The sequence below is a fragment of the Heloderma suspectum genome, chromosome 3 (genome assembly GCF_057233095.1).
Source record: "Heloderma suspectum isolate Gila_16-S chromosome 3, 16-S_ref, whole genome shotgun sequence".
In the NCBI taxonomy this organism is placed as follows: domain Eukaryota; kingdom Metazoa; phylum Chordata; class Lepidosauria; order Squamata; family Helodermatidae; genus Heloderma; species Heloderma suspectum.
In genome coordinates this window covers 32,222,161-32,283,108 of record NC_139460.1, presented here as the reverse complement: position 1 = coordinate 32,283,108, position 60,948 = coordinate 32,222,161, and the positions used below count along the sequence as shown (strand labels likewise).

Sequence of the window (60,948 nt, the reverse complement as noted above, 5' to 3'; positions counted from 1 at the left end):
GTGTCCTTTTTTGTTTTCAGGTCATCCCTAAGCTTTTTGTGAAGCCACATTGGCTTCTTCTGCTGTCTTCCACCTTTTCTTCTTGTTGGAATTTCTTGTGATTGTGCCTTGAGAATTTCCTTTTTTAAAAGCTCCCACCCATCTTGGACTCCTTTTCTTGCTAGCATCGCTTGCCATGGGACCTTACTGATCATTGTTCTGAGTTTATGAAAATCAGCTTTCCTAAAATCCAGGGTACGCGTTTGACTACACTCAGCTTTTGCTTCCCTTAGAACCAAGAACTCAAGTACAACATGGTCGCTTTCCCCCAGAGTTCCTGTAACTGCTACTTTATCCACTAAGTCATCTCTGTTGCTTAGGATCAAGTCAAGGATAGCTGATCCTCTAGTTCCTTCCTCTACTTTCTGTAGGAGGAAGTTATCCGCCACACAAGTCAGGAATTTCCTGGAGGAGCCATGTTTTGCAGAATTTGTCTCCCAACAAATATCGGGGAAATTGAAGTCCCCTATTACTACTACATCATGCTTCCTGAAAACATTGGCTATTTGCTTTTCAAAAGTTTCATCCTTGTCTTCTCCTTGATTGGGTGGCCGGTAGTAGACTCCGACCACCAGGTTCCTTTTATTCTTTGCTCCATTTATTTCAACCCAGATGCTCTCGATGGGGCTACCAAGCTCCTCCTCCTGTATTTCTGTGCAGAGATATGTATTTTTCACATACAGTGCAACCCCACCTCCCTTTCTGTTCCTCCTGTTCTTTTTGAACAAGTTATATCCTTCAACTGCTGTATTCCAGTCATGAGAGTCATCCCACCAAGTCTCAGTTATACCTATCAGGTCATAATTTCCCTCTTGTATTAAGAGTTCAAGTTCGTTCTGTTTGTTTCCCATACTCTGGGCATTAGTATATAGACATCGAAGACCATGTGCTTCATAGTCTGGCTTTCTTCCTACATGTGTCTGAAGACTATTATTGGGCGCTATCAGAGCTGTTCTCTCCATTGCAGTGCATGCGCCTATGTCCATTGTTACCCCCAACATTACATCTCCCTTCCCCATAGGATTCAGTTTAAAGCCCTCCTGATGAAGTTCTTCATGCTGTGGCCAAACACATTCTTCCCATCCTTTGTGAGGTGCAACCCATCCCTAGCCAACAGCCCATCTTCCAGGAAGTATAGCCCGTGGTCCCAGAATCCAAATCTCTCTCGTCGGCACCACCTTCGTAGCCAGTCATTCACCCGGAGTATTTTTCGTTCCCTTTCTGTCCCTCTTCTAACTACTGGAAGGATGGATGAGAAAACTATCTGGGCCCCAAAGTTCTTGAGTTTCCTTCCCAAAGCTTCAAAGTCTGATGTGATTTCTTTGTAGCTCCGCTTGGCGGTATCATTTGTTCCCACATGGATGAGAAGAAAGGGATACCTGTCAGTGGGCTTTATGAGTGCAGGCAACCTTTCAGTCACGTCTCTAATCTGTCCTCCCGGGAGACAACATACCTGGCGAGTCCATGGGTCTTCGTGACATACTTGGGTCTCGATCCCACGCAGCAAGGAGTCTCCCACTACTACCACTCTTCTCTTCTTCTTCTTGTAGGCCTGGGTTTCATCGCCTCTGTTTGACTGACCTTTAGCCTCTTGCTCACTCTCATGCAGGTTCCCCTGTAATTCTTCCTCTGCAGGCTGTCCTCCAGTTTCATCCGCAAGTACCTGGAATCGGTTCCACAGCTCCACTGCTTCCACTGGTGCAGAGTGGCGTCTAGTTCTTCTTCTCCTAACTGTCACCCTTTTCCAAGGAGTATCCTCTATTCCATTTTTCTTCACCTCAGCATTTCCCACTGCCTCATCTTGCTGTTGCTCTTCAAGCTTCTGGTCTGCCCTTTGCTGCTGTAGTTCCCCCATTCTGTCCAAGAACTCTTCGTGTTCTCTTATTCCCTGGAGGGTCGACAGTCGCCGCTCCAGTCCACTTACTTTTTCCTCCAGCAGCGTGATCAACTTGCACTTGTTGCAGGTGTAGGCCATGTTGTTCTCAGGCAAGAAAACAAACATTGCACACACCTTGCAGGTCACCACCACTGGAGAGTCTTGTCCTTCCATAGCCTCTTTTCCCTTTTTGTGTCTAGCTTTGTGATTGTTCTAGACTAGGCTGTGCCTGCTCCTCTACTCAGTAGAGGTTAAAAGCAGAGTCCCACTGGTGTGAAAGTGTGTGTTACAAGACAAATAAATGGAAAAAAGTTAGTTAAAATAAAAAATAAAAAAATGAAAAAAAATGTTAGGGGCCTCCCCCTTGACCTCCCCTGGCCAACTCCTGTTTGCTCCCCCTGGTCACTCGCTCTGTTCGCTCACTCTGTGGGAGCTTGCCTGCTTCTGTAGTCCCTGGACCAGCTGGGGCAGCTTGCTCTGCTCTGCTCTGCTCAGCTGGGAGGCGGGAAACAGACTGAAGCTTCCCGCCCAGTCGTACTCAGGCCACACCCCTCCAATTCAGTTGGAGCTCTCAGAAGCACCTGGTGAGCTCACAGCCAATCAGAAGGATAAAGGGCAGCCCTCTGGGCTTCCTGCAACCCACTTACCTCTTAGCCTCTGTCTCCTTTGTCTCCTTTGTCTCTTCAACCACTGCAACTCCCCTGGCCAACTCCTGTTTGCTCCCCCTGTTCGCTCGCTCTGTTCGTTCGCTCTCTGGGAGCTTGCCTGCTTCTGTAGTCCCTGGACCAGCTGGAGCAGCTTGCTCTGCTCTGCTCTGCTCAGCTGGGAGGCAGGAAACAGCAATATTTCAATATTCAAATGACCTTCTTCTGGCCACCCAGACAGAGGACTCATGTGCTGAAGCTACTATCTCCCTCCTGCAAGAATTAAACTTGAAAGGCTATAAAGTGTCAAGAGGAAAGGCTCAGATTTGCCAGACCCATGTCACCTTCTTGGGCTACCAAATTCAGAAGGGAACCAGAGACCTGAGCACTGCTCAGTTAGATGTCATACAGAAGACACCGAGGCCTAAAGACCCTCGAGAGTTGCGAGCCTTCCTTGGGCTCACCGGGTTTTGTAGAATGTGGATACCTGATTATGGAGGGAAGGCGAAGCCCCTGTATGAAGCTTTGACAAGAGAAAATATCATCCACTGGAAATGGACAACTGAAATGGAAAAGGCTTTTCTTGAGCTGAAGCAAGCCTTGGTGTTACCACCTGCTCTGGCCTTACCAGATCCCAACAAACCGTACCAGCTTTATGTACATAAAAATAAAAGAGTGGCATCAGGGGTTATTAACCCAAAAGACTGGTCCTTCCTGGAGACCTGTAGGATACTACTCCAAGACTCTAGATCCAACCACAAAGAGATGGCCTGCTTGCTTGAGGGCCATGGCAGCAACTGCACTTTTAATGGAAGAAGCCCAGAAAATGGCAATGAAAGCAGATATAGAGGTACATACTCCTCATGGCGTACCTCAGATCCTGGAAAGCAATAAAAATAAGTTTTTGAATCCGTCACACCAGTCATGCTATGAGATCTCCCTGCTTTCAAGCCCAGGCCTCATCCTGCCTCCTTGCTCCCTAAGCCAGATCTAAATTGTCATGACTGTTTAAAAATTTTGAGTCAGGTGACTCTGATCAGGCCTGACCTCACTGATTCCTTGTTACCAAAGCCAAACCTTGAAGTGTTTGTAGATGGCTCCAGCTGTGTGATAAAAAAAAAAAGATACACAGGATGTGCAGTAGTTACTCTCCAAAAGGCGCATGGAAAGAGTGTCAATCCCAAAGAAAGAAGAGGCAATGCTTTGGCAGATAAGGCTGCAAAAAAAGCTGCACAAATGAGAGGTGAGGAGGTGTATTATGAAAGAGCCCTAATCCCATATTTGAGTACAGACTTGGTTCCAACCTACTCTCCAGCTGAGAATGAGAAAGCTCTTGAACACAAGGCAAAGCAAATTAGAAATAAATGGTGGATCGTTCCAGGAGGCAAAGTGTTCATATCTAAGCCTTTTTTGAGCTTTACAGTGAGAGACTTGCACCAGGCTACACAGCTAAGAAAAATTGCAATAGAAGATCTACTCGTGAGACACAGTGTAGCCCCAAAATTATAAAATCCAAAAAGCAGTGACTAATTGCCCTTTGTGCCTCGAAAACAATCCAAAAGTGTTTAAGCCTCCAGCTCAGATAAAAAGTCGCCCATGGGCTTACTATCCTTTTCAGAGACTTCAAATTGACTTTTCAGACTTGCCCCAGATTCATAGCTATCAGTACCTGCTAGTAATAGTAAACCAATTGACCAGATGGGTTGAGGCATACCCAACTCGCACAGACAGTAGCCAAGATCTTGTTAAAAGAAGTAGTCCCTAAGTTCCTGTTACCTGAAGAGATTAAATCCAATCAGAGGCTCCATTTTGTTGTACAAGTAACTTAAGCAGTGGCCCAGGCATTACAAATGAACTGGAAGCTACACCCTCTTAGAAACCTCAATCTTCAAGTCAAGTTGAGAGGATGAATCGCACCCTAAAGTCAATGCTTACTAAAATTTGCTCAGAGACTAAGTTGAAATGGCCACAGGCCTTGCCAATCGCCTTAACTCAAATACGGTGCACCCCCAGGGAAAGTATTAAATTAACACCCTTTAAAATGTTATATGGGCGCCCACCTCAGATGTTACCTATGGCTGATAGCTTAAATATAAACTTAAAAGTAAGGACTTTAAAGATCCAATAATATGTTACTGCCTTGCAGTCTGTTTTGTCTTGTCTTCACAGGTTCACAGCACCATACCAATCCTTGCCTTTAGATGCTCCAGTGCATAATTTCAGTCCTGGTGATTAGGTGCTGATCCAGTCGTGGAAAGACGACCCACTTACTGAGAAGTGGAAGGGTCCATTCCAGGTTCTACTCACCACTCACACGGCTGTAAAAGTCACTAGAGGAAAAAAGTAGATCCATCACACCAGCATAAAAGCATTGCCTGCACCAGAGAGGGTCACACCAGAAGCTGACCCACCTAAAGGCCACCGTTAGAGTAGCAAACCACTAAAAGGATGGGGCAACTTGTAATTATTAAAAAAACAAACAATTGTCAGATTCAGAACCAAACAGGGTAGGGGGTGGGCCAGTTACAGGATTGCTTACCCTGGGTTCATACCCAGGAATTATTGCACAAAAAAACAGAAAAAGCATCCTAGGCCTCACTTGCCGTTTAAAAAAGACCATCAATGCCACAGCCATAATGGTAAGGGCCGTGCAATCTGAAATTGAAAATCTCAGCCAGCTAGTGGCCCAATATCGGTTTGTTTTAGATTATCTCTTAGCACGCCAAGGTGGCTTCTGCACCCTAGTGAAGCAAGAGTGTAGAGTAAAGTTCCATGATTTAAACAAAACCATAGAAGATAAAATCGCCAGACTACAAGATATAATTGGACTGAATTATTCAGGACCAAGTGATCCTTGGTTATAGTTGACTTCCTGGCTCCCTAATTTTGCATGGTTAAAACAACTTGTAATTGGCGCAGTTCTGTTTGTTATGATACTATTGATGATAGTTTGCACCTTTAAGTGTGTAGTCCACTGCTGGACCAAGAAGAGATATGAGATTTAAGAAAAGCCATTTGAGGGGGGAGTGTTATAGAAATTTTGGTTGTAATATGTCTGTTATCCCATAATTTTATAAGCTAGGCTGTGTCTGTTCTACCTTTGTGTGAAATTGTCATGCCAGACAAAGACATAGTGCCTTATCAGAGTCTCAGGAATGCCAGAAATGTATTTACGTTAGAGTACAAGGCTACTTCTCTGCGCATGCCTAGATATGTAAAAGGCGCTGCCTGTTTTCTGTTTCCCTCTCAGCTAGACAAAGAGATTAGTACAGTGCAAGTGTAAGACAGCCCCCAAAGCTCTTGCCTATATAAACTTTTGGATCAGATCACTTGATTGTGACCTTTGTTGGAGCGTTAGCCCCAAGGGTTGCCTTATTCTGCAGAATAAAATCGTGTTGGACCAGATCTCTGTCTCCTCTCATTCTTGGTAAACAAATTGGAAAGTCTACCAGGGAAAAGAACACAATTTTTGTAACAGCGTTTGTATTTCATAACAAGAAATCTTATATTGCTTTGATGGAGGTGAGTTAGCAATTTCTCAATATGCTTCCTAGTAATTCCAATAAAGCAAGCTTAGCTATTTTCTAGAAATCCAGGACAACACCATAGGGAGGGAAACACTGGCTTGCATTGCTAACGCAGTGTCCTATAAGTGCCAAATGGGTCACAACGATTATTTTTAATGTTGCTTGGTCTTTTAAGGGGTTACCCTGGTAGAATTGAAACCCTCATAGTAATACACCTATTACAGCACAAAGGATTCCAGTTGCCACAAATGTAGCACTACTCTACGGCCACTCTGGTGTTATTCAAAGATTCTGCTGCAACAAAGGGCTTCTTAGCCACACAAGTAGTTTAAGCTACAACCCTATACACTTAATGGGAACTCAATGACCCTGTTCCATTGAGCGGCAATAATTCCTGGTTAATTAACCTTTAAATCGGGGGGATGCACACTGCAAACTATGGGTTAACCTGGGGTTAACTCTTGAACAAACCCAAGTGCTGGGTTCGGATATCACAGAAACAACCTACGAAAGTGGTATTTGTAGGTTGTTGCTGGAAACCGGAAGTGGCTGTGCATGTCCCTGCAATTTGTGGATTAAATTAAACCACAAATTGCCACCATTATGTTAAAAATGGGACCTGTATCTGAGTAGACATGCAGAGGATTGCATTGTTCAGTTCCCATTGACTGGACAATTCGATGGCACTCAAATCTTTGCCTGCCACTATCTTGGATTCTCTGGCACAAGAGCCCCCAATTTTCAGAACCAGCAGGGACAAATAAGGAGGGGCTAACAAAAAAATGTGGAAGTGCAATGTTTTATTTATGATTGTTCAGGGTTAAAAATATTTTAAAAGCTAGACTGGCATTCTAAATATGGTTGCAAGGGTCACTTTTTGTTATTGGTCAACCACAGTGACAGCGGTATTCCTCATTCCCTTTCCAGAACCAACCACCGCCAATGCTTTGTTGACAGAGGCAGAACAGCAAACCCCTGCCCCCAATTTAGGTGGGTAGTTCACAAGGCAGGCCAAGTTATTATTGCTTCTGAGACAGGAAACTCCACAAGCACCCCTCCCTGGAAGTAAAAACACTATTATAATAAAGTAAATAAGCATTTGCTGCCCTTTTATGAAAACCAAAATAAGCTGCCTGAGAAAGCTGCCTCACTCTGCCTAACAGTAGGACCAGCCCAACATAGACTCGTGATAGATCCTGTCTAGGGGGATCTTTTTGTCTCCTCCTCCTTTCCCATCTTCTAGGCGGGAGGGTAATGCGCAGGCGCGCTGCGTTTCGAAGCCAAACGCGCCGCTCGGCAGTTGTCCAAACCTCGTGCGCCTGCGCACCAACGAAGCGAGCGGCGGGGGCGAGGCTTCTCGGGAGGAGCGACGTTACGAGTCGTCAGTGGGTAGCGCTCTCGCCGCCATTTTGGATTTGTTTTTTCCCCTCTCCCTCCTCTTTTTCTCCTCGGTGGCGGCTGAGGCGAGTGCTCTGCGTGGGTTTCCTTCTCCGTCCTCCACTATTACCCGCGATAAATAAGGGCAGGAAACTCGAGCTATGTCCGCTAGCAGGAACCTGAAGCAAGTGAGGATCGAGAACAGCTCTCCGGCGGCCGCTCCTCCGATGAGCATGGTGGGCGGCGGCACCATGAAAGGGCTGAGGGGTCTGGAGCAGCCGACGGAGAACGAGGCGCTGGCGGCGGCCATGGTGATGGGGAAGGAGGAAGACGAGCAGGGCGGCGGCGGCGGCTTCACCGTCGACATCAAGAGCTTCCTCAAGCCCGGCGAGAAAAGCTACACGCAGCGGTGCCGCCTGTTCGTAGGGAACCTGCCCACCGACATCACCGAGGAGGATTTCAAGCGCCTTTTCGAGCGCTACGGGGAGCCCAGCGAGGTTTTTATTAATCGGGACCGCGGCTTCGGCTTCATCCGCCTGGTGAGGAGCCGCGCGTTTTGGAAGTGTGCGTGAGAGAATGAATGAACGAGGCGGAGAAAGGAGCCTTTTCCCATCCCCGCTCGTTAAGATAGCCGCCTGCCCTTCTTTCTCTCCCCTCCTCTGGGCACGAGGCCGTGGGAGAAACTTCCTTGCCCGCCCCTCCCACGAGAGGGATTCTGCGGCAGACCCCGCGGACGAGCAACGACCCCCCTTCTTTCCTGCCGGGGCACGCGCGCGCGCGCACACACACACACACACACACGCGAGCCCCCACTTCCCCCGGAAGACACCGTTCGCGAGAGTGGTGGTCTCTTCCCCGTGTTTCAGTGCCTGCTCTGGCCTGTATGGTCCTTCTGCTTGGGGATTACATGGTCCTTCTTCTTGCCCTCCCTTCTACATTCGCCATAGTAGGGGTGGATCGCCACAAATCGATCAGGGCCTTCTAGTACAGCTTTCCCCAACCTGGTGTGTTTCGGGCTGGCCACCAATAAAAGGGGGTTAGACAGATTCCTGGAGGATAAGGCTATCAATGGCTACTAGTTCTGATGGCTCTATGCTACCTCCAGTATCAGAGGTGGTGTGCCTATGTACACCATTTGCTGGGGAACATGGGTGGGAGGGTGTTCCAGCACTCATGCCCTGCTTGTGGGTTTCCTACTGACAGCTGGTTGGCTACTGTGTGAACAGAATACTAGGCTAGATGGACCCTTGATCTGGTCTAGCATGGCTCTTCTTATACTCCTATGCTTCAGATGTTTTGGACTACAACTTCTCTCACCATTGGCCATGCTGGCTGGGGCTGATGGGAGCTGAAGTCTAAGATGTCTGGAGGGCTCCAGGTTGGGGAATGCTGTAGTATCTCTGCATGATGTGTAGTAGATTAGCAAGGGTTTCTGGCTTCCAATTGTTTAACAATATCAGCAACGGTTTCCACCTAAATTAGGCTGCTGAAGTAAAGAAAGGTTGAGGTAACCAGGAGTGGACTATTGCGTGGAAGGACTGTGAGCTCGTTCAGTTCTGGTACCTGAAACAAATTCCTAGGCTCTGATGGTGCTCAGAGGCACCCTATTTTGTAATGCTAAGTGTATGCCTTTTGCATCTGGCTCTGGTTGGTGGGAATAAAGGTTCTAATAAAAAGACAAAGTATCTGTGACAGACATACACTCTGCCCACCCCTGCTTCACAGTAACGCACCCCCTTTTTTGCTGGTATTAGAGAATTTATTTATTTAGAACACTATATCTTAACAATGAATTAATGTTATTCATTTGTAACATTTGCTCCGCCTTTCTGTTGTTAAAAATATTCCAAGGTGATATACAGTTTAAATGGCTTCCTTATAAAGCTGTTCAGACAAAGCACCCAAAAGAAATGCAATTAAAATGTTAAAACATTATGGGCACCATTCCTAAAAAGAAAAGAAAAAGTTGTCATCTTTTTGCTGTGCATGCGGGTGGCTGATTTCCTTATGCTTGTGTCAAATTGCTGTTTCGTCCCGCAAGTGTTTCATGCCCCAGCCTAACTTCATCTGTCTGGCTGCCACTCCTATCCAATTTCCTCATTTTTTGTTCTGCCCCTTATGTGGGTTGCCCAGCAAATTGGTTTTGCAGTTCGTTATAGTAGTTGCTTGCTGCAATAAGGCTAGGAAAGGGAGGAAGCCCATACTTTGTTTTAAAAAGCAAAAAGCAAGGCACTTCTTCCTTTACCATATTTCCAGAAGCTTCTTAAGATAGATATTCTCCTTGTTAGTTCATTTTTTGTTCTGTCAGTGTTATACTGTAATGGTATTTTCTTCTATTTTGTAGTCATGTTGTCTTTGGAAAGCTAACTATTTGCAAAGTACAGTTTTTAGGCTGTAAAAGTATGTGTGGGCTTTAGTTTTGAGTAATTACTAAGAGTAGTACTTGTGATGCTTATTGTTTTCTGGGGACACTGCTGGAAGGAGTGGCTCTTACTAGTGATTTTTCAATTTAATCAGTTGACAGGTATGCATATCTTTGTTTTGAAAAATCATATCCCTTTCTTAAATCTCTTAGTGGATATCTCTTACTTGATTTCTATTTTTGCCCTTCTGTCCTTCATGGAGATGGCACAAGGCAGTGGGAATCTGAAGGGAATCAGTAAAGATTACGGCAGTTTTCACAGGCACAAAGCACATTTAGCTTCTAGTGATGATTAATCTAGTTGTTTTTCAAGTTGCTTCAACACATCCTTGAAAATAACTAGAAGATTAAGCTACTTTTAAACACAAAATATGACTGATCTTAACTTGTACGCTGGATTTTCTCTCCCTTTGTCTGTTTCTGGCCACATAGTTGATACACTCACAATACCACTTTACTGTTGATTGACTGATGAAATTACCACTAAAGGTATTGCTGCTGTACGGCTCCATGGTTTTATTTTTTCAGGAAGAATAGGAACCAGAGTTACACAAACAGTGCGGATGTTTCTGCAATTCAGTCACAACCATTTGTCATAGTGTGGTGTTCTCTTAAGTGACATTACTTTCATGTTTTTATTGCAGTGTGTGTGATATAACTGTTTTCCTTGATGAGAATTAAAGCATTACCAACAAATGTGTGGGGGGATGGAGAAGTTTGTTCACTATGGCCTCTGTCATGCGTAAAGGAAATGGTATTGGAGGCATTAAGAAGGGCATATTTAACTTTTACTGTTCACACACATGTTATGAACAGTAGTAAATTCTAAGTAGCATAAGTGCAGTAAGATAAACCACTGGATTGTATATTTGGAGTTCCAAACCTATAGTTTTGGTTCAAAGCTCTGCTTTGGAGTGATTTCCAAAAACATGCCTCATGGGTCCGTCCAACCCAAAGGGAAAGCATTTATTGGTTGCTAACTAGTTTTACTGGCCCCTTTGAGCAGGAGTTTGAAGATAGCAAGTAGCACTCCCTGTAACTTTCTGCCAACTCTAGCTAGGCATGCAGGGGCAGCAAGGGCCATGTGCCCTTTTCTTTCTTAAATCTCAAAGGTTGTAGTTTAACAGCTTGTAGTTTATAGGTGGGCAACTTCTGGCCTAGAGGTGAGCAACCTGATGTGGCCCATGGAGGCTTGGGCTCCCTCCATGTGTCCCTCCCCTTGCCCTGCCCTCTGGTTTGTAGGTAACCAGGGGCCTTGGAAGGAGGCTGGGAGAGGAATCCCCTTTTTATCTCCAGTCTTTGATCAGAGATAACAAGGGGATTCCCCTGCGCACTTTTCCCCCTCCAACAACCACACCATTCCTTGGGGTCATGGGAGTGTGGAACTTATATTTTCCTTTGCCTTACTCTTCATCCCTCAAAGTACTGCTTCGCAACTTTCTGGCAGCTGTGATCTTTGCAAATTGCATGACACATTCCTGCCTTCTCACGCTCTGGCCTCTGCTTCCTAATTCTGCTGATGTACCCCTATTACTGTCACTTGAACATTGGCATAAAGCACCATAAAATATGTACTCTGCAGCTCTTCTTCCTTCCCGTTCACCTTTTTTTCTGTCTGGCGACATTGTTGCACCCAGTCTTAGCTGTCAATGGCAGGTGTCCAACTGTGAAGTTATGTAAAAATTTTTCCATGTAGCTGTGTAAAAAAACCTCCCCTGGTTAATTGCCATCAGTTTTGTTACACATCACATGTTTTGTGCAATTGATATTATGCTCCTTTCTCCACTGCCAGACTTGAAAACACAGCTGCGGCAAGCCTCCTATTCTTTGAAATAGTAATCCATTTCTGATATGGCTTGCCCCGTCTCTTGAATCCTTCTCATCTGCCCAACAGAACTGTAAACCTACACATTCAAGCAATGTAGTAATTCACCACACTCCCGCTGCCTTACACTTTAAATTGCTCCATAAAGTCTAGAACTTGGGAGGTCTGGGTTTTAGTCCCCATTCAGTCATGAAGTTCACTGGGTGACCTTGGGCCAGTCACTGTCTCTTAGCTTAACCTAACTCACAGGGTTGTTGTGGGGATAAAATGAAGAAGAGGAGGGTCATGTAAGCTGCCTTGGATTCCTTGCAAGAGGAAAAAAGGCAGGATATAAATATAATAAATAAATAAAATGTCCCCACCTGGGTCCATTGCCTTGCCTGTTCTGTTACAGAATAAATGAAGCAAAGCAAAGATGGCTCTGAATTCACACTGTAGTTCTGCTGCTGTGTCTTCACAGAGCAGTAGAGCCTAATCATCTGGCTGTAGTAGCACTCTCAGCTATTTCAGCATTCCATCCTTGGTCAGGCCACCTTATGATAAAGAGCTATTTCCATGGCCACGTCTGCCTCTTGCACCAACAGAATTTAATTGGGAGGCTCCTGGACAGCTTGATGCTGTTATGATGGCGCTTCCTTGAAGAGGAATGGGAGATGCTGCTGTGGGGTCCAACTACAGTGGTTCAGGATCTATTGCTGCTTATTCTTTTGGTAGGGTGGTTACTGCTTCTGCCACATGTTTGGAGGCTTTGGTGCAGTTGCTGGCCACACTGTTGCTGATGCTACAGTAACTGGTACATGTGGGTCTAGTGGTACCACCAGAGTGGGACCTGCATCTACTGCTGTGATGCCACCTTTGCTTGAACAAAGGGAGTTGACTGGTTGGTGGCATGCTCTTTCCTGGCTTCTATAGACATTGGTATCTTGCAGCTGAAAAGTGTGACTGGCATTGACATCCCTCCTGTTTCTGAGGAAGGGAGTAACTTCTCATAGAATGGCATGGATTTCCTTTCCACACCTGATTAATTGTTATGGGTGGTCACTACCTTGAACATTCTCTTTAGAAGATAGACTTTCTCCTGGCACTGAGCAGAGGTTCTCTTGTAACCCTCTTCACTGTCTCCTCAGACAGACAGTTAAAGATGGCTCATTTTAGAACTGTCTTTCGTCTCTTCTGTTCATAGTTGCTCATTCACAGGTCTGCAAAGAACCTGTTTCTATGTCTCACTGGCTTGTGTTTCTTTATTTTCTTTAAATATAAGCTGCCTTTCTGGACCAAGTCCTTGTCCTTGGATGCCTAGAATTCCTGGGTAGAAACATCGGAGGTGGTGGATGTCTGGGATATCTCTGCTCAACAGTACAACTAAAGATACCTTGAATAAGTTGTTGATCGAACTCCAGACTGTAGCCACAAATTGGATGGAACTTTCCAATAATGCATCTGGAACACTGGGACACCGCTGTCTCATACGGAATGCAGGAGGCCTATGTTTTTCACACTCTTTCTTACTTTTAACCTTGTACTGAGAATTGCTCTGAAAGCTCTGCCGTAGAGTGATTGCCAGCAGGAGCTGGTCTATGGGTGGATTAGGCAGCAAAGGAGGGCATGCTTTCGGGAACTATCAGTGTGAGCTGTTTGTGAGTTTTCACTTTCCACTAGCATAGCACTTATGTGTGAATTGTGTCAGCCTTTGGAAGTAGTGTGATGGCTATAACTTTGTTTTGCCAGTTCATATGTCACAGTGAAACATAAAGTCATGGCTTCTGATTTTGGTATGCCAGCCAATTACAAGTCACAGGTTGTCCATTTGTATGCCATGCTTAATCTAGGTTTGCTTCCTTAGCCATGATTTCATATGATGTTTGAATTGAACCACTGGGGAAAGGTATAAGTTGTCCCTATGCTAGTAATATTGAGTATGTACTCCTACTTAGAGAAGTCTTTTTTTTTTCCTGTCATCATTTACGTCTTCTTAGAGAGAGAATGAGAGCTGGAACAGAATTAAAAGAGCATGAAGATTTTATTAATCTGATGTAACTATGCAAATGTTATAGGAATGAAGTAAGACTTCAAATTACCACAGGTTTTAGCTGAGAAATACTTTCCTAACATCTTTGGTTTTTTGAAGAGGAAAATTGAATCATCTGGGGAAGACATGCATGGATTAATGTTATAATTTGGGCTCTACAATTGTTGGCTGGCCAAATAAAAAATTGTAGTTGCTAGGCTTTCCAAGAAAAGTGTCGGCAGAGAGGGGAGCAGCTTAGGCAATGGTGTCCCACCTCTGGCCTTTTCTGTTCTGCAGAAAAGGCCAGAAGGGGTGGGTATGTTTCCTGTTTGGCCTCTAGCTACCAAACAGCCCTAGTCTTCGTCCCAAACTTGGATTTGGGGAGGTGGCAGGGATTGCCATGCAACTGGTGGCCCAGTTGCCATCCATCTGTGTCCCATCCACTTAGGAGGAAGGCTGGCCACTCATCATGCTTGCTGGAGACCACCGGCAAGTGGAATTACTGAAGCCTGGGTATAGGCTCTGTCTGATTCAGAGAAAAAAATAAATAGAGAGAGAGAGGGAGGGAGAACGTGTGCACGTGTGTATAACCTAACTGCTGACATATTATATGCAACTATGTATGTTTTCCTGAAAAGGAATCTAGGACTCTGGCTGAAATAGCGAAGGCGGAACTTGATGGAACTATTTTGAAGAGCAGACCACTTCGAATTCGATTTGCTACTCATGGAGCTGCTTTAACTGTAAAGAACCTTTCACCTGTTGTTTCAAATGAGCTTCTGGAACAAGCTTTCTCTCAATTTGGTCCTGTGGAAAGAGCTGTTGTTGTTGTAGATGATCGTGGCAGAGCAACAGGGAAGGGCTTCGTAGAGTTTGCTGCAAAACCGCCAGCTCGTAAAGCTTTGGAAAGATGCAGTGATGGAGCATTCTTGCTGACAACGTAAGTTTACCTTTTCTGTCAATTTCATTGTGGTAAATGTAATTTAAACGAGTCTCAATACCTAGTCCAGATTTCTTACCTGTCTAAAGAAACTGATGATGACAATGGCTTTAGTGAAAGGTTGTATATCTATTTTGTAGAGATTTCATTGAAAGGAGTCCAGGGCAGGGAAGTGTAAGAAGAGTTCTCTAAACTCTCATCCTTTGTAGCCCTTTATTAAAGTGTCTGCCTCCATTGCATTTTTCAAAGGTGTGTGTCAAGTATTTTTTATCATTTATTTATTTATTGAAATTCTAATATGCCTATATCAAGATATCTTAGGGTGGGATATAATCAATACAAATAATTTGACAAAATCATAAAACCACAGCAGAAAACCTACAATCCAGTATAAAATCAGCAATGGTAAGTCATAATCAAGCTATGGTCACTAAGACCCAAAAGCTTGGGTGAATAGCTAGGTCTTAACTTGGTGCCAAAATGAAACCAGTGCCAGCCAGACCTCCAGAGGGAGGGCATTCCATAACGGGAGCGTTACTCTCCGGAGTTGCTCTCTCTTGCATCTCCACTTAATGTAGCTCTCCCAGTGGTGGGATGCAGAGAAGCACCCCCTTGGTAGATCTTAATACTTGAGCAGGTGTGTACAGGGGAGGTGCTCCCTCAAATATTGAGATCCCAAGCCATCTAGAACTTTGAATGTCCTCATTAACACCTTGAACTTAAACTGGAAGCATATTAGCTGCCAGTGCAATTAATTTAAAACTGGTGTTACATAGTTTCTGTATTTCATCTCATTTATTACATTTCTGTACCACCCAATAGCCGAAGCTACCCTAACAGCAATCTAGCTACTGTATTCTGCACTATCTGCAGCTTCCATGTCATCCTCCAGCACAGGCCAACATAGAACACATTGCAGTGATCTGGATGGGAAACTACCACTGCGTGACCTATTGTGGCCAGATTATCCCTGTCCAGGAAGTTTGTAGCTGGCAGGCCAAGTGAAGCTGGCCAAAAGCACTTCGAGGCGCTGAGGCTACTTGAGCCTTCAGAGACAAAGGTGAATTTAGGAATATCCCCAAGCTACATACCTGCTCCTTCAGAAGAGGCGTAACCCCATCATCGCTTAGCCAGTTCCCAAACTGCGAACCACCAGTCTACACAGCTCCGTCTTGTCAGGATTCAATTTCAGTTTATTGGCCCTCCAAGGACCTCAGGCCACTATCCATAGAAGCAACATTTAGCTGGCTGTCTTGCTTCTGGTATTCATATTTGAAAGATGGCAGTAACCACTTGGATAAGTGGTTCCTGTGGAAGGAGGAAGGGGAGAGCACTTGACTGTATCTTGCATTCTTCATCTAAGGCATTGTAGCTATTACTTTGTTTCCGCGATGTGGGCAGCCACCCTTCCAATTATCAGATCCACTTTTGTTTGTTCGCAAAGGATTGTCAGCTTAATCCTATGCTAACCTTTCATCCCATGACAAGGACAGAGTGGGCCTTATGTATATTCTAATGTCAGAAGTAGGGGATAGTTCGTGCTCATGCATATAACATTTAATTCTGTAAGCACTGTTGAGAGGTGAATGGAAATAGTACACTTTTAGGGTGTAATCCTATTAGATCTGCCCTGGGTACTCATAACCCTCTGAACTCAGAGGCTTACGGGTATCTAGTGCAGAGTGGGAGGCATGCTGTACTTCCCGCACTGCATTTTAGTTAGATGGGCGTTTTTTCCCATCTAGCTGAGGCATTGGGGAGGGAAGGAGGCTGGGGAGGCCTCTGGATTCTGCATAAGCGAGCCTCCCCAATCTACTCCCCTCCTTGCCCATGGGAACACCCCCTTCCTGTCCTCTCTGAGGTCTCGTTTGTGACCTTGTAGAGGCAGCTGACACAGTTCTTTCTGCGCTGGTGCAGAGGGAGTGTGGAGGTCGGACTCCTGGGTCCGAGGTGGAGCGTAGTCTCCAACCTCGGATCCAGGAATCTGAAAAACCCTATGGCCTCTCAGACGCTGTCTAGGGGCCATAGGTTTGCTCTCCCTGGTAACAAGCCTACCTAGCAGGTCAGTTACTCTTTAAAAATTTATTTATTAGATTTATATACCACCCAACTGACCAAATGTTACTGGATTATTCTAAAAATTGTACCTCACAAAGAAAAGATTATTCTAAAATTAAATTCTACGTGAATTTGAAGACTCCAATTTGGCAACATTTTGGGGGGAAACTAGTGAAATTTCAAAAATGGTTTTCACATGTTCTTGTTACAGTGTACTTTACCCCAAACTACTTGGTTGCTAATAGAAGAAAGCTATATGCATTAACTGAATAGATATTTAGAGACATCTGCCTGAAATATAACTTGGCTGCAAAATAGCTTAGCTGACACTGTGCTGTCCCATCTATCTACTTACTCCTAATTACTACAGAATAAAATGTTATTTAGGGAGCAGTCCTATGTCCCCTAGACAGTTCCTGGAGGAGATAGGACTTTTCGGCTTCTGGGCTCTGAAGCTGGAACAAGGCTCCAACCTTGGAGCCCAGAAACCATGCTTCCCACCCCCTCTTAGCTGGCACGGTTCTCTTTGCGGTTGGAAACAGCATGGAGACGGGGGAAAGGGGGTGATCCCAGGGGTGGGGAGGATATGCCCCTTCTTTAATGAGCTTCCGTCGTGCATTAAAAATGTGGTTGTTCAGGCAGGCATTTGGGGTGGGTTAGGGTATTTTAGAAAATGTTTTTATTGTAGCATTTTATTGTTTTAAACTGTTTTATTGTATGTTGTACATCACCCAGAGTGGCTGGGTGACCAGCCAGATGGGCGATTAATAAATTTAATAATAAATAAATAAAATATGCGGAAACTGTTCTACGCAGCTTCCTAAATGCTGTGCAGCCTCCCTCCGCAACTCCCTGGCTAGGCAGGCAAAATCATCTGTAAAACCAAAAATGCTGTAAAACCAGAGCATGGTGGTGAGGATTGCCTCCGTGCTTTGGCCACCCTGTGTTGGATAGTCATCAGCCTACAAGTTTGGAGGCTGAAGGTTATCTCCATAGGATTGTGACCTCAATAACTTGAGCATTCCTTGCATGACTTTATTGGGTCATTCCCAACTCTGTGAAACAAATATTCAAATTGTGTGGCTTCTTTTATCTTGTAGACTGATGTGTTTCCATTTGATTATGCCAATTACTATAGTATGGACTTCCAATTAATGTAGGTATTCTACAGTCCTATTTCAGTACAGGTGCCTGTATCTGTGCCTGTACAGGTATCTGAAACATGTTAGAAGAGGAAAAGTGCACATGTTTAATTGAACTAATAGAGTGGGGTGGGAGAGCATGTTTAGTCAAAACTCCTGAATCATGTTTCTGTTTAATTTTGGTTATATGATTGCGGTTGGCATGTCACTTATTGTGACTTTCTCCTGCTCTTTACCTGCTTTGCTCAAAAATGCTTTGAAGTGTGGGGTATCGTTTCTATTTGTACTGTGCTGGTAGAACCTGAAAAGACGTTTTAAAAAGTGTTATACTTAGAATATAAATGAACATAGTGCTTGTTTGCTCATTTGTATCCAGCTTTTTTTTAAAAAATGCTTTGGTATGTTTTTCTGGAGTCTTTGTTTCAAAAGGAATTGTCTTATCAGTCATCAAAATTGATTAAACTGACTAGGTGCAGTAGCACCTCAGAGCTGTTTGCTTCACATACAGTTTACCCAGCAGGGAATGCCGCCTTTTCTGTATGAGCGTTGAGGTTCCTGTTGTTGTAGATGGTTTCCAGTTAGGTGTTTTTTAGTTAGGTGTTTACTGCGTTAAGTAACGCCTCTTTTGTCATATGTTGTGAACAAGCTCAATCCAGCATACGCAGTCCTATGTGCAGATCATACACATATGTTGTTAAGTAAACTGCGCTTTTGTTGGATGAACTGGCATTAGTGCCTTTATTATATTGTAGCTTCATTTTATAGGACTCTGGTTAGTTAGTTAACAATGTGTGTTTTGTTGTTGTTTTTAGAACCCCTCGACCTGTTATTGTAGAACCTATGGAGCAATTTGATGATGAAGATGGGCTGCCTGAGAAATTAATGCAAAAGACACAACAGTATCATAAGTAAGTGTTATCCATTCATAATGTAGAATATTGAAAAACAAAGAAGTAATCAAGAAGTAAAATGTTAATTGCTGAGAAGTACAGGCTTATTAAAAAGAAGTGCTAGTACCAGTAAAACAATGTAGACTTTAAAATTCTTTGTTTAAAATGGATTAATAGAATATTGTGTTACAAACTAGGGTAAGGGTTGTCATAATTGAAGGGCTATATTTGTGTCACAAAGGAAGTGAGAGCTAGTGGGTAAGGGTGTTCCAAATGAGAATGCACCCCAGTGGTCTCTGTGCCATCACCAAGACTTCTGAGACATTGACCAGGTTTGCATGTAACACGAAGCCACTATGGGCGAATTTCCCTGGTTTTTTTTGTTGCGGCGACAGCAACCATTTTGAATATTCGGGGCATGATGGGAGCAACCATAGCTTTTTGCTGCATGTGAACCTGGTAAGGGTGGGTTGTTGGGGTGGTTGACAAGCTACCCAGAACCCATGGCTGTTTTAGGATTGCAGATGGTGTGTCAACCACCCCAGCAACCCACCCTCACTGGGTTTGTTTGCAACAAGAAGCTACAGTGTGTGCCTGCCATGCCCCAAATACTCAAAATGGCAGCCACCGCCGCAACAAAAACCCAGCGAGGAAATTCACCCCTGGTGGTTTTTCATTACGTGAGAACAGGGCCACCCTTGTTCTACAGGGAAAAACACTGGCTAGATTAGAGCAGTGTAAGAGATGGGACTAGCTCCAGTTGTTAAGAGCCTCTCCTCCGAGCAGTTCCATGTTAGCTTCTCCTCCTTGCCCAATGTGCTGCCTATGAGTGGCGCCAGTGGCAGCATGCATCTTCTGTCTCCTATCCTCTCACTCAGGATAATAGTGTGATTTGGGTCTAGTGGGGATCAATCCTCTGCCATTCAGAGAGAGATGCCAAGTGGTGAGGACTAGTGTGGCTTCTTGCTGTCTTTTCTGGTTGCTCATCTGAAGAGGCTCCTGGCTGGGAGAAAAGAGCTTAGAAATAGGTGCTACAGGGTGGTAAGTCACTGGCAGAGGGAAGGTTCTGCACACCATATGCATGCTGCCTTTGCTTTAAAAATCATCCCACCAATTCCTCTTCCTGTGTGACTGGGGCAGCTGTGTTTAAATTCACAGAACTGCTGCTTCCAGGTCTTGTTTGGCCCTAGCATACATAATGAAAGTAATAACTTTTTGTATTTAGCAATACATAAGGAAGGCTTGAAGAAATTGATCAAGAATTTGTCGCCCATTTATATTTTGCTGTCACATTTATGTAAGTAAAGCCTTCTATACATGTGAAATGTGTCATCCTCTTAGAGAAAGAGAACAGCCTCCACGTTTTGCCCAACCTGGAACATTTGAATTTGAGTATGCTTCAAGATGGAAGGCTCTTGATGAAATGGAAAAGCAACAGCGGGAACAAGTTGACAGAAACATTAGAGAAGCTAAGGAGAAATTGGAGGCAGAAATGGAAGCAGCGCGACATGAGCATCAGTTAATGCTGATGAGACAAGGTATTTGCATAGCTTATTAAATGTTTTTATTGCATAGGCTGAAAGAATACGGGAAATCTAGCATATTATAGCTAGATTTAGTCTGTATTTCCCAGAGATTTATATGCCACAAGCAGACAGATTTGTCAAGCAAAGTAGGCATTGCCAGAAATACCTGTAGGGGAACTTACCAGCTATATCAGTTAATGAAGTAAAGTGTCAGCTAATGAAGTTGTGTTTGTTAGTTGACACTTTACTAATACCATTTTTGACTGCATGTTCTACCTCTTATTTAAAAGAACTGCATGGGAATTTTATGAGAGTTACAACATTGATACAGGAGTTGGCTGCATATATTCTGATACTATAGTTTATTTTCACTAAGAAAACTATTTGTCATATCTACAGCTTCCATCTGTTGAAAGATTTAAGCATGAGATTAATAAATGCTTTAGTGATAGAAATCTGTTTGACGACGACGACGATGATTGATACATGTAGAATGTGCCCTTCCTCTAAAGAGTCCTAGGTGGCAAACATTTTAATACTATGACTGGATCATGAAGTGAATTCATGATCATAGATAAAATGTATAAGTAATAAAACTAAATTTCTTCAGTAATGAAAATTACCTTAATATTGCGTATTTTCTGGTGCTTATGCCTCTATTAGCCACAGTACATGTGCAGTCATTTCTGTTAAAATGATTACTGTTCCTGCTTTGACTTTTCACAGATCTTATGAGGCGTCAAGAAGAACTGAGACGTTTGGAAGAGCTTAGAAATCAGGAGCTACAGAAACGAAAGCAGATACAATTGAGGTATTCTTCTATAGCTTAGGCTAGAGGGATAGTAGTTCTTTTGCAACTCAGAAGCCAGCGTTTTGAAACACACACTGGTCCAGAGAAGCCTATAAAACAAAAACAGAAACAATCAGGTGGTCACTTCCTGTTTCATCTCACTAAGTCCCATGACAATCCCAGAAATGAAGGAGGTCGTATCAGTAGCTGCCCAGTTGGTGTATCCTTATTAGCATAGTGCAGTATGAATGATGTCTCGTGTCTTGTTTTAGTTATAATAACTATAGCATAGTTATTTATCTCTTTTATTTAAAATATTTAAATACCACCCTTTATTAGCACTGGGAGAGGAGGTTTTGGACCCATGGCTGCTCACTTGTAGGATGCCACAGGGTTCCATCCTCTCCCCGATGCTATTTAACATCTGTGTGAAGCCGCTGGGGCTATCATCAGGAGGTTTGGGGTGTCATCAATATGCGGATGACACGCAGCTCTACCTCTCGTTCAGATCTTCACCAAGTTTGGCTGTAAGTAGAATCCCTGTCCAAATGTCTGGAGACGGTGAGTGGCTGGATGGGGAGGAATAAGCTGAAGCTGAACCCTGACAAGACCGATGTACTTTTGGTGGGAGACAAGAGGAGGCTGGGGGATGTTGACCTGGTGTTGAATGGGGTACGGCTACCCTTGAAAGACCAGGTCTGCAGCCTGGGGGTCATTTTGGACTCCCAGCTGTCCATGGAGGCTCAGGTGTCAGCTGTGAGCCGGACAGCGCTGTATCAACTCATCTGATACGGCGGCTGCACCCCTTCAGTCCCGACCATCTACTCCCATTGGTAGTACATGCCCTGGTCTCCTCTTGTTTAGACTACAGTAATGCACTCTATGTGGGGTTACCCTTGAAGAAGATTTGGAAGCTGCAGCTGGTACAAAATGCAGTGGCTCGTCTGATTAAAGGCAGCCACTGTTGAGATCACATCACTCCAGTGCTGAAGGAGTTGCACTGGTTACCAGATGTTTTCCGGGCCAAATTCAAGGTGTTGGTTTTGACCTCTAAAATCCTATATGGTTCCGGCCCAGCCTATCTTAAGGAGCGCCTCCAGCAACACCAGACAGGCCACTTAACAAGATCAGCCTCGGATGGCCTTCTGTCTGTCCCATCAGCCAAGACAGCTAGACTGGTGGGGACGGAGGAGAGGGCCTTTTCTGTGGTGGCCCCCACTCTGTGGAACTCCCTCCCTAGGGAACTCTGCCATGCCCCTTCTTTAATGAGCTTCCGCCGTGCATTAAAAATGTGGTTGTTCAGGCAGGCATTTGGGGTGGGTTAGGGTATTTTAGAAAATGTTTTTACTGTAGAATTTTATTGTTTTAAACTGTTTTATTGTATACTTTGTACATCGCCCAGAGTGGCTGGGTGACCAGCCAGATGGGCGATTAATAAATGTAATAAATAAATAAAATTTATTATCAAATCATAGGGGCTGTGTACAGAATTCATTAAAATAACAATTAAAATAAAATGCAAAGAAAAAAACAAATAAAAATTTACTAAGCTAGCTATTAAAATCAGCAACCAGATGTATTTTTAAGGACGCCACCTGTCGCACTGCAGGGTTGAGAGATTTCCAGAGTCACAGAAAAGACCCTTTTTCTGGATAACGCTATCAGATGTGCCAGTGCAGGTGACAGGACAACCAAGCGGCCCTGATCTGTAGATCTTGTTGAATGGGCAGGTTAATATGGGAGAAGGCGTTCCCCCAGTAGCCTGTTAAGGGCCTTATATGTCAACAACATCACTTTGAATCTGGCCTGTTAATATATTGGCAGCCAGTACAATTCTCTGAGCAAAAGTGTAACATACTTGTGGTAGGCTGTCCCATTCAGCAATCCTGACTGCCAGATTCTGCACTTCTGCAGTTTCCGGATCAGTTTCAAAGGAACCCCCACGCAGAGTGCATTGCCGAAATCCAGTCTTGAAGTAACCAGTGCATACATCACTGTGGCCAGACCATCCCTATCTAGGAATGGCTGTAGCTGGTGTAGTAACCAAAGCTAGTGGAAGGCACTCCTAGTTATAGTAATTCAGGAGCTTTAAAACGAGATCCAAAATAATTGCATATCTTACTGTATTGAGTTATGATGAGTACCAAGTGACTGTTCATCGGTTCTTGGTTGAAGTATGTATTAGCATACATACTTCAACATTGATACAAAAAAATAAAATGAAGTGGAGAATAGTAGAAGGATGTGGCTCTTTCAGTCTTAGAAGAGTTGTGGATGCATGTGTGAACTAGGAGGGGAAGAGTTTTTTGGCATTAAAATATGTAATAAGTATCTTAAAAGATGTATTCTGTGCATAATGTCTAGACATGAAGAAGAACATAGGCGTCGTGAAGAAGAGATGCTGCGCCAAAGAGAACAGGATGAATTGAGGAGACAACAGGAAGGAGGGTTTAAGCCAAATTTCATGGACAACGTAAGTAGAATTGTTCTTGACTAAAATGGATACTTGAGATTTTTCTAGCTTCTAACAAAACTGAAGTACCATTTTCCTGTCTACACATACTTTCTCTCCATTATAACGCTATTTCTTTAAAAGTTATCCCTGGAGTCAATGGAATGTTCTCATAACTTTCCATAGTAGAGATAGTGGCCACATCTCTAAGGTAATGATGATAAATATCTTAAATGATTTTTTCATTTTTTCTTATTTGTATCTAACTTGTACCATATAAGACTTGGATTCTAAGTATTACCATTAGTAGAAGGGAGACAGCGCTACTTCTGTTTGGAAAACTATTAGAGCTGAGAAATACTTTCAGAAAAAGCATGTGTTCCAGCTCTCCTGGGACTATACTACTATTTTCATCTGTAATTTCCTCTGTTAGACTTGCAGAGAGTCGCATTTCTTAAAATTTCTTTTTCTGCCTTGGAACGCTTTGTAATATATATGAAACAAGTGTGATAAAAGTAAACACATGAAAGCTTGAATATAGGAGAATTTTTCAATAAAAGTAGAAAAATAATTAATTGTAAATCACTGTAGTTCTTCCTATGTAGGGTTGTCAGATAGTATCAGCTATGCTAATATGTTATCATATCTCTAAAATATGTTGCTGAAAACACCAGTTCGCCTATGTACTACATAAAAATATGAGGACACGTGCTTCCAGGCATAAACTAATTTAAAAATACTGCCTGAGGCAGAAAATAAATTCACAAGAATGGAAGAGAGTGGAAATACAGTAAGAAGAGATATTTTTTGAAGTTGCAGAAGTGTCAAAATAGGTTATTTGGACCCTGTTGAATTCATCCTTCAGCTCCATCTAAGAGGATCTGTATGTTCCTTTGGGATGTTTTTGCTGCCGGGAAGCTAATACAACCATAGCTCCCTCTGGTGTCAGTCCTGTCATTCACTGTAGGAGATGAGTTCTGTGCCTGTACCCCTTGTACGCTGGAGAAGAGACGTAAAATCTCTTACTTGGAGCCATGGAAAGAAAACATTTCCCCAGGAAAATATGGAAATTTGGGGAACTGAACTATGCAATATTTTCATATCAGATCTAAAATTACTTTGCTACTTTTTAAGAATATAAATTGTATTATGTAAAGGGAGGACCAGAACTCAGAAGTAGAGCACATGCTTAAATGCAGAGATTTCAAGGTTTAATCCCAGACATCTCTAGTTTTAAAAAAAAAAGAATTGGGGAGCAGGTGACGGGAAAGACCTCTGCTTGAGACCCTAGAGCAGGGATGCACAGTCTTGTCAGCCCCAAGGGCCACATGTTATGCTGGATTGGAGGCTGCACACATGTACTCATGGATACACATCCCAGTGATTCTGATACAGATTCCTCTTTCCTCACTGCTAGCAGCGGAGGGAAAAGAGCTATCTGTATGTGGAACTCTGAGGGAGAGTGGAGGGTATAGGCAGTGGAGAAATGGGCGGCAGGGGGTGGAATTTGGAGGTGGGGGGGTCTTTACCTGATGCCAAAAAGACTATAAAGATGATGCCAGGTGAGCTGCTGTGGCGAGGCCATCCCATAAATGGGCTGCTGCTGAGCAGGCCCTTTCCTTAGCAGTCATCTGCCTCGCCTCATTGGGGCCATGTCTACTGTATTTCAGGAATGATGTAGATTATTAGAATGCTTTTTGAGGGAGTAAAAGGCAGCTAAAACAGTACTGTAACAACTTTATTTAAAAGTCTCTTTAATAATTTTAAAGGAGAAAATGGTTCATAAGGGTTTTTTTTAACTACCCCTCAAATTTCCAAGTTTCCCAGAGGAGCTATTTTAAAGCTTTTGGGGAATAAACAGGACCATCCCCCAGTTTTCTATCTTTTTTCGAATCCTTCACTTCTTTATACTAGAATTTCGGCTGCATGGATAGCTAGGAGGGCCCTGTACAGTATTCTTTATAACTAACCTCTCCCTCTTAGGCTTGTGCAGAGGTGGACTCATTGTCTAGGGAGTTTTGCTGGAATAATAAATAGCTAAACTTTGCAATGTTCCCACAGTTCAATCTTACGGGTCCTTTCTGTTCATTCTCTAAGAGGTGTCCTAGCCATCTTATTTCCCACCGCACCATTCTTTAGTGTGTTCCTCTCTGTGATTGTCCAGCTGTAGTAATGGTGCACCTTTGTCCCTTCATTATTGTCTAAGGTAGTTGATGCCAACTGTGGCATGACATCAGCAGATGTATAGTGATTTATAAAAGGTAGACTTATGCTCATGTTGTTCACCCAAGTGCTTCTAACTTTTCTCTGTGAAAAATCTTCAGTTCAACTTTTGGAAATTGTGTGTCATTATAATGTGATTTTTATGTCTTATTTTGTCTTAGTTATGCTTGAGGGGACATGAAAAGTTAATTCTTACCATAACCTAAGCCTGATTCATGCATGCTGTTCAGCACTCAATGATTGCAGCAGAATAATGTGTTAGATGTCGCCACTGAAAAACATGTGAGGTGGCATGAAAACTGCCCAGTGTTGAGCTGTGTCCACACATGCAAGCAATCAACGTGTATGTGTGAACTCCTTGTAAGGGAAAGCTTTAGTTATGATGTATGAAATGGCACATACTATTCTTGCATTTTATTTAGCATGAGGAGGGGATGTCAAAGATGGGTGACAAATGTGTTGTAGTTAACTATTTTTTTTTTTTTTTACCCATCCAGAACTTAATGGATAAGGTGGTTTTGAAACACAGTAATTATGTAATTTAGGCATATTAATTTATAATTCCAATACATGTATACATTCACAATGTGCATTAAGGAACTATTTACTGATTCTGAAACTAAACTTGGCACTGTCAGATATACACCCATAGTTTACTTCATAGTCCTAAGGCCCACACCATATGATCTTAACTTATATGTGTGAGCTAAGGAATTTAACTACTTGAAGACAGTGATCTGAGCGATATACAAAATATACCATTTGAATGAAGAGAATAATGTAATGGAGCATATAGCTGCAAGATCAGGGAAAAAGTGTTCATTTTACCATCCTACTCCAAAATTTGCACCTCAGTTTATTTTGAGAAAGAACGTTTCAGGATGTTATGAGACATATGTAATTGAATTGTGCTTGTAGCAGCAGTTGTAATTATCTGGTGCTAATGTGCTGCTGCAATAATATTTTATAGCTACTTTCATAATGCTGGTATGAAATTTATGCTGTATAATCAATTTTATGTGGGAATGTGGGATTGATATGTTCCAAATCATTGTTTTTACTCATAAGTTCCTAATTACTTAGTTTCATGGTTTTCTGATCAACAGTGTATAGTTATTTAGCTGACATTTGCTCACAATCTAATAACCTCTTAAAGTAACCTGAAAATTTTTTTAATGTTTCATATAGTTCTAGGTTCACTGGCTCTGTTTTTATGCAGAGAGCTCTCTTCACCCAGGGCCTTTCTATTCTTTTCTTCCAAAGAAAAATATGCATTCTCATTGAAAAGGAGGTGTTCTGAATCACTACTTGGTTATGAAACAGTACTTGTATGGTCAAAATTTCACTCTTAATTTGCTTTGCTTCTAGAAGGGCACACACTCTACTCTTTATGGGCAAAACTGTGTTGAGCGCTGATTTCAGTAGAAAGGCAGGATAGAAAATTAATAAACAAATAAACCTACATGTATGGGGATCTGGATCAGTCACGTTTCAAATGTAGGAATGTCAAATGTCAGTCACATCTCAAATGTCTCATACTTAATGTAGAACTTGTATCTTATACATTTGCCTGCTAGTTAGACACTTGCTTAGTCACCTGCAGAGAATAAAACTGATTCCAAGTGACTTGGCAAATGCTTCAATCTCTTAACATCATTAAGGTTAGAAGGGAGACTGTTCAGCAAGCAGCCTCAGAAGTATGCCCTTAGTTCGCACAGGGCTGTACCATATGACTACCATATGGCACATACCTGTATTGCTTTATCTCTTCAAGCCTCAGAGCCTGCTGTGAGCCAGGATAGATTCTCTTGCCATGCAGTTAGGGAACCCTTGTGACGCTGCAAGAGGATAATGGCCCTCATGAGGCGATGGGGAGGCAGGGAGGGAGGACGTTTGTTTTTGGGCGAATGAGGAGGGAGACAACACTGCCCTGTCTAGAATTATTTGCAATATTGGTGTAGCTTCTGCTCTAAAAATATTTCAGTTTTGGGGATTATGAGTTTGACTGCATGTTTATCTGTCAGTTCATTTTGACAATGCTGCAATATAAAAATGGATGAATAAGTATTATGTCTGAAGCCTATAGCTTCAGTAATCTAGCTTGAAATTTACATGTTTGGTGCATTATTGTATAGTTCTTAATGGTTATAGTGCGCTAGCTTTAACGTTTACTTTTCAATTCTGAATTGTAGTACATAGCTTTATTGCAAAATTGATTTTTTATCTATGTTTGTATATATTTCTAAATAGCTTTTAATATTTGTTTTGTTCCTTAATCTTTGAAAATAAGGCCATTTATAATTTAACCTTTCACAATTTGGTTTTGAAGGATGACATAAGTGGTAAGTTCACTCTATCACTTAGAACCTTCACAAGATTCCATGTCTTAGGGCTAACATAGAATAGATTTAATTTTTAAGTGCTTGTTCTGATTTTGGAAATGTGTGGAGTACACAAATAATACCAAAACATGAATTTAATTTCAAGTTACCAGCCTAAGTAGGAGAAAAAAGCCTGCAGGTTTTAACTGAAGCCCCATGAATTCAATATTACATTGCAAAAAAGCAAACAAATAAAAACCCCAACCTCTTGAACCCCAGTGAATACTTGGATACCATTCACATAGACCCAGTTTGCATGTCATGCTGCATTTCCTGGGTTAAACAACTCAGAGTGAAGCCAAAAACAAACCATGGGCAATTGTTGGGTTAACTCTGGGTTGCTTAACCCATAAACAACCCAGAGTTTACCAGTTTGCATGTCATGAAACAACTTTTGATTATTAATTGAAAGCAAATGACGAGCGTGTGGGAGGCAGTGCACTTGTTGCTTCGCTCATCCCTGGCAATTCCTGGCTTAACCCAGGAATTGTAGCATGACATGTGAATGAGGTCATAGTCTGAAGCAGTGCTCTTGACCAGTGGGAAAAGTTCTCCTTTAACTGGTTTGTGGATTGTAACCCTAATGGCTTAGGGTGGAGAGCTGAGGTGTACTTTCAAGCTGTATTTAGCGGTTCTCTATTAGTAGCTTCCTCCTGGCAGTTTTTGTTCCAAACTGTTTTTATAAATTCTCCAGGTCAAGGAACATTCAGGGGTCACTAGAAGCAAATGTTGCAGAGCACACATGTGGCTCAGAAAGGCATGTGTAATGTTTGAATTTCGCAATAAGAATTTCCATGCTAGCTCTTTTAAATATAATAATTACTCAATGGAAGTGCCTCTTTAGAATATAAGAGGCAATTCATAGCTTAGTTTTATGCAGTGCTGAGGTTTTTCTATTTAAATATAATCTGTTTGCAATTTAATGCTTTTTTTTTTTTAATAAACTCCTTTTAGGCAAAGGCTACTAGAAAATGAAATTGTATAGATCGTAATGTTAAATGTCTAGTATTCTCTAGCCATACAAAATTCATATTTGAAACTAAATCCTATCTTTAAAAATGTCAGTGTCACTTTCGCAGCATTTAATTTCCGTTTGAAAGTATCTTGAAGAATTTCGAATTATATAACAATCACGTCAACAATTTTTCTATCCATGCCAGTGAATTATTGAGATTTATTCTCAGCTAATAAAAGTGTAGAAGTTGTACAGGCCATTGCATGATATATATGGCTGTATTCCTGCTGAAATCAGAAAATGTTTCTAATTGATTTAAAGATCTCTGTAGTGGCTCAATTAATGCATAGCTAAGCTGTATCTTTCCAGTTGATTAGTGTTCTCTGCTCCTCTTGGCTTTATGCTGTTCAGTCTTGGGCTCAACATATAGTACAAAAAAGAGAAACTATAGCTCAGTGGTAGAGCACATTCTTTGATGCAGAAGGTCCCTAAGCACTTCCTTTTAAAAGGATCAGGTAGAAGGTGAAGTGAAAGAACTTGGGCTGAGACCCTGGAGCAGGGCTGGCCCTCTCATTAGGTAGAGTGAGACAGTTTGCTCAGGTGGCAGGTTGGGAAAGGTGGTGGAGTGGGGGGCCCTGTTGTGCCTCCTGCAAATTCAAGGTCCTCCCTGCCTGTCTATGAGAAAGCTGTCATCTGGCATCATCAGGCACCATTATTTTCTCCTCCTGTCTGCTATGAAGGCTGAATGAGCAGAAGAGCAAGCACGTTAGTGCCTGGGAAGCAGCAGCACAGGTGCAGCTGAGCTCTTCACATGAGGAATGGTGTCAGAAATAAGCTTGAGCTGCACACTGATCAGCTGTCCCTTGGACACTCGCTCTTTTTCACTGTTACTGCACCAAAATGAGCTCTCAGAGAAACAGCAACTGTAGTAATTTAAAATGACTACTTTAGGAAGTAAAGTGTCTCTGGTGTATTTGAAAGCGGGGAGGGAAAGCCATTTTTTAAGTGGGGGCACACTGAGGAATCACTTCTACGTCTGTGTGTTAAAAACAAAGGTGCCCTTCCTTCTCAGCAAAGCAGGTAAAAACAAAGTGTCTTTTCTTTCGCCTGAGGGTTGGTGTTTAAAGAGATCTGTAATGCAGCAGTTAGTAAAATTCGGGAGGGGGGTACAAGTAATCAGTTCAGTAAATATTCTGATGAGCTATGCAGTGTTTTTTTTTTCTATTGTCAGCAGACTTAGGCTGCAATCCTATACACATGACGGAGTAAGTCCTATTGAACTCATTGAACTTCTGAATGCCATGTAATATGGCTACCCCTTTGCAAAATTACTTGCATCCTGAATTGGTATTCATGGAGATTTGGAATTTAAGTCCTCCAATACAGTTTTGAAAAATTTGCTGCATAGAGTTGAGATTTTGGCATGGGCAGCTGATGCTCATCTTTTAATGTCCAGATACAAAAGGAGGGAAGAGATCCTATACTTCTGATAGTTTTGTAGGAGAGGAATTGGATGCTGTTCATGCATATGTGACAAAAAATGGGATTTATAAATCTTTTATATTACAGGAAATTTGTCCACCATTGTATTTGGTCACTCTGGTCTTCCCCTTTTTGGGGAAGTGTCATCGGTGGATTTCCACCATTTTTTCTTAGGAGGGTGCCTTTGTCTTTAACAAGAATAAATTTAATAGAGCAATCCTGTGCATGTCTACTCAGAAGTAAATCCTATTGCGTTTAATGAGATTTACTTCCGGGTAAGTGTGTATAGGATTCCAGCTGGAGAGCGCAATCTTATGTGGACAGGCAGCCACCTCCGAACTTGGAGGTGACTGCCTATCCAATGCAAGGCGGGCGGAGCGCAGAGGGGATCTTCTCCTCCATGGTCCAGCCACCCTGCATTCAGGGCTAGCAGGACCTTGGAACGGGAGTGGGGGGAAGGCCAGATGACACATAAGAAGCATCATACCAGCACTCCCAAAGCCCGGGGCCGACCACACGTCTTAGGAGGCGGTGGGGAGGTAGTTCTCCGGGAACTGTCCTTGGAACACGGGCTCCAATGTCAGTTCCCGGAAACCAACCAATCCTATGGCCATCTAACCACTGTCTAGCAGCCCTAGGATTGTGCCCTTAGTTGTGGAAAGTGTCTGTCATGCAGCAGAACATCAGGTACCCTGCCAGAATTTTTTTTAAAGATAGCAACCCTTCCTATAAGATACGCATTTTCACCCACCCTACGCCCCATACTGCAACCCATACTGCACTCCAGTTTTGGATGACACGGCAACCCGCAGCATGGGTTATTAGGGTAGTCCCAGTTGCATGAGTGGCCTGAGTGGGGGCAGGGAAACAACCGATGTTGTGTTGTTTTCTCACTGATTGTCTGAACCCAGACTTAATCTGGTTTCATGCAGGTTTGAGATGCAAAATTTACCCCTTTGAATGCTTACAGGTTTAATTTTTTCCACAGTACATCGTTTGCAGTTTGGTTCTTGAAAATTCATTAAGGACATGAAGATGTAAGCCTTCTACTGCTTAATTCAATATACTGTAAGCATGATATAAATTTTCAACCACTTACAGTTGAGAAAATGATTATCTGTTCTTTGTATGATGGTGACTGAGGATCACTTCTTATATGATGAATTTCCTATATGCTTATTACTTTTTATACATGATTAATACTTTTATCTGTTTGGCCATGGTAAACATGTGCTTTAAAAAATTACACTTATGTGAGGCTCCTAATGATCTCTGATCTGCGCTTGTTTTGTTTCCACAATGCTGAACTGTCAAGCGCACATGCGCCATTTACTGATAGTTAAAAGCACTATCCAAAACATCATCTTGTGTGTGTGTTATGTGCCTTGATGGCACATAATTATGAGCACTTCTTACACAGACATGGCATCTATGTAGGAAATTCAACATGCATGAAGCAGCCCCCAGCTCATTTTCCTAGCTCAGTTGTCTAGAAAAATGGGCGATCTATTCATTCAAAGAAGATACTGAAGTTTGATAAAGTTGAGTACCCACACATCCTCCACTTTAACTTGTCCAGTGTGATTATTCTAAGCATTCTGCTAAATAGATATAAGAAAATGACAAGCATGATTTAAATGCTTAAAAACTTAAAAAAAAAAATTCCTCAAAATAAGGGCAAATTGTGCGATTGTATGTATGGTGAATGCTGTTTCTGAAGATTTCTTTTTTAAAGGTAAGCACTATCTACAGGAAGAAGTTCTCTAGAGAATGTTAAACTATCTTTGAAGGAAACCTTTTGGATGTCATTAATTAGACGTATGTATGCATACTTCATACATTTTGCAAGACAGCAGATATATACTATGTTTTACTACTATTTCTCTTAGCTGCTGCTCAGAATCTTCAGTTGTTAACCTTATGAAAAGGAATGTGAAACTAGATATATCAGCTATGTACTAGGAATAAAATTTTGCTATCTGTTATGTAAATATGTTTGCAAAAGATACTTCATTGTGCAATATTAATGTAATTAGAGATTAGTAGCCACAGATACGGCTTGTCATTCGGAACTGAAATGGAGAAACTTCAGTGAATTCCTGTTACTAAACTTTGTGAACCTTTTTGTTCTGGCAACCTGTGTCGTATACACTTACCTTGTTCCTATGTCTTGTATAATAAACAGTTTGGATAATCAAACTGACATTCTTCTACTTCACAGCAGTTGCACTGAATGTTCCACAGTTTGCAGTTGCCCTGTCCTCAGTCATACTTGAATATCCTGTGACAAGTCTTACATGAGAGGATGCGCAGGTGACAAGCAGCAGGTTGTCAGATTGTACTGGGGAGAGACGCTGTCTGGGCTGAGATCAAGAGTTGATTACGCATGAAATCCATGCCCTCTCTGAAAATAATTATGATGTGTATACTTAAATACAGTACATGATTTCAAATATTTATATACAATAGTCATATCACGGTAGTCTCTGGCATGTTCAGGCCTGGCGTCAAGGATTGGCAAGGCTGGGCAGCAGCCAAAGGGCCCAAGGGTTCAGAAAGGTCCATCCCTCTGCTTGCCCATTCTCTGGAGAGCCACATTGGCAGGAGAAAGTTTCCAGTGCAACTCTCCAGAGAGCTGGGCAAACCCAAGTGACCAGTTCTGACGAGGTACTTCCTCAGGGCCAGGCACTGTGGAGATTGAAGATGTGTCTAAGGAGGTCGCTGGTGCTGCATGCTATCACCTGGGACACCCCTCGTCTGGAGTTGCTGCCTGTCCTCCAGAGTAGCTGTCCTTCTTCTGTTTAGTCAGGAGGAGAGATTACCGGGAGAGCATCCATGACACAGGTGATCTTCTGGGACACCTCCAGTCTCTACAATGCCTGGATTTGAGGAAGGACCCCATTAGAGCCAGGTATTTGGGGATGGATGGCTGTGAGTGAGTGGAAGGGTGAGGCGGAATGGGTGGGTGGGGGAGCAACAAGCTGTGGAGGATGGAGGCAAGTGGAGTGGGGGGGTGGGGGGTATGGGGAGGTGGGGGGGCGGGCAGGCAGGCAGGGGGTCGTGGTGGCAGCTAGCAGCAGAGGGAAGGCACAGGTGACAAAACCACCCAGAGAGCTTCGGCTATTGGACGGTATAGAAAATAAATAAAGCCGGGAGGAGGGGCGAGGGCCTTCAGTGGCACCATGTCCAAGGGCACCCAGAAGCCTAGTGCCTTCAGTAGCATCATGCCCGAGGGCACCCAGAAGCCTGGCGCCAGCCCTGGATATGTTCTCACAGTAAGAGCCTGATTGTGCTGGAACTATATAAAATACATTCACCCCCTTCTAGGAAAAGGCTGATCCCGTCTAGGGAAGGGTTGCTGTATTATGAACTAAGGCAAGAACAGGTCTCGGCAGCTCAGAGACAACTTAAGATTTTTGCATTGTATGGAGTTTGTACTTTCTGAATTATTAGACAATTTAGATATATATGCTTGACCTACTTCTAATCTCATGTTTCTTTTCTACTATTATAATTCTCTAAGGTGAGTGAAACAAATAGTGTTTCTCTTTTGAAGAGCTAACAGCAAAATAGGTGTTCCAGATTCCTGCATAAGCTTTCTATGAAGAATGAAGTGGAAAAGTATTTTTAAAAAATGTATGAGATGGGCTTACATCACTTTGCTGTACTCAGAATTCAATATATCCAAAAATGTCATATGCTCACAATTAAACGATTATGTAAGATAATTATTTCTTATCTCACCAGAAGTCCATTATTGGGGCTTAATCATTCTTTTCCAGTTTTAAATAGCAAATGATTTAAGAAAAAATGTAATGATTTAACCTGTGATTTACTAAGCCAAACAGCCAAAGCTGCATGCATATTTGAGGGAATATTTTTTATTTTAATGGAAATTTTAGCAACAATTTTTGGAAGGAATTTAATCTTTCAGTTGAGCATTAGTAAAAATAATAGGTATGAGTGTAAATGCCTTAGGTGATGTATCATTTCATTTGCAGGCATAGCTTTGAAGAGATCCATGCCACTTGCAGGTGTGGCTTTGAAGACATACGTTCCACAAACATAAGTGTTTTCTTTTACTGTGTATATGCCTTTTTATTGACATTTGCAGTTGGAGAGCTTTTATTATAAACATTGCTGCATGTGAAGACAACAGAGAATTCTAGCTTAAGTATCAACTGTTGTAGATTAGATTCTCTAATTCAGTTTTATGTGACAAAGTCATTGCAACTACTTCTGTCTGTCTTACCTGCGCAGTGAGAATTTCTTTTGAATAATTTCACATGTTTCAAGGTTCACGTTTCTTGGAAATTAATGAAATTTCCTAGTGAATAGTAACAAACTAAAGTAATATGTGGATGGTGATAAAGCTCTTATTGCCATGTGTGATTTTGAAGAAATGCTCAGTATGGTTGACTTGAAAACAAGAGCTGGTATAGTGTAGTGGCTAACAGAGTATGAGCTGGTAAGTGTCCAGTCAAGTCTCACCTTGGCCACAAACTTACTTGGTGCTTTAGGCAAGTCGTTCTTTCAGTCTTAGCTTCTCATCTGCATTATAAAAATAATACTGGTGTACTTTACAGGACTGATGTAAGGATTACTGAGATAATGTACAGTTGGTTGTATGCGCGCACGCTACAGTTTTATCCAGGGCACATGTAATTTTTAAGAATGATTTTTAGGAATGGGCTGCAAGGTCTCATACTCTTTACCTGTTGATTGTAAATTATTGCTGCCATCGCATGGTTCCATATGAAGTCTGTGCTACAGTTAATAATGACTAATTTTTACTTTTTTAGCTCAAAACAGGACTTTTAACCACATTCATGTCCTGGGCTGCAATTCAAAGAATTGTGAAACTAGTTCTTTAAGCCTATGGAAGTGTTTTAGACTTGTGTTTAATGGCATTTAAAGTTGAGGGAAACTTCAAAGTTGTTTAATATTCAAAAATTAGCACTGAGCTAGTACAGTCTCTTTGCATCAGCCTAAGCACCTCTTTGGGCTTCTGTTATTTGTTAAAAACACTTGGACCCAACTGTAGTTACCCATGTGGCTAACAATATAGGTCAAAACAGTCTCACAATAAAATGCAACAATAAAAGGCTTAAAATTAAACAGTAAAAATAAAATGAAAACAATCAAATTTTAAAAAATCTGAGACCCAGTTCCCATTAAAAGTCTGGGAGAAAAGGCTCCTGAATACTCAGGTGGTCACTATGGCTAGGGTGGTCACTTTGTTCTGCTTTGGCTATGGCCATTCGTGGAGAAGGTAGATCTGAACGCTGTCAGACATGCTTTAGTCACATTCCATTTAGACAAATGCAACATGCTGTGCCTTTTGAAAATTGTTCAGAAACTGCAACTAGTAAGAATGCTCTTGCCAGACTGTTGATTGCGAATTGTTACTTGAGCAGCTCTGTTGTTCATTCTGTATTAGTTCCCAAAGTGTTTCTAAGCCCTCAATAAAAGCATTGGTTATGGCTATCACTGTTTAAAGCCCTAAATGGCTTGTGTCCAAGATGCCTAAAGGGCCACCTGCTCCTACATGATTCTGCTCACTTTGAGAACTTCTAGTGAGGCCCATCTCCCATCTCTCACCACAATCTAACCATTAATTATGGTTTCAGTTGTGACATGCAGACTTTGAAACTTCTTCCCTTGGGGGGCCTATCCCACCCATTTCCCCTTGGTTTTTTTTTTTTTTTTTTTTACATAAGTGAAGATCATCTTATTTAGGTAGGCCTTCAGTTTGGATTGATTCTGTAACCCCAAATCAAGTGTTTTATTTACTTATGTTTTATTTACTTATTTTATGCATTTATATGTATAAAATACAATACCTTTCAGCCAGGCTGGTTCACAAAAAATAAAACAATATAACATAAAATACAGTGAAGGACGAGCAGGTAAAAGCAGCAGATTATAACTATTTTAAAACTTAGAACTTTAAAAGGCTGGGATAGAAAAGTTAGGTGAGCCTTTCTGGGGAGATGCCAACCGAGTCCATCAGGGAAGGTAATTCCATAGATGGGGTGCCCCCACTGAGGAGGCTGTTGCCCCCACTGAGGAGGCTGTTGCCCCCACTGAGGAGGCTGTTGCCCCCACTGAGGAGGCTGTTGCCCCCACTGAGGAGGCTGTTGCCCCCTTCACCAAACACCTTACCTTGGATAATGGGGGCATTCAGAATAGAGTTTTTACCTGGCTGTTTGAAGTATTCCATTTTGCTGCTTTCTTTTCAATGGTCTGTTGCAAGGGAAGGGAACCTCTGGCCCATAGAGCTTTCATAGATTCTTCCATGTGGGTGGGGCTTGGCCTCCAGGAGGGGAGGTGTCCTCACTGTTATCTTCAGTCACAGAGGCAAAGTGCTCCTCCAGCCACCGACTCAGCCATGTCAGTTTTGCTCTCATGGCGTTCCCAATGGGGAAGGTGCCGTGTGGGTGAAGCATCCTTGGCTGAGCCAGTAGCTAGAGTGCTTCTCCAGCAACTGACTCAGCTGCAGTGTCTTTGCTGCATGCTGGCCTTTCCCAGTGGGGATTGCTGACACGCAGTGAATCAGGGTCGTAGGCATTGTGCCCGTTGCCCTGGATGTCATGTATTCCATGGAGGGCTGGGTGGGAAGGTCATTGCCAATTTAGTTGCCACCTCTGGTCTGCTGTATCTTATTTTGGGTCTTCACTGAAAAGCAAGTGCCTATACAATTTTAAATTTAAGAAATTAGTGTCCTCGGAGAGAATACTAGATGGATGGATGAGTAGGGAATTCTACAAGTGAAGTCCCAGAGCTGAGAAGGCCCTGATTTCAAATCCTGCATTAGAAGCAAACTGATTTAAGTTCAGCCATGGCAAACCTGATTATAGGCATAATACCAAACTAGTGTTTGGACTAGGGAGAATTCACACTTGAGAGGGAAGGTGTGTGTTATCCTGCAGCCCATTCCCAGTCCTTTAACTATCGAGGGTTGAAAGATGACTACACTAGCTCACTGATGACTTGATTGCATCAATAATGAGTAGAACAATCTGGCCTTAGTTGTAAATATGTGAAGGAATTTGGTGTGAACATTTCCCCAAATAAACTGTATCCAGTTGATCTTTACATGAGTTCTGTTGAGTTTATTATTTCTCTTGAAAAGCAAGCGGAAGATGCATTTTTAAAGATTTATTACATTTTATCTGAAAAGCAGGTCTTGAAATATGTGTATCCCTTTTGTTTGGTCCATTCATAAGGTTCCTCCCATACTTGTCCATACTATAATCATTCTCTGGGATGTTCCACTATGGTATTATTTCTTCATTCATCTCTCTTCCTGTTCACTTTCTCTCTTTTTCCCAGACTTCCACAACTTGACTACTTTTCAAGCAGCTGTTCAGAGAATTCTCTTCCCTTGCATCCTGTACTGAATTAAGATGCTCCATCTTAACCTTAGACCAGTATATTTGATAAGATAATGTAACTATTTGATGGAAACTATAAATAAAGATTTAATGGACAGAATAAGTAGGATTTGGCTTACTGATAAGGTCAATTCATCCTGCCCCCCCCCAAACTTTTTTTTTTCTTTTCCCCCAAAGCTCTGAAACGTTTGCCTAATACTTGTTTTCTGGGTCATTTGGTCACTTGTGAATAAGCTGTCTGCTACCAGGAATGATACCTTAAAAAAATCTTTTTAAAAAATCTAATCAGATTTTTAAAAATCTGATCAGATTGAAAAATTAATCAGAATAGCAGAGGCAACATACACTAAATTTGAGTTCACAATAATTTTGCCATATAAAATGAGTTGTTTCTCTGCGCTGTTGCTTCTAGCAGGGCATTTAGATACCCTGTATTTGCGATCATGCCCTGAGTTACGTAAGAATGAACCAGTCCTTGACAATATCACAAAGCAAAGCCATCTTGTGAGCAAGGTTTGTAATGGTAGATCCCTGCTACAGGCCAGTAGAAGGCATGCTGTGTTCAGCTTCCTTCCTTTTTAATGCTGAGCAAACACATGTGTTAATTTTTTTAGATTATTTGGCCAGTTGTAATTCAGTCTTGGTTAAGATCATAGATAACTGTTCAACTGGATTGTATATTCCCATATGTGGCAAACAACCAAACAATGTAAATATCACATGGGAATTCTTGTTTTGTCTTAGTAGCAGCAAACAAAATGAAATCTCAGGACTGCTGCTTCCCAATCCTCACTAGTGATGCAGAGGTCTCTCTTAGCCCCACCACGTGTCTGTCAGTGTTCTCTTCTTAGATATAACTTCTCATTATGGTAGTTCAGGACCCTACATTAAATATGCTTTAGCTGTCCATGTCTGAGATGAGAGTCTTTTGACATTGGTATGGTGGCATTGAAGGCATCACAAATCCTAGGAATAGTCTAGCCAAAGCAAAACCCAGAGGTGGTTTTAATAAATAAATATTAAGTTCCTATTATGCTTTTCTTTACTTAGGGGAAGAAATGGGTACTATCACAGCAACATTAGTTTGAGGCTTAGATGACGTCATATCATGTGAGAGTGCACTTGCTCCTGCAGAGATGAGGATGGAGAGCTTAACTGTGATAGACATGCCCCTTCACAGTCTCAAAAGACAGATATACAAGTTGCCTAGGAGCTTACTTATGATCTAAACTGTCAATTTTATTGATCAGATATTCACTAATGCTTCACATAATGTATTATTTTACTTACTACTTATTTATATGTTGCTCTTCTGGCCCAAATAGGTTCTCAAAGCAGTTTATAATAAAATAAGATGTAGTTAAACCACAGTAGAACCATAAAATATCCGTTTTAAAGTTTTAGAGTAATCCAAAATTGTCCTTGTGCCTGAAATAAGAGAAATACTTTTAAAACTGTTGACATAAAATTATTGTACTAGAACAGGGCTGGGGAACCTCTTTCAGCCCAAGGACCAAATCCAATTTCAGAGAAGCTCTTAGGGGCCACATTCCAGTAGTGGGCAGGGCCAAAGGCAATGGGGGGGGGTGGGACAGAATAAAAAAATGTAGCTTTAAGCTCTTCTGGCCAATAACTAAGTTATGAAAGGCATTTCAACCTTTTAAAATGGGGAAAACTGCACAAAAGCCAGGAAACACCATATGATTGTGGTTGGGGACAAGGGATGGGGCAAGGGGGCATGGCCATCTAGGGAACCCTCAAGGGCCGAATTGGGACGCCAGGAAAGCTGGATTTTGTTGTTCTTTGTAGGTGCAGTTTTCACTTTACTTTAAAGGATGCATTGTTGAAGTAAGTGAGATGGCTTGGGGAGTTGGAGGGTGGTGTTTATTTCATTTCTATACAGCCCAATAGCTGAAACTCTGGGCAGTTCACAACAATACACAGATAAAAACAGCATAAAATAATTAAAATATGCAAAATTTAACACTATTTAAACAGCTAACAACAATTACAACAGAATACTGGACATGTTCATACAGCAGGCATAGATGTCCCATCATATGCCATTAAATGTTAACAGTTGTTGTAGCACAGAGGTTCCAAGATGGTATTTAGTTAGGCTGGGTTGAAAGGGAAGTGCTATCTTGTAACTCTAACAAAGCTTTTCTGCATTTACTGTTGACGAAGATCCAAACTGTCTTCCACCTCAAAATCACAGCACTTCTTCTCGCAACCCCTCAAATCCTTTTGCATGTGCTATCTGTCCAAGTAAATCCAGCCTACATTTCTGCTGCAATCTCATATTTAGCTGTATCGGTCTGGAGAATAGGCAGGTGCTATGGTACCTTATCTATATCTTGTTCTTTTCTTTAACATTCCAAATACTCATGTTCATCTAAATACGAGCGAAGCTGACTTGGAACATAATTATGTTGGAATACTGGGATATTTGACAGCACAACAAATGTTTATTTGTACTTGTGAATATCTTCTTTTGCTAATCTGTGCTAATTTTGCTAATATAATGCTACTCAAGCCACCTTCATTACCATTAGCTGCCTTGAGTGCCATTTTCTTGGTTAAAAGGCTGGGTACAAATCAGATTTTAATGACATTACTACTTGTAAATAGAGTCCAATAAAACCATATAGGATTCTTGGTTATGTAAATTAGTCTTCTATAAATGATTTCAGTGGAAGCGTAACTAAACACTTCAATTCTGCTGCATTTCCTTGATGTATATAATAAACCTGTCATACCTGGAACAAGGGCCCATGATTTTTTTAAAAATTGCACTGAGATAGGTTGAGATAGTTACTGTTGACAGTTGCATAGTCCCACTCTTGTGACTATAGTGGGATCTATGCAGTGAGTGTTAGGTTGCAATGTTTGTTATGGGTCACATTACTACTCCTTTTAATTTTCTTCTAAATCTGGTGTTTTGCAGGTGTGTGAAAGCTGCTACTACAGTATTTTTAAACAAACTGTTGATGTTTAATATTATTATTGCCCAGCTTTACTTTTTATATACATCTTTAATATTTCTGGGTTTAATCTTATAGTGGTTGGAAAAATTTATTGTACCTTAGAATAATTTCTAAGATACAATAAATTTAAGATTTCTAAAGTTTCTTGGCTTTTCATGGTTCTGTTGTATATACTGCCTTAAGAACATTCTGGTCACAAAGAAATACTTCATATGTTACCTATTAAGTAAATGTATCCCATCGCTTTCTCAGTCTGTACTGCAGTTTTTAATTGCTGTGTTCTGAATTTATTCAAGTTGTCCATTAGCATGATGTTTAGATTCCAAGGGATAAAATTTTAATAGCTGTGTGTTTTACTTAATTGCACTGTCCAGCGTAGTTGCGCATTGAATGATCGCAAATGGTAGGCAGTATGATTCCAAGCCTGTATGGCAGCCTTGTTAAAAAGTCCACATGTTTATTTGCCCATAATCACCCTACCTCCCTAGACAGATCTGTAAGTTATTTGAAAACTAGAAGATAAAAAGATGAATGTATTTATGCTGAAATGGTCTATAAATCTATATGATGATGATGATGATGTTAGCCCTTCCAATTTTTAAGAGTTTGTCTGCCTGATTCTAACTGGCTGAGGCCATTCTTAGTTGTCAGAGGCTACTAACGAATGAATATTTGCTAACCTGCCTTATGGCAGGGATTTGTTGCTGTTGCTATAACTTTTTGTGCCTAACTGGCAAGTACTTTAGAAACTTAATAAATGTGTTCTATTATCTATATTCTGAGTTCTTGGAATTTAAGGCCATCACAGATAACTGGTTCCAATATATGTTCTTGATGCATCAAGCAGTATTTTCTAATACTGCACGTCTTTGTAGTAATTAAGGCTCAGTAGCATAATAATAAATATGAAACACTATAAGCAATGCTAAATACATCCATGTTCTCTTAGGGTCTGCTCATACAGTTGGCTCTGGTCTCTGTGTGATTACCTCAGGATTGTTTGTGCCTCTCGTTGTACAGATCCAGAATTGTGAGAGGATACTATTTGAACAAATTACACCGATATACACTAATGCAAATTATTGCTGAATCCTTAATCATGGTAACTATGTGTACTTGCACTTCACAAAACTGCTTGTTGCAGAAGTAATATATCCCAGTCTCATATCTGTGCCTGCGCTTGGCCAGAACATTGTCCTGGGTGCATGTGCACCAGATGTCAGGAATAAAAAAGTGTGAGATAACTACATGGAGGCTGCAGTCAAATGTGTGGATTAGCTCTCAGGATGTATTCAGACATTACTCAGCCCTTTAGATTCTGCCAGGTGTGAGATCAGGAGAGATTCTCAGGCTCATGCATTTCTCCCTTGCTCCTCTGGCTTTGTGGAAGGAGAGAACATACACAAACGTAAGATCCTCTTCCAGTCTCTCACTAGGTAGAATTCTGTGGAGTCTGAATTCCAGGCTGAACAGGCCCCAAGTCTTAAGATTAGCACTTTAATAAGATTTTTATAAGTATTTTATTTTTTTCAGGATTTGAAATTTTTATTTTATGAAAACCAGAAAGTTTTACTTTTTTAAATTATTGGCAAAGTCTTGCTATTTCTTGAAAAGATGGGAATGTTAAAGTCATAAGTGATAGGTTGATGATGAAAACTATGTTTACTTTCAGAGAGAACAGGAAATGAGAATGGGTGATATGGGTCCTCGTGGAGCATTAAACATGGGAGGTAGGGATCTGAAGCAAAAGGCTCTTGTTCTTGAAAACTTCTTTGAGACTGTACATGTTACTCACAAATATATATTGGCAAGTATTGTTGCAGTAAACCTTAATCTGGTAAATCATGATCTCCAATAAATATTTCCTTCAAATTATCTTTGATTTACACATTGGAAAACATAAATGAACATAATAAATAGGGACTGTAAAGCCTGAATTCCTTGTGTGTTAAATCGTTCTTTTTAAAAACTGTTTCTGATGGAAAGGAAAATATAACTTGTATCTAGTACAAGAAGAGAGAGTTTTATGTTATTAGATTATGTCTTGGGAATTCACTCACATTTCTTGAAGAAATTGCTATTTATTGGAGTGAGTCCTGATTCTGGAAAATGATACATAGTACAATTAAGCATTTAAGCTCCTTAAACAGTTCTCTGCCTTTCAAAGCCGCCTCATTGTACTGTAGTTTGGTATGAAACATCTTTGTGATAATTGTATGTACCATAGTAAAGTTAGAACTATGTGTTCAAAATCACAAAAGTGATTAGTTATGGGCCAGTGCAGATAAGTAGATCCCCAATTGCTAACCATAGTTTAGCAATTGAGACTGAGCTACACACCCTCTTAATGTTTGAATTTCCCAATCTTTCTTTAACTGTGGCTAAGTTAAAGACAAATATGATTATTTGTTGGAGGGGCATTTTCTGGCCACCCTGGGGAAATCCATCATTAGATCCTACTAACTCAGATAAGTGTATTTTTGTTTCTAATTTACCTTATTGGGACAAGATGCTCAAAAGGGTGGTGGCCAGAAAGTTCCAGTCATTCTTAGATGAAACTAATTATCCAGGTTACTTCATTCTGGTTTCAGGCCCAAATATGGGACTGAAACTGCTTTGGTTGTCCTTGTGCTAAGAGAAAGGCAGCTAGGGCTGAGCTAATTATTTTTGAATGTTTTTAAAGTCCTAAACAACCTGAGTCCTGATTATCTCAGGAAACCCTTCCTCCGGTATGAGCCTCCCTGGCATTTACAATCTAAAAGTGAGGCCTTGCTTCACATTCCATCTTGTGTGCGGCCTTTTCCATAACAGTCATAATGTTGCTGGATGTCCTCCTGTGAGTGGAACACGTGGCCCCCTCCTTGCTGTCTTCAGTGGCAGATCAATGCTCTCTGTTTCAAAGGGCTGTTATCTTTTTTATTCATTTATTTTGTTGCTGTTCACTTTGTAATCTGTCCCTGCACCCCCAGCTGTATGAGTTGGATCCAAATTTAGTTATATTTAGAGTAGACCCATTGAAATCAATGGGCCTTAAGTTAGTAATGACTAACTTAAATCTCATTGATTGCAGTGGATATATTCCAAGTTACTAAAACTGGATCCAGTCCTATGTATTTTAACTTAACTATGATGTATAATGCTTTGAAAAATCCTTTTTGAAAAGCGGTATAATTTAAAAGGAAATACCATGGTTAAGAGAACTCAACATCTGTTGGAAGACTAGCTTTAAAGCATATTATGTACTGTGATGATAAAACATAACATCAAACTATGGAGTACATACTTTTGCTAAACTATGGTTAGTATTAGGGCTGTTGTAGAGAAGTTCATGAAGTGATCAAGCATCTGGAGGTAACAGGTAGGGGAGAACATCCTGGTGTCTTCATCCATATGCCCCATTTGATGTAAAAACTGGACCTACCAGACACCCCTGCTTTTAGATGTCCGGGCAAATACTTGAATAAACAAACATAGCTGCCATCATTGAGTCTAGCTTCATCCTATCAGCAGGGAATTGAATGTCCTTACAAGTCTAAACAATGTTGCAACAGCTTAAGAAATGTGTGTTTTTAAATTATTTTTTTCTGAAGTCTCATCGTTGCTTCTGCATATGTGAAATATATGGTTCAAATATACATTATATGTCATGAAGATTACTATTTACTACTACAAGTCAGTATACAGCTGTGTTTTTATAAGCATACAGAGGTTACCTTCTTAAGTTTCTTTATATAAGCATGTGTTTACAAATTGCCATGATTGTTTTAGTTGCAAACCAAGTTGTCATACTGATACTATGATTCATAAAGCTGAGTAAATTTCTTACTGTTTTAATGTAAATGTCTCTGGATGACTGCTTTCAGTTGCCTTCCTACTTAACTGTGTGCATGTGTGCTAATCTCTTAATGAAAGCCTCATAAATCAGTTTTATTTAGTATGCAGTTCAAAATGATTTTGTTCTTTTAAGAATCAAATGGCTTACAGGTTGTGAGTGCTAATGTTATATAACAAATTGGATCAGATGTGACAAATCAAGGTGTCAATCCAGAGATGAATTTGTGCTTGCAATGGATCTTTTTCTGCCTCTTCCACTTGGCAGTGCCCCACATCCAATTTTTCATACCTCACTGCAAGAGGCTTATAAAACTTTGCAGTTTTATTAGTCACTTGCAATGTGTGATGCAAGCAGGGGAGGTGATTTTATGAAAAAGCTCCATAACACACAAACACCAGAAACAGGGATCTTTGGATTGGGGCCTTGAAAGCTTGAAAGGTACTTTAGCTATTCATGCAAGCTAGTAATTCGTTATGGAAAAGAAATAGAACTGAAAATCACAAACTTGATTGAGCAGTAACTTTCAGCAACTATTGCTTAAAATGAGAGAATGGAAGTAAATGTGCAGTCTCAAAGAATAAAAGCTATTTGTTTCAAATAACAGATGTTCTGTATAGTTTTTAATTGTAAATTTGTAATTCTTTAAAATTCAGTTAGGACAGCTCTAAGTGTAGACTGTTTTGCATAGATGCCTTTAGCCCAGCACCTGCTGGAAACCAAGGTCCTCCTCCACCACCTCCAATGATGGGTATGAATATGAACAACAGAGGAACAATGCCTGGCCCTGCAATGGGTCCTGGTCCTTCCTTGGGGCCAGAAGGAGCTGCAAACATTGGAACCCCAATGATGCCAGATAATGGAGCTGTGGTAATGTATCATAAAATTTTATTTTTTTCTCTAGTTCGTTGTGGCACACCTGCAAGGATAACTTCACACTAAAAGTGTTTTAGAATAAGGCTTTTGAGTGAATACTCTTTTGAAACTGAAAAATGATTTTAAGACAAACGTAATTGGAAAGCATGCTGTTGATACTGATATTATATTAAAAGTTCTTTAGCTCATTAAACCTGAAAATTCTATACATATAATTAATTGCTTTTCAGTCATAAGTCAGTTTTAACACTTGTATTTTAGAGTGCTCATAAGCACACAGTTCATTTCATTATTATGTACCAAAAATTGCTACCCCTCAAAAACAAACGAACACAGTCATAAATTACTTATAAACTAGGAATATCTGAGATAAAGTTTTTATTTTGCCATTTTGGGGCAGGCAAATTTACATAACATCCATATATGTTTATGTATAGTGAAATGATATACAGTGTGAAGATATCTTTGAATAAACATGTTTTTGAAAAACAGATTTAATTCATTAACATGCTAGTGATATACAAGTAAGTTCATACTTGTAGCCACCTGTGTGACTGAATACTTGTAACAGCTAGCTTCTTCTGAAAGTTAGGTCTAATTCAGCAGTTTAGGTCATAAACAAGGCATACTGCCAGTTGAAACTTACTTTCTTGGCTCTATCAATACAGCATTCCTTCCTAGGCCTGACTTTCAAATAAATGACTTGTAAAGAATATGTGCCCTGGGAGGAATAATGTGTGCAGATAGACATTCATTTGTTGTGTTTTGCTGTATCAGTTCCCATTGCTGAAGAGGTTATCTTGTACTTTTTGTAGACAAGTATAGTCACTTGAGTTTTCTATGTAATTTACTAGGGACTACAGTTTTTAAAAGAGATCTCATATAATAGCCAGTTTAATAGGTCCATCATAGCCTGGCCAGAATACTGAAATAGGTAAGTGGGCCTCTTTCTCTGAATCATTTCATAATGGAAAAGAGAGAAATTGGGTTGTATTACATTAGCAGCTAATAAAGGGAGGACCGCATCTTATACCTAAGGAGATGGAATTTGCATTTCTCAACATGAACAGATACTTTTCTGTCATGAGAATAGGGAGGCATTTTGCAAATTGCTGCATTTACACCAGTTTTCACAAGAGCCAAGTTTGTTTCTAAAAATATTAGTGTATCCTATCATGCCGAAATATTAGTGTATCCTATCATCATGACTCAGTTTTAGCTTTTAGGACCAGTATGGGGCACATGGAATGTTGCTGATCCCACTGTAATGAAAGTGGCCTCTTTTCCTAAAAGGAGCAGTCAGTTTAGCTCCTGTTTATTGAAATACAGGTTTTGCTACTAAGAAATAAAATAAAAATCTATCTATACATACTGAACTCTTCAATCGGCTCTGCTCATAACTGCCTTAAAAGAAATCCTCATAATTGTTTATGATAAGGAACTGAAGATTGTTCTGGAGAAGAACTCTGGCAATATGGGCCTCACCCAATGTTATGCGAGTGGACTTCTGCTTGTGTAACAGGATTTTCCCTTCCTGTCCTTACCTTGCACCTACCCCCCCCCCCCGCTACTCAGATATGCTCCAGAGCGTCCCCCAACCTTCCAGAGCTGATTCAGGGAGTGTTTAGCAGGCAGGGGGGAATCTGTTATGCTAAGGGTGTCTGTTTTGCTGGCAGGAAGACACCATTGGATACAAACAACCCTATGTGTTTGAAATTGGATATTTTTCGATGGCTTGTTATTTTAAATACAAACACATAGGTAATGAGCACACTGTAAAGAGATTCAACATAAAGTGTTCAGTTCATGGATCAGGGCTTTCCCACTTCCCCTTTCCTCTGCAGCTTGCAGTGCCCCCTGAAAATCAACTCCTGAGGGTTGCAGGACCCTTTTGAACAGCATGGCATCTTGTGCAGGGGCCTGCAGGAGAAACTGGGAATTGCTGAAAATATGCCCCCTCCGAGCTAGCAGAAGTGCCTTCCACTCACACCAACTACAAGCTGTAGTCTGAAGGAATGTTCAGACTACAAACGTTCTTTTTTGCTTATGGTCTTGCTAATTTTTTTTTGCAATTGTTTTAATAGCTGAGCCTCTTTTTGTGGCTCTTTGGAAGATGTAGACAGATTGTAACTGGAGAGAACACACCAGTGGGGTTAATTAGGGAGCAGATTTTCAAAACTGCATAATATTCAAATTTATGCCTCTAATTTCAGAAGAAAATATGATAATTTTGGTTATTACAATTTCGGAACTTGCCGTTTCTGAGTATATCTTAGCTATTTTATATCTGGTCATAGTGTAAAAATGTATTATAGCAGTTAGAAATTTTAATAATAATGCATCTTATTTTAGAAAAGCCATACTCTCTCAATTGGCAGCTCACAGGCTTAAAGAAAAGATGCCTAAGGGATTAGGTGCAAACTCTGGTTGTTGAATGTGCAGGTGGATAATGGCATCTGGCTCTTACCTTCTTTTAGGGAACTCTAAAATTTGAATCTGGGTTCCTCTCACATCTATACATCTCAAGTTAGTTTATCAACTTGAAATGTAATACAGCTGTTTTTACTTACCTTGTAAAGTATTGATGTCTTCCAAAACATAATGAAATGTGGTTGTACTTCATTTTATTACGTGACGAAATTATTTACATGCACTTAGTTTTGTAGAGGAGAATCAGAATGCAAGATACGTATTTATTATCCTTCTATCCCGCTCTTTCCTTGGAAAGTTCAGAGTGGGTTAGAAACTGTTAATAATAGTATATTCTTGTTTGAATCTTAGAATACCCTTCCTTTTAACTTAATGCGTTAGTGATCACAATATTAGTTAGCTTTTCAGCTTTTAAAATAATGTCTAAAATTAATTGCTCCTTTCTTCCTTCTATGTATCATCCTGATTCTGCTGGAATATCTGCTGAACTTCATGAAAACGCCGCTTGGTTTCCCCCTGTTTTTATTGTAATGCAAATGGTATTTTTTTTCCAAATGGACTTAATGTAGCATTCTGAGAGATTCCCTCAAGGAGGCCCACCGCAAATGGGTTCACCTATGGTTAGTAGGACAGGCTCTGAAACTCCTCAACCAGCTATGGGTGGTGTAGGTGCCGTCAGTAGCGGACCCGGTGCCTTTGGTAGAGGAAACCCAGGGGGCAGCTTTGAAGGACCTAACAAACGTCGCAGATACTGAAACTTTTCATTTCATACTGTTGAGAAAATTGAATGACTATCTGGTGTTATGCCTTTATAATTTTAACTGTTACCTTGAAAACGGTTTTATTGTTAATGTAGTCATTAAACAGTTTTTTTTTGGTAAACCTTAGGCTTTTTTGTTTTCAGTCATAGGCTTTAGTGTAGAGGAGAAATAATGTACTTCATTTTGTACGTCAGATGTTTGTGACTTCAGCAAAATATGTGACCATGCTGTGAAACTTGTGAGTTACATGCTTACAATAAAATAGAAAAGAAATAACTTTTAAATGGTTTGGAACATCATTATGAAGACTGTCCTTAAGTTTAATTGTAAGCGTACGCTTTAGTTTTTCTTTATAATCGCTATCTCCTGAAAAGCAAATGCTTTATCCATTGTAACTGTACACAAATGAAAATGCAGCTTTCGCTACACACTAGAATAAATGTTGAGGCTTCAGTAACCTTTAGAACAACGGAAACATTCAATAAGCCATTATAGATCTGTTAATAAAATAAAATCTATGTTTCAAACATGTACAAGCCTACTTGCAGTGGGATTCTCATCACAATGTATCCTCTCTTGAACTTTCAAATAAACTTTTTGAGTCTTGAAAAATCTCCAAGTAGTAAATATTCACCTTTAGTTTTATAGTCATAGATTTTGAATAGTAATCACCTTTCAAGAAAAAAAAACACCTGAGATCATACTCATTTATAGAACTTAACCGGTATCTGTTTTTAAAATGATATTTTGTTCTGTAGTGTAAGGACTTCCAGTTCGTTGTGTAGACCCAGGGTTGCCTTTGTAGAGTATAAGTTGGCTGTATTTTCCCAAGACTTTAACCTTCCTTGAAAACTTTATTTTTTCAATGCTATTACTAGTACTATTGAAATTTCCATATAACAACATGAAAGAAATTATCGTTCATATTTAGGGAACTGGCTTATGGATACAATTAGTGATCAGAATGTTTAGTTCTCGCATCAGGTAAAGTGTTTGCAGTTCTGATTCATTTAAATAAATTTAATATTTTCAATGGGATTCTTGGTGTAAACTTTCCCTAGCTTTTTACAGGTATGTGGATACAATGTATAAATGCTTATATAAAAAACATAATCTGGGAACTCCAGTTATAAAATCCATATTAAGTATGGAGGAATGGGAAGATGACTCGCACAAACCAATATTTTGATCATACTGTGAAAGGTTTTTCATAAGATGAACAGTATTTGGTGAAATTTTTATCACATAGGCAAAACTGAGTGTATTTGGAGTTATATGGAAAAACTGCTGTTACTGAATAAGCACGGCATGTTATGTGAGTGGAGTAAGGTTTTGCACAATCTGTGGTAAAGTATGTCACCAATTTCTGCCTGTCCTAAATTGATAGAAACTTTCACTTTTTAAGCAACTAGAAGAGAGATGGAACTCCTGTAGTCCCATGTATTAAGGTAAGACAGTGGCTTGACACTAGGGATAATATTTTCATCAGTTTAATATGATGTAACATGATTGCAGAAATGCCTCCATATTGATTTTGGGTGGGTGGGTATGTTTTTTTCCCCTCCTGAATGCTGCCCAAACTAAAATCAGACAAAATCTGATCCAGATGCTCATATCAGTTTACTGCTCTTTGTTGGCTGGAAAAGCATATTACTGATAACTTTTCCTAAGCTATATTCTAAATGTCTAGTACAGGCAAAGTATCTGCAGTTTTTGAAATATTCATGCGTGACTTTTACTTTCGCTAGTTTCTTTGTATCATTTTTAGCATAATATAATGACCACACATTCAAAGGGCTGCTGCATAACTACATTTAGTCACAGTACACAGAATTGTTCAACTGCTTCATATGTTAAACAGAGTTCTTTTTTTCCCAAATAGCATGGCAGAAATGAAATATAAACAGAAATATGCTAGCCTTTTTAACTAAGAGATAATGGTTTCGTCTTTCCCTCAATTACTACTACATTTTCTAAAGAGGGGAGGTAGAGATAATGTACAATTCACAGTTATAAAGAATAAGAAAATTCCTTTGAGAAATGAAGAGTATGCACAATAGATTATTGATGAAGCCCTAATTTTTCTGTTGCCCTTTGCAGTTTTGTCCTGTTTCTTAGCAGAATTTTAAATTATGGCTGGGAATAATGTGGCTTTTTTGTTGTTGCAATGTGTGAGGTTGTGTTGATATCAAATAGAAAACCTAGTAACTTGAGGGAATGGGCTATCTTGAGAGTAGGTTGGATTACTCCTGTATAATATAGGAGCTAGATGTGGAAGGTAAATTTATAGGGTTACTGATGAAGTAGTTACATAGTTCAGCAGATGAAATCTGCTTTTGATGTTACTGCATTTTCATATGGAATGCTTTTATTGGTCATATGTGTGAAATGATGCTTCCAAGAATTCGATACACATCCATGTTAAGGTAGTTCTTTAATTTCCATTGTCTTCAGTTATTTATATATACACACACACGCGCGCGCGCACGCGGAATATAAGTTTGAGTTGCAATATACTATCTGACTGCACACCCATTTTGTGACGTATAAGGTATTTTACAAAACACAACAGTTTTCCATTTATTGGAGCATATGTCAGATACCGGTTAAATAGTTTTGAATGTATGGAAATCTTTATTGGGTATTTCAGCATTCTACTGTTAGGAAAAAGTAATGAATTTTTTGCCCTTTATTGATCCCCACCCCCAAGTCCAAAAAATCATATCACCTATATGTTTCAAAAGTTAATTTTAGTACTGAAAATCCTGGGTATGGTCTCATCAACCAAGTAAGAATTAACTTTTGTAAACACAAATAGTAACTGTCAGCTATTTTAAAGATAACTTATGACTAGACTGTTACATCCAAATGTATATGTCTGTTTCAGATATGTTTTAAATTGGACAATGAACTGGCATACCATGTTTCACTTACTATTTATACACAACAACAAAATGGTGGTGTAAGGAAGTGGTATAATTGAGAAAAACAAGCTGCCACCTCCCAACTTTCCTCTCATTGCAAGCCTCTTCCTCACATCCCAAGCATTTTCCGAAGGTCCCTTGATTTTCAGGAGAGGGGCACAAGGTGGCAGTGACGAGGGGGGAGCAGGAAATCCGCTCTGGATGAATTTCCTTGTGTTCACATGGTATTGGATGCCACCCATTGAGTACTTTGTATGTTTTGTATTTGTAGTTGCAGATAATGTATAGGTTGTCATAGAAATGTTAAGATGCTAATTATAGTTCACAGGTTCTTGGGTATCCAACAAAACTATTGCTTCTTTAAAAACAGAATTACAGTGATCCTTGAAATGAAACTGGAATTCTTACTGAAACATTCCTTTGACCGTATTTGATTAATTTAGATTTTGGATTGCCACGTGAAGTGTGAAGTAGGAACATGTATTTGACTTCTTTATTCGTGACTCAGTTCATGAGCTGAGCTTCACTTTTATGTAAGAATTGCTTATTTGCTACTGCAATATGTTCAGAACAGAGGTTTTGTTCATTGCTTTTTCAAACTGGGGAACAAAAATTATTTTAAAAAATAGGCTGCAATCCTGTATGCTCATTTGGTACTAAGTGCCATTAAACTCAGTGGGACATACTTCTCAGTAGACATGTGTAGGATTGCATTGTCAGTACTGTAAATTCAGCACTTCTCATCTGGTTCAATTCAGACATTACAGTAAACCCAGTTCTGCAAACCTTGGTTTCTGATTCTGGTTTGTTGGCTAATTGCAAATTATGGTGTGTTAGTTTTGGACATCATACCATTGTTTGGTGTGATGCCTGAATTGAGTCAGTCAGTGATATGTAAAGTTTGCAGCCTAAATACCATTTCCATTTCAAACTTTTCCATTTCAAACAAGTAAATTGAGCAATCTGCAAAAAGATAGTCAGATATGTATAATGTGGCTTAGGTTCCACTGGAGTTAAAACATAGTTACATAATTGAAATAATTACAACATGATTTTTATATTTTTTATGTTTGTTTAGCTTTTTTGATAACTTTAATGTCAGACTTCTGAATTTTCTATTTTGGGGTTGCCACAAAGAACTATGGCTGTTACCTACCACTTTCTTTTGATGTTTTTAAATAGACAAGTGTGTTCAAAGCTAGTATCCAAATTAAAACCAAACTGTACATTATATTGTGTATGTGCTAAATAAGCAAACTGTTTATTGAACATAACTAGTAGTACGTTAGAAATTATACATGTCAACATGTTATCCTATCACAGCATCTTAGTGATATTAACTGTTTTGCTGGGACTGAGTCAAGTAAAACTGCATAGGAATTCTATTAGAATTATCATTTTGCTGTAATTTTCCTGCTTGTGTTTGTAATTATGTGTACCTTTAAAACATGCACTAAGGCAGCTTTCCCCAACTTGATGCCCTCCCATCCTTCCCTATCTAGCCAAACTAAGGTTTTCATTGATCTGTGTCCTGGAAAATCCTTATGCTAGGATTCTTCTGTTGCCTTCTCCCATTGGTTAGACCACTGTTCCTTGCTATAATAAAGAGTTGCAACAATTGGGATGAGTTATTGTTGAAGTGAAGACGAACGCAGGCTGAATATGACAAAACAAACATTAGACTGTATTCTATGGCAATGATGATGGCAAAGCAATTCAGCAGAATTGATCAGAATATGTGATTTGCCCACTGCCCCATCTGACGATAGTGGTTGCTTGATAACCTGCTGTGACATTTTTGTGGATCACTTTTCAGATAAAAGCATTTGCACCTGATTGAACTTGGAATTCCTTTTGATAGTATCTGAATCAGAAGTCTCCTCAGCCCCATGTTACTGCTCCTGCTTGGATGAATTTCAGTTGTTGCAGCCTGATGACATGGGCATGGTCCTTGTGGCAGTCTGGGCAGCCTCCCCATGTTCTGGATCCTCACTCTTCCTGACTGATTCTAACTAAGAGAGGCTGGCTGAAATCATTGATCTGATAGTTAATATATATTTGAGAGGAGTGGTCCTATTCCTCTGAAGGAGTCTGTAGTGTGGCCATCTAATAAAGCCCTCCTTGGATCCTTCAGATTCAGGAAATTATCAATCAGTCTTGAATTTAGCATTTTGGGGGCAAGATGATAGACTGTGGTTGATGATGGGCCAGATCCAGGCTCTCTAGGATGATGCTGATTTTCTGGATCCATTTCAGTCTGACCTGATTGGGGACAGAGACTTTGCTTGTCATACTGGAGGAGAAAAAAATACAGGGGAAAACTATCCTTTATTGATTCTCGTGGACGTTTCAATGGCTATCAGTAACATTAGCCACAGCATCTTTCTACATATCCTGGTAGGGCTGGAAGTAGATGGCACTGATTTGTAGTGGTTCTGCTCCTGCCTGGTGAGCAAGCTTAAATTTTTTTGCTGTGGGAATCCTTGTGGGGTGCTGACATCATATCCTGTCCCTTATGCTTTTTAACATCTAAACCATTGGAGGAGGGACAGTGTCATACTAATGACTCTTGATTACATTATTCCTTTCCTTCAAATTTCAGTGCGCCAGTAAAGTTCCTAAATCATTGCTTGGAATCAATAATGGGCTAGGTGAAGGTCAATAAACTGACACTCAGTTCAGAAAAGACACAGGGACAGGTGGTGGGATCTTAAATTGAAGGAATGATGAGTGACGTATCCTCATTGGGCAAGGTATGTAGGTACACATTTCCTGTGAAATAGCAAGTCCACAGCTTGAGAATACTCCTGGATCCTGGTTATTTTATTTATAACCAGGATCCAGGAGTATAACCAATAGCCTATAAGAGTTTTCAAGGCAGCTCACACAATGGTTATAGTGTCTCAGGTGGCTGCCATGGCCAGTAGTGCCAGTTTTGGCTGTGCCCTCATCTTTATCACCAGATCTTGCCTTGGTCATTCAGGTCATATTAGCTTCTAGATTGGATTACTGAAATGCACTTTACATAGAACTTCCTTTGAAGACTGGCAACCGTAACAGTTACAGAATGCAGTCGCTCTGGTATTCGTCACTGGGATCATACAACGCTGGTCCTAAAATACTCTTTATCTACAGGATCAATTCAAAGTATTGTGCTTTGAACTTTTAAGCTCTAGAAGGCCTAGGGTTTCTCTTTATATAACCTCATGTGCTTTTGAATGACTGAGGAGGCTGTTACAAATGCTCTTGCCATGTGAAATTGGATTTCATAACATCTAGAGCCCCTTTGGTGGTGCCACGCCATTTGTGGAATTCTCTGTTTAGTGGAGTTCCTCAGCATTGCCCTTGCTAGCTTTTAGGAAGCAGATGAAAGTTTGTTGATTTCAGAGAGCCGCCTTGTTTTAAACTAGAAAATGGTTCTTTCATCCTTGCTGTCTGTTTATTTGTACTGTATTATGGTTTCTAAATTGGTTTTATTCTATTGTAATTTTGTTTTGTTATGAACCATTTGGAGAGCTACGCTGTGGAGTAGTGTAGAAATTTAGCAAATGAAATACTTAAATTTGATTGATGGGGAGTACCACAGTTAACTTCATAATAAAATCATTGATTTTAGTGAGATTTATCTGCAATTAAAGTGTATGTTCGAAGATCCAGAGTCAAAATTCAGTAAACAGAAAGTGGAGTCCATTGAGGGGAAACAAAAGTAAAGATAAACTCACTATCCAAATACACCACTCCACTCTAACCTATAGCTCTCTGCCTATGAAGGAACCTGTAACTTGCTGTCCATGTTACCTCTTAGATTGCCTTCTGCTAATGTACTACATTCTTTTTACTTTCATCTCACAGTACAGTTAGTTTATAACAATTACTCCAAAATACAACCAGCACAGCTTCTAAAGCCAGGGAAGTTACTTCTAAAGCCAGGAATTACAGCATAAACTGATAGTTCATACAAAATCTCAGTTTTATTAATACTTTTTAGAAGTACGAAAACAGGTAAGTCACTTTACATAATTTGATTTTATACCCTCTTATGGAACTGGCTGCCTACTTTATGTGAATTTTTAATCAAGGAAATGTCACTTGAAGTTTGAGTTACCATTGTTAAAAGATAAACAAGGAAACTTGGAAATCAAGCAAGGAAGTGACTACTTTGAAAGTAAGCTTCTTGGATCTGGTAATACTAGTCCTTTGAATATATGCTAGTCAGAACATATTCTTGTGGAGGGGGGAAAAAACATCATGGAAGCTTCTGCAACATCCTGAGTGAAAATTGCAAGTATTGGACTAATTGCTACTCAATTTTGAGCTCACTTTTGGTTAAATATTGGAGGATAAGAATTTGTAGTAGCTAGGCTGAAAATGGTTGGAGTTCTAAGTTGCTTTTTGGGTCCAACTAAAAATGGGGAAATAAATTTGTTTGGTTTGCATTTTAATGTGAACCTATCCAATATGTACTTCCTGAACCAATACATGAACTGAAACACAGCTATCCTTTGATATTCACATTTCACTGAATTCTTCAATGCAATTTTCCAATCAAAGCACATATATGGGGGGGGGGGGAAATGTGCACAATAATGCATGTATTAGTAAAAATAATGTACAAAAATGCATTATAATTGGGGAAATTGCTTGCAAAAATGCATATATTGGGGGAAAGTATGCATATTTGGAGAAATTCACACAAATGTAGGAATATTTGCACGAACTGAAAATAAGTCACAAATTGATGCAGAAACAGGACAGGATGAAACTGAGATGGAAAAGTTTGAAACTGACAGAAATCGAAATTGACTGTTTTGTTCATCCCATGGCTGATCTACTGATCTTTGCTATTGCCCTCTCTGATAATTTTATACTAGTGGCCACTGAAACAAATCCAGTTCTTGGTCTGCTGTATAAATGTTTCCAAAAGGCCTTAGGAAGTATTACAATCCAGAGTCCAAATCTTTAACAATTCCTCATTGGTTCTTTCTCACTGTTTTACAAAAGAATCTGTGGGACAAATGGACTTTGCCCCATTGTTTTATAGGAATTTTTAAATCAAATGCTACTGAGCTACATCTTCAGCATATTATCTGAGGTATAGACTGGGAATCATGGAATGCAGTATAGATCTATCTTATACGCAAAGATAACATTACAAAAATCTTAATGTCTTGTCTGTTGAACCCTTTTATTGCCTAATATTTATATTCATACCATTAAGATATGCTTAGTTTAAGGAGGAGTTACGGAGGGCATTTTTCAGTACTGGCTAATCGGGCTATATAGGAATATATTCATAATGACGAATTAGATTACTTTTCTTCTGCAGTGTGTCTGCACTGAGCTGTTAAACTGTTGCGTCCCCTTACATTTTGCTATACCACTCCTGGTAACTATCTCTTACACGTTGGGGAGAAAAAGGATTGGGGTGGGATAGTTTCTGGTCAACAAACAGCTGAGAAGAAAAAGGTTAAACAGTTCCTTGTCATGGTCGTTCACTCAACTGGAAGACACTGCCACAGCCAGAGGAAGGATTTGCATTTGTTACTGGGCGAATTAAAAATACAATCAATCAATCAATCAGCGAATGAATGAATGAATGCCAGAACTACGCCTTATGTGTAATTCTGCCCTACAGTGACTAAGAAGTTTTTGGTTTTGTTTTTTTTAAATGTTTATCGTGGAAAATTTTTAAAAATTTACAACCAAGCATAATGAAGTCATTTGAATGACTGATCAGTTATGGATTGATCGGTTATTGTTTTAGCATTGGGAGTATGTTGAACAATTATGCTGATTTCATTAAAAGTGTATCTAGAATACTTTCACAATTGGACATCACCACTCATGGCAATTTTTGTAAACACATGAGTTTTTAGTATGACTCTGAGATAAATATACTCCCTAACCTGTTCCATAGTAAAATTACAAAAGAGTATTGGATGTCCTGTGAACACTTAATAGAGAACAGCTTTTGTGTTTGGCTTTGAGCAAACTACATTTTGCAAGAATGTGACTAGAGCCTTCTGTCTACATTTTGTCTACCAAAAGATGTTCTATATATCTGATTAGAAAAAGCTGTGCTGGAGGCAGCAATGATTATTGTGAAATGTATAATTGGTTTGATCTGTTTCATTTAATCCTTAATCAGTGCTCTATATAACTTACATAAATAATCAAGCCATTTGTGTTGGTGTGATGTACTAATTTTGGGATTAAAGTTGTATGTACACAGGTAGCCTTCAGTTATTAAAAAAAACACCTTGAGTAATTACAGCTACCCTGTAAGTATATTGCAGTATATTGAAATGAAGGTAGGTGAAAAGTTTTGTGGTTTAAGCAAGATTAATCTGGGTGACTCAATGGAACACAGCACATGAATAACTTTGCAGTACTGTATTTCTGCCTTATATTTAACTTGTCCTTATTAGTTGCAAAGGTGATACACAGCTCATACAATAGTCTGGACCTGATTGTCAGATTTGAGCATTTTTTCCCACACACTTTGGCAGTAGAACAATTTTATGCTTTCTTAGTTATGCCTTCAAATTCTTGGATCTCTTAAATTATTTATTTTGTAATTCCTTTTATGCCTTACTGGAGCTGGTTCTCTTGTTATTATCCAACCTGAAATGTTTTGGATTTGGACATGATGCAGCTGCCTGGATGGGAGGCTGCCTGGAAACCCGATGTATGCTATCTTGGGTTTCATGATGGAAGAAACAGGATATAAATATACTAAATAAAATAAAAAAATTGCATAAGACTGCCCTATTTTGGGCAGCTGGTTGATATCCCCATCCCATTTCCCTTATTCTCTTTACAAATAAACTGCAGGATACCCTGCATTTTTTGTTTTTGTTGGATAAAAATTGCAACAGTTCAGAAATAAACTCTTGACACGGCTGGTCTATCAGCTTAATTTCTTGCTGCTGCCAGACTGGGGCACAGATCGCTTTAAGGAAAGGAACATACTGAAAAATATGCTATTCAGATCATGGCTTCAATCCAGAGGAATATCTGTCATCATACGCAGGTGCCGCTTCTTCCAGAGAGGTGCCTTTAGATCCAACCCCATGAGGCTGCACACACATGTTGTTTACCCTTTTGGTCAAATTGGAAAAAACGGAACCACCTCTTCTACTCATGCAGCTTCAGAAGACGAACACACACACGTGCGCACACACATATTAAAGTGTTATGAATTGAAATTGTAGTTATGTAATAGATGAAGGTTCATAGCTCTGTGGCAGAGCCCCTGCTTTGCCTGCAGAAGGCCCCAGGTTCAATCTCCAGCATCAGCAAGTACGGCTGGGAAGATCCCCGACTGAAATCCGAGAGAGCTGGTGTTAGTCTGCGTAGACAGTACTGAGTTAGATAGACCCATAATCTGACTCTGTACAAGGCAGTTTTCTATTTTTGTATAATAGAAGATCAAAAGCTCTATAAAATCTTAAGGTAACTTTGGACCTGTTGTCTATAAAATGTCACTGTAAATTGGTGGTGGCTGTAGGCTTTCCGTTGAGAGCAGGCTGAATAAAGATATCCGTAGGGATATAATAGGCTAATAAAACATGAACTACAAATGGTTTGGAAAACATGGATAGAGTAGATCATATACGTATGTACCATGGAAGTTAGTTTAAAAAATAATAATTAAAAGATAGTTACGTCAACATTCAGCTCAGATTTTTAAAAAATACAAAAGTAGTAACAATACAATAGCCCACCATAACTTAATTTATCCATGCGGGCTGTTGCATTGGGCCGGGGGTCATTTTTGCATTTTTGTCTTGCCCTCAAGCATCCTGTCACCTGGACTCACACCATACAGCAATCTGCCCATGGGTGCAATGCAAAAATGGTGCCTGCAGGTGTCTAGCCAACACGACAGCCCCTGTTGGTAAATTAAGCCATGGTGGGCTGTCATGTTATGAAATCTAGGTCAATGTCTGCTGGTGCAGACCTCTGCCTCTTTTTTAGTTACATAAACCTCTTTCTCAGGCAGAACACAAAGACACATCTTATATCAGTACTGATACTCGTGCATTTTTACCACTTGAAGCTGACAGAGGCCTGGTTCAAAAGATATTTCAGCCTTTCAGGATGTTGACTGGCAGGTTATTAAGTGTTGTAATGTTGAGTACTTGTCACCTCATTTTATATGCAAATAACTCATAAAGAGGCAAGATTATTGTTTAAGGCTATACACATTTAAGTATTTATTAGCTCTATAAATTTCTTAGTTGGCTAAATTAATGTCACAGTGGGCAGAATTCAGTGGGGCGCTTATGCCGCACCAATTCCTTTCTGTCCCACTGATTCCCTTCTGGAAGCGATGGGTCCCACTAATTCTCTTGCGCAAGTCGGACCAACAGCTTACACAAGGGAGATTTAGTGCTTCCTAAGGGAAGTCCCTAAACGAGAGAAAATGTTATGTGAGCTCCACTGACTTGCTTCCTTCCAGAAATGAGCATTTCCGCTCATTTCAGGTTGCCCTAGAAGTGCTAAATTGCCATTGTGCAAGCAGTGTGGGCTGCTTGCACAGCGGAATTGGTGGGGCATAAGAGAATCAGCAGGGGCATAAGCACCCCTTTGGATTCTGCCCACAGAATGGGTATTGGAATTCAAGGAAGTCATAACACAGGATTTTTGAGACCTTTTGTGTTGACCTAAGAAATATATTACACTACTATGGATTTTGGAGTTTTTCATAGCCATCATGGTTGGTTTTTGCTTTTTGCCATTCCGCTACATCAGATTAATGGTCTATCCAATGCAAAGGCTGGTTAATGTTGAATTGGCAGCATGTGCTTCAGAGAGCTTACAACATAGGGGAACAACAGAGAGCTCTGTTTCATTTGAAATATTCTAGTTGATCATTTGTTTAAAAGATCCTAGTGTTGTAGACCTCCAGCAGCATTCTCCGGTGACCTTCATACTTCATACGTTATGTGAAAAGATGAAATTCAGAATTCCTCTTAGTGTACATTTATGTTATGTGCATATATCTATGAATTAAACCTTAAATTTATCCTTATTAGATATTTTTGAACAGAGGACTATAAAGTATAGGAGAGTATGAACAAAACTAAGCCATAGATATCTGCAGTGGCAAACAGCTTCTCCTTTCCCTGTCATTCTTGCACATGCATGGCGTGGCTTAAGAAGTTAGAGATCCAGAAAG

At 40.4% G+C, this 60,948-nt stretch overlaps 1 protein-coding gene across 1 annotated transcript; it reads left to right on the top strand.

Moving 5' to 3' along the window:
* Window positions 1-7,462: 7,462 nt before the first annotated feature.
* Window positions 7,463-49,557, top strand: PSPC1 (paraspeckle component 1). The gene is made up of 9 exons (XM_084842798.1): window positions 7,463-8,002; window positions 14,357-14,658; window positions 18,671-18,766; window positions 20,090-20,286; window positions 21,001-21,085; window positions 23,429-23,537; window positions 42,614-42,671; window positions 45,465-45,643; window positions 48,649-49,557. The coding sequence occupies exons 1-9, from the start codon at window positions 7,625-7,627 to the stop codon at window positions 48,832-48,834; spliced, it is 1,590 nt and encodes a 529-aa protein (XP_084698924.1). The 5' UTR covers window positions 7,463-7,624; the 3' UTR covers window positions 48,835-49,557.
* The last annotated feature ends 11,391 nt before the right edge of the window (window positions 49,558-60,948 follow it).

Coding starts and splice junctions, on each gene's coding strand:
- PSPC1 (XM_084842798.1), top strand. CDS start 7,625: ATGTCCGCTAGCAGGAACCTGAAGCAAGTGAGGATCGAGAACAGCTCT. Junction 21,086..23,428: donor CGAAAGCAGATACAATTGAG/GTATTCTTCTAT, acceptor CATAATGTCTAG/ACATGAAGAAGAACATAGGC. Junction 23,538..42,613: donor AGCCAAATTTCATGGACAAC/GTAAGTAGAATT, acceptor GTTTACTTTCAG/AGAGAACAGGAAATGAGAAT.